The sequence below is a fragment of the Sesamum indicum genome, linkage group LG13 (assembly GCF_026168435.1).
Source record: "Sesamum indicum cultivar Baizhima isolate 11 linkage group LG13, ASM2616843v1, whole genome shotgun sequence".
NCBI lineage: Eukaryota > Viridiplantae > Streptophyta > Magnoliopsida > Lamiales > Pedaliaceae > Sesamum > Sesamum indicum.
Window position 1 is genome coordinate 16,559,594 of NC_142669.1, and position 64,807 is coordinate 16,624,400.

Genomic DNA, 64,807 nt, shown 5'->3' on the forward strand with positions numbered 1-64,807 from the left:
TATGATACGAATATTATATTGTATTTTATTTTCTACATTCTACTTTACATTCTATTTTATTTAGGATATATACTTTGCAATTATGAAATAATTATTTTATAAAAAATCGCACATGCAATGTTTATACATTAAGTAAAACAAAAAAATCAAAATGATTAATAGAAAATATATCATACATACATACGAAGTCTACTGTTATTATGCAGAGAATTTTCATCTAAATTAAATTTAATCGAATCAAAATAATTACAAAATAAATATAAAACTCTTATGATATAGTTATTTTTTATAAACTGTAAATTAATTACACAATATATATATTATACCTTATTATTTAATTAATTTAGATTTATCCGAACATAATTTGAAATAGAATCTGGGGTGGAAGTACAAGATGCGAAGAGAGGAAGTCTTTAAGCAATTTAATGCGATCGGAACCCCCCGCCTTTCTTTCAGCCAATAAGTCAAACCAGTAGGCAGAAATCTCACTCGCATTTATACCGATGTCCGCAACCATTCCCACAAAGAAACAAAGCAAAGTAGCAAACCACCTTCAATTACACGAAAATCAAAGATGGGTACAGTTCAAGAAGCTCACAACGTTCGAGTCTTGGGCGCCGGCGACACCACCATCGTCCTCGGCCATGGCTTTGGCACCGATCAATCTGTGTGGAAGCATTTGGTCCCTCACCTCGTCGACCAGTACAAAGTCATACTTTATGACAACATGGGCGCCGGCACTACCAACCCGGACTACTTTGATTTCGATAGGTACGCGACCCTTGAGGGCTACGCCTACGATTTGATCGCAATTCTGGAGGAATTCAACGTCGATAAATGCGTTTACGTCGGCCATTCTTTGTCCTCCATGACCGGTGTCATCGCGTCCATCTTCCGCCCGGATCTGTTCCATAAGCTCATCATGATTTCTGCCTCTCCAAGGTTAGTTATAACTGAAGCCCTCCACCTGTTTGCTCTTTTGGCTCAAAGGGGATTTGAATTCATTAGAAAGGTTTTTCTTTTTTGGTTTTAGGTTTGTGAACACAGACGATTACTATGGAGGATTCGAGCAAGAAGACATCGAGCAGCTGTGCAACGCGATGGAGACGAACTACAAGTCGTGGATCTCCGGGTTCGCGCCGCTGGTGGTGGGCGGCGACATGGACTCGGTGGCGGTGCAGGAGTTCAGCCGGACGCTGTTCAACATGCGACCCGACATAGCTTTGAGCGTGTTCCGGACGATATTTACGTTCGATTCAAGGCATTTCCTCGGGCGCGTGACTGTCCCCTGCCACATCATCCAGAGCTCTAGAGATTTGGCGGTGCCCGTGGCGGTGGCGGAGTATCTCCACCAGAATCTCGGCGGGAAGTCCATCGTCGAGGTGGTGTCCACGGAAGGCCACCTGCCGCAGCTCAGCGCGCCGGAACTCACGGTTCCGGTGCTGCTTCGACATATACAACATGATATCGTTGGTGCTTGAGAAAATCGTGTAGCCGGAAGAGGTTTGCATCGTATTATGTTTGGTTTTATGTTTTTGCATTTCCTAAAATAAAACTCACTCAATGTATATTTTTGTATTTATACATTTTATCTGTGTATTTTTTTTTTCAATTTTTATATATAATATATATATATACGTATATACTTAATATGAAATGATGTGATTTGATAATAAACAATAATTTTTGTCTTTAAAAAATATAATATTTATATATATACATATTTATATATAAAAAGATATATAAAGAAGATATGATTTGAAAATGTACAGTGATTTTTATCTCTCAAGTCCCAACATCTTATTTTAAAATATTTTAAATTACCTCAAAATACAAAACATATATATATTATAAAAATTAATGTTAACTTTCCTTTGTAACAGTTTGTATTTCAAATCTGGTGGCACATTGAGACATATATATATATATATATTATATTATTTATTTTGCGTAAAAAAATATTTATATACATGATACATAATTTGCATATAATATACAGTACAATACGAGAGATGTTATTTATTAATATAAATTTTTATTTATTTATTTAACCTGATTCACGTAATCTCTTGATCGATAATTCACTGTCATATTTACCTATACTTTTGTACATATTTATCACTTGCTCAATTTTTTTAAATTAATTTTTATTTATAAAATGTGGCTCGTACTCCGTAGCTAATGATAAGAATTTGAACTAATTTCCGGATATATATATTTCTTAAATGAGAAATAGGGGTGTGGAATAAGATGAAAAGATGGTATGAGTTTGTACCTTGTTCTTATGTCGTGTTATTCATGTAACACGAGTATTTTAATTATAGATAGTTTGATAGCGATTCTCTTAGCCAATAAAATTGACTTTCTTTCTTGCAATTTGCTTTTGAATTCTCAATCATGTAAGATTCAGATATCAATTCTCTCGGGTAATATTTGGATTCGTGGATTTTAAATAATAAAAAAAAATATTTACATTTTAATAATTATGAGAGATTATCCTAATTAACTCATAAATATATTTGTCAACTTTAAAGCTTCCAGAAACTTTACACGTGTTGAAGATAATGCACCATAAACTGGCAACCACGGCTGTCCCCCACTGGCCGGCGGGCCTTTACGGTCTCCTTGACTTTTCAACATGACACTTACTATGGGCCAGGCCCACTACGTAGGACTGATTCCTAACTTTGGTGGGACATCACATGATACTTCATTTCCTACTTAATTAGGTCTGTCTGCTGGGCCTTTTGTTTTTCTAATTTTCGACTGCTCGGACTACTCTTGGCAAATAACTGAAATGGGTGTGTAAGAAAGGAAAATGACGATCAGCATCACCATCTTTCTAATTTTTTTGGATTGCTCCTAGTGTTTTGGGAATGATTGAAATGGGTGTATAAGACAGAAAAATGACCATCAATATAACAATTTTTGTTAACACTGATTGATTACCGACTATGTGGGCCCCCTCATCATAATATTTTCGAAATGCAATAGGACCAAAATCACTCCTCATAATCAAGTCACACCAATATATAAACGAGTATATAAATTAATTCGATCATCTACCTTATTACAATACACAATTCATTTCACTTGAATTATGACATGGTTGATAAGGCCATTGATATTATCGGTATCATGATGTTAATGGTCCATGATCGGTATCCATACCTGTCAGGTTTATCAAGAATCTATATGCAAATCTCAACCTAAGTGGAAATCCGACAGGGGAATTGCTGAGGAATCTTACGATGTTAGGGTCCGGATAGCACAGCATAGTCCGTTGAGGGGGCTCAAACAACAACAACATTACGAATGTTGGACATTTTGTTTCGACAACTATAGACATTATACTATTTTGAAATGGGCTATTGGTCTTATATTCACGAAGATTTTACTTGTTACACGAAAAACAAAAAATAAATCGCAATAAAGAGTCATTTTTTTACATTTTTAATTAGTACATCGTATATACAATAGAATGACAATTTTTCTATTATCATTTCATTTTCCAACCACCATTAATACTATATCATTTTAATTTCTGATCTAATAAATCTGAACAGTTCTTACACTACATCCAGTTAGATTATATGTACGAATACTACGTGCAATCGTTGCTAGAATCTACTTGCGTCTTTCCCTAATTTTTTTTGTATTCACAACTTTCAACTAAGAAAATAAGAGTACACAGTGTGGAATGGACCAAGTCTTGTCCAAAATGTAACCATGCAAGTATGGTGGATGTCTTAGCATTTTCAACCTAATCAATTTGTGGTCTGTTTCACGTTTTAAGACGGTGTTCCGCGATATTTTATTTATTTAGATCTACGTATTATTGTATTTTCACACTTTAGTATTTGTTTTTCAAAGATGTGGCCATAACGTCCTGTTTTATTCTACAATTATAAAAATTGCCTTCAATACACACAGAGTCGATTTTCATAATTATAGAGATACATAAAATAGTCTAAGAAAATTTATATTATATTAGTGATAGAGAGAAAGAGAGTGAAATATCAGAGAAAAAAGGTATAAAAAAAAAATACTATATGTAATGGAAAAAATGCAAGCAACCCCCTTTTGATATTGTAAATGAGCAAATTATCCCTTTATGAAAAAACAATAGCGATTTACCTCCCTATATTTTTTAAAATACAATAATTTATCCCCTATGATTTTAAAAATAAAGTAATTTACCTCCCTATATAAGGAGGTAAACTGCTTCATTTTAAAAAATACAAGGAGGTAAATTGCTATATTTTTTTCATAGGGGAATAATATGCGCATTTTCAATATTACAGGGGATAAATTGTTATTCAGTCCATGTGTAATTAATATCGAATTCATTAAAAATAAGTAAACGGTTGATTGGATGGATTGTTTTCACATGTCAACCAAAAATTCCGGCGCATGAAGTAACAATAAGTAAAAGAATTTCTCACATATAATTTAAAAAGGATATTTTAATAAATTTATATTAAAATTCACCAAAAACCTCGTATGCGTCGTGTGAGCAGAATTTGAAGGGGCAATAAAGGAATTTTGAAATAATAACAAGATTATAAATATGAACAAACAACTTCCATAACTCTAAAAACAAAAACAAGAAATCAAAAGCTATAAAAAGAAACTCCGGAGGTGCTTTCAACTTCTGTACTATTTCAGCTTTTCTTAGCAAAGCACAAGTAGAAGAATGACAGTGCAATTTATAGACTTCAAATAAATTGAAAAAAAAAAAAGAAAAAGAAAAAGCAAAGTCTCTGCATTTACTGCACAAAATACAAAAATAAAATGAAAATACAAAATATATTGACACCCTTGATATTAAACTTAATTATCTGAACACCCCTTACCCTTAAAAAAGTTCGATGGCCGTTGATGTAATTTATATATTTATATTAATGCTCTTTATTGTTAAATATATCAATCAATTTGAAGTTTATTAAGCTACAATGTTTATAGATTAATACTAAATTTGTATAAATTAATTAAGTACAAAATAATTATTTCGAATTTGAGTGTATAAATAGTCGTTTTGATAATTAGCAAAAGTTTTGAATTCACTAATTTTGAATTAACAAACAAAGACGCATTTTAGCATATCAGAACTTTACCCACTTGTGTTTTAGAGTGTAGGCTCTACTCAAATAAAAAAAAATTACTACCACATATATATCCAACCTTGGATCCAATGTCAAGTGATTGGGTATGGATTTGGCGCATAACAATTCAAATGTATCTGGGTTTAGGTATTGCACATTAATTGACAAATCTAACATGTTGAACTTAACATAGATCAAGGGGTAAAAGAAATGTTATTACATGGAAAGACAAACAAAAAATAAAATAAAATAAACTTAATTAGCAGAGACAGTAGAAATGTGAAGGTTGCATGCAAGTTGCTGTACTGCATGATCCAGCTATAATATTAATTCAGACATAAACAGTGGTATTGAGATAGTGGTGAGATTAGGTAAGATCACATGATACCACAGTATTCACAAATCTGTTCTGAGCTTGTCTTTCCATTACTACTTTTCTTCACCTTTTATTATTATTATTATAATTTAATGTTATTATTGCCACAATTATTAATTTTGCTACAGCTCCAACTGTCTACTCTGCCGCTGGGGAATTATTAGTTCGGAGACAGACAGCCTTTTGTGTGTAAAAGTGAAATAACTAAAATGTGTGTGTAATGTTATTACCAACAGTCTTTCTTCCTAAAAAAATTTATTCCTTGTACAGTATTATCTCAATTCTGGGTACGAGTTTTTGACATGTCAAACTCAAGTCCCTCACCTTTCATTATAAGTATTATAGGAAAAATTTTAGTCCGATTAAATTTGACTGAATCGAATTAATCACGTAGCAAGTGTATCTCATTCATTATGTGATTGGTTACTTTCTCTGAATTGTACGTTAGTCATACGGTAAGGAATTTGCACTTGTCATATGATTGATCTAAATTTGATCAAGTCAGTCCAAATTAGAATTTTCTATACTTTTTCAAGTGGAAATAATTGAGCCGCCAACTGTTTGACATTTTATCTTACATCATTTTAATAAAATTTGAACGTGTAAAAAGTAAATGATAATAATTGTTATAATTCTAGTTAAGGTGTTTGGTGAAGTTAGTGGTTTGTTTAGTTAGGGTGAAAAGTGAATGTATGAGAAAACTCAAAGTAAAAGTGAATGAATAAGAAAAGTTTTGGTGTTTGATTAGGGAGAATACTTGGAGGAAAATTAAAATTGAATGTATATAAAAATCCTTTCGGAATACAGTTTTATTTTAGTCCAAAAATGGACAATAAAAAATATAAGGCAAAAAAATAAAAAAAAATACATATTTTATTTTTATTTATTCTGTTAACCATATATATGTAAACCCCTTTCGCTGTTCCTTTCAACTCGTTCGAACCAAACGATCCTTAAACATATGTTATGACCTATGTGTTGATGTAAAAATATTTAAACTTTGATTCTTAAATACAATAAATCAGTTATAGGGATTTGATCGACACAGATGGTGCAGACGCATTGTCAATTTTCTAATTTTTGTAGTAAAAAGATAATTGATAAATATGTTAAAAAAATATTATGTAATAGATGAAAATTTGTAATTATAAATCAATGTCATTTTCACTCTCTTTCCTTTACCACCAAGGAAAGGTGTATTCGTTTGTATTGGATAATAAGTTTTATGTAATAAAATAGTAAAAGCATGAAAAAGATATTGGAATCCTTTCTTGTCAATTTCCTAAACATTAATTCTTAAATAATTAAGTTTTAAATACCCTTCTTTTTTTATTTAACAATTAGAAATTGAAATTCTGAAAGACAAGAACATTAAGTATATGACTAATTTATTCATTAATTATTAATTATAATATAGTTATGTATTTTAATTTAATCAGTATTCTTATTCAATTTTTTTTTAAAAAAGATGAAAAATGAAAACGGCTATGTTTTAGCTGAGCAGACAGAACAATGAAAATTTGCAGAAGGGCAAACGGGTAGCCTTTTATCGCAAATATTGATTTCGGGGCCCACTGACCCATGCATTAACGGTGTGGACGGGCACAGGGGCTCACTCCAGCTAAGGGTGGTAGCTAGGCTCCCGTAATCGTAATCCCTAATCATGCTCAACTGAACGTGTACGTCTGTTATTGGTCTGTCACCTCACCGGCCCCACACGTACATTTCCAGCTGTAAGAGTTGCTCTTAAACCAAGACCACACCCCACACCACAGTAATAAGAAAAAAAGTATTATTTTAGTCCGTTAAATATGTCTAATTTTAATTTTAATCCGATAACTATTTCCATTTTTTTAGGTCCAGTAATTTATAAAATTGCTTATTTTTAGTCTTTTGGCAGATTTTCGAATAATTTTATCCCTATGCAACTTTTGAAAGGCAGTTTTAGAATTTTACTCCTATGCAACTTTTGAAAGGCAGTTTTAGTTCATATGCACTCATAGGGGTAAAATTGTCCGAAAATCTGCCAAAGGACTAAAAGTAAGCAATTTCGTAAGTTACTGGACCAAAATAAAAATGGACATAGTTATCGAACTAAAATTAAAATTAGGCATACTTAGTGGACTAAAATAATACTTTTCCCCAATAATAATAACCACCAGAAAAGGAAATAGATAGATATGAGAAAAATATACCCCCAGCAAAACCGTAATAAATGGAGAGAGCAGAAATAACACTCGTAGGTCTGTAAATAAAAGGAATAACACTCATAAGCCAATAAAAGAGAATTGTATTGTGTTAGGGAAACTAAAATGTTGGGTTTATGTGAATTTGTACTCATATAATTGTGAATTATTGAATATATATAAGATTTTGATATTATATATGATTTAACGATCAATAATTTATGTGGATATAAATTTATATGGACGGTATCATCAAATTTGAATGATAATGTGTGTCGATCGAAGTTTTTTTAATTAATTTTCTATCTAAAAGATTTAAAATTTATCCACACAGAAATTAATACGCAACATATATTTAAGCCCATAAAATATATTGGGCAATAATTTGCACTCACACCGTAGATGTTATAACTTCTGATTTTATCCATTAAGAACAATGGGTTTTTGTAAATTTTAAGTATATTGACAGCATGTTTTATCGCAAGTAAAAACTTGTCCGTTTAAGTTTTTATAATTATTCTTATTAAAAATATTTAATGGATATATAATTTTTTAATCAAATTTATTAAGTAATGCCTAATTTTGAACATTTGTGAAATGCAAATCTATATAAGACATGCATCTTTTAATAAGTGTGATGCCTACAATAAATACTTTTTTTTAAGACCAATGATCAAATCCGACTTGAATCCAATTCAAGAAGTTAGACCCTCATCCCCTAAGCCTAGCAGGCTCAAACTCTATAGGTCCAAACACAATTGATAAGGGTAACTGACCTATTAGTCTTATCATACCACCCCAGTCACACCCTACTAACGGGACACTACTAAAAATAGGATCCCTACGAGCAGGTTTAGTGTCGTATTGTACGACCACCACGTTAGTCATATTCTACACCTCATAAGCTACATCAGCCAAAAATGATGCAATAGGGGATGCTATAATCAGTTGGATTGGACTAGTGGAAGCAGCTGAAGCTAGCACCCTTATATTCATCTTCTAAGAGGACAACTCAATAGTTCAGGTTTAAGATTTCTTACAAAAGATCTTATATTCGAATTTGAGTGTGTGTAGGAAAAGTACACCCAGCATGATCCATTTTGTCTGGCATATCTACTAGAAGATAACTCTAACAGTTGGATAAGCACCATTCCTAAAAAATAAGCATCCAAAGTATTTTTAGGATATCTCAACCATTTTTAATCAATTCTAAATCTCTTAAAGTTGCTTTTATAAATAGGGATTAAGATAAATTAAGAAAATAACTGAGTCAACCAAACACACTCACATGGCAAGGCTTCCACTTCCAGCATTTCCCTTGGGAATTTTCACACTTTTTCTATATTCTTATCACTCCATATTTGATTTATATAATTTATTGCATTTCAATTTCACGTTTCTACTTAAGTTCCTATTTTATTATTATAGAATGTCTTAGTAATTTAAACATCAAGTGCTGACTCCTATTTTACATATTAACCCTCTAATAATTTTAATTTTTTCAAAAAATCTTTCGATTTTTGTGATTTTTGCTGGACTTTGATAATATATCAAAGTGCATTTTAAGAAATTCTCTAACATTAATAAAATCATGTGGTTGGAAGTCACTACTTTTCACTTACAATCAAACGAGAAAGAGGAAGCCATGAGTGTAGTGAGAAAATTTAAAAAAGAAATAATTTCTTCATTCATCTGAATGATCAGCAAGTGTTAAGTTTTAAATATAAATATTTCGGCGAGAAAGTTTGTAAGTTGACTAACAACCACAACAAACCCTTTACATGTTATTGACACGTCAGCCCACATGTATTTATACGTACTCAATAAGAATAAGGCTAAAAACGAATTCACTATGTTTCTTCCCTAACTATCAGTAGCACCTCTTGCGCACCTTGCAAACCCAAACCTTCTCACCCTGGATCCCATGCTCGACAACCAGAACATGACCAGAAGCATCGTTGGTGACATTCACCACATCCTCTCCACAAGTTGTATTGGGAGCAGGAGAGCAAGCCCAACTTGCACACTAGTCAAGCAAAAACAGCACTAGGAAAAGACTTGGTGAATAAATCTACGAACTGGTGTTGGCTGCAACAAAGAAAGGATTAACAAAACCCTGCTTATAACAGTCACGAACAATATCAATTCGAACCCTTCTGACGCCTTTTTTGCAAGTACCTCCCTTTAGGATTTGCATTCCCTTTGGCCCAAGCTTTAAGATAGTTCATATCAATTGAACCTGTGTATCTTTTTAATACATCAACATTAAATATCTAGTTCATCGTATATCCACGTAAAATAATGGACATTCAAGTAAAAGATTAATGATATTATATTACTATGATGAACATGTTTCCTTTAAATTTATATATCCTAATAATAGTATTAATAATAGCAATCATTACTACTATTATTATTAAAAGATATGATTTCTTTTTATTTTTATTGTTTTCAAGAAAATACTAATTTGGAATGCTTTATATTTTTAAATCATAAACCATTGGAGTTTTTTTTAGAACATTATTATTTATAAAATTGATAATGATTTATGAACATAGCGGAAAACAAAACAGGAACATATATAAGGAAGAACTGGAAAGATGGAAGTTTCAAATGAGAATGGAAATAGTAAAAATGGGTAAATTTCGTTGATATCTCTTGAGATTATGTCAAAATAAATAAATATTTTATATTTTTTGTAAAATTATAATTCCACCTCCTTTTTAAAAGTAAAATTTATACAAACACCTCTGAAAAATATTACACTAACACCCCTCAAAGGGTGTAGTTGTAATTTTATAAAAAAAATATAAAATGCTCGTGTAATAAGTGAAATATCAGAAAGTGTCAATATATTTAAATCTAGAATAGATCATTGTAGTTGGATTAACCTTGAGAAATTGGTTTAATACTTTCTGTACCCTAAAAGATAAAGAAATTGCCCAAATAGGATAAGGTACTCACATTTTTATTTAAGTGGGTTTTGATTCGAAATTATAAATATTGATGAATATATTAAGTCAAAAATGAAATAAAGTATGTATTAATAAATTTAAAAATTTTAAATTATCCATCTTAATTTTTTCATCAATTTAATTATCTGAGAATTTTGAATAGACTGAAGAATTGACTCCTGATTTATATCCAAAAATATTCTTATTGGCTAATGAAAACAGTGCCACCGACATTAATTTTTGCCTAAAGAATGTGTAATAAGATTGGTAAGACGTATAAGAAATTAATCGTAGGAAGCATTCGAAATTCTTTTTTTATTTTAGAGTAACGCCTTAAAATTCTTTTGGTTTATCTTTGATAAATAATAATAATAAAGAAAAAGACAAGAAATTGCAACGCGTAAAAGAGCCGTTGGTGACGTGGCCAGCCCAGGCTCAATCACATGCAAAATGGGGCCCAGTCCAGTCTGTTTAATCGCCACATTTTTGTTCGCTCTCGCTGTGGGCCCACCTAAATATCGAACCTTCCTTTCCCTTTGCTTTCTTTCTCCTATTTTCTCCCTATTTATATCCCTATTCCCCTTCACTCTCTATCTCCACTATACATTTTCTCCCTCTCTCCATACACATTTTCGATTTTTCTTCTATTTTCTCTCTAAAGAAGCTATGGATCGGAGATCAGCAGTCCTACTCGCATTGATCTGCCTTGTAGTGGCCACCGTCGGCGGCCAGTCTCCGGCGGCTGCACCAGCCAAGGCTCCTGCTGCCGCCGCGGTTTCCACCCCTCCCGCAGCTTCACCGTCCACCGCCACTCCTCCTACTAAACCCACAACCCCCGCTCCCGCCGCTGCTCCAATCTCAACTCCTCCCGCTGCTGCTCCGGTTTCATCTCCACCGGCTTCAGCTCCAGTTTCAACTCCACCAGCTTCAGCTCCAGTAAGCTCTCCACCGACTGCGGCGCCCGTGAGCTCTCCACCAGCTCCCGAGCCAGTCTCCTCTCCACCGACAGCGGCTCCCGTTCAGTCGCCACCATCTCCAGCTCCCGAGGCCGCGACTCCACCAGCTGAGTCTTCGCCGCCGGCTCCTGCTTCCGCCCCTCCCACCGAGGCACCAGCTAAGGCGCCTACACCAAGCAAGAAGAAGAGCAAGAAGCACGCTGCTCCTGCTCCGGCCCCCGAGCTGCTCGGCCCACCCGCCCCTCCCGTCGGAGCTCCCGGTCCCAGCGCCGACGTCATTTCTCCTAGCCCTACGTCACTCAACGATGAGGTGCGTACTCTTCACCCATGGTATTTTCTATCATGCGCGGGATCAGTGGCAATGCACTTCCAGATCTGGAAGCGCGTGGCACTATCTTCTCATTTTCTGTCAAATTTTAGCTTGATCTATAGACTGATTGCAATGGTAAATGTTCAGACAAAAATGCTTCAGACAAAACATGCATTGTTAACGTAAAAGAATTTTCCAGATCCCTAATTCCGACCGAGTTTTATTATTTCGTGCTACACTGTACGTAGGTTTAGTCCTCGCACATTGCCGCTTTACTGATAAAATCAATGCTGGCGTATTCTGGGTTGCGTTTTCTAAACGTGACCTCTGTCGGTGCACTTTAACACCGTATGACGACTCAATACCACCAACCGTTTGTCGTCAACTGATCGTATGTTAATACAATTTTCATATATATACACACTATATATAAAAATGTTTCTAAGACTTACATCGATAATAAATATATAAGTATTTCAATCTGATTTTTCACCAACATGGGCAAATCACATTTGCGTCTTAGGATGGTTTAGCTGTACGGACATTTTTTTTTTTTATATCTAAATTAAATTGGATCAGATTCCGGACGCAATTATATACTTATAATGTAATTAATTATTATTATTATTAATAACATGTTAATATGCAATAATGATTTAGATTTGGTTAAATTTAATTTGAATTAAAAAAATAGGCAGTGGAATAAATATATTTTCTGCATACATGTTGTCACGTGGTGAGTATTATACTTTAACGCAATTTGGGTTAACGTTGTAATTTACAGAGTGGGGCAGAGCAAGTGATGAGCGGTGTTGCAATGGGAGCGGCCATCGTGGGCTGGATCTTCTTCTTCTAGAGAGAGAGAGAGAGAGAGAGACTATTTAATTTCTTTCCATTTTTCTTTTCGGCAAATCTCAGGATATCCGCGGGCCCACCATAATTAACATATATTTTGTCTATATGTTGATATGATCTAGATCGGACGGCGGGGATTTGCCATATTTTCGGCTCTCTTGGATTCTTTGTTTGGTAGAGTGAGAGAGTGAAAATTTGAGGGGAGAGGCTCTTTTTTATCTTTTTCTACTTTTGTGTACTATTATTCACTGCTTTTGCTCTGTTACTTTTCTCCCCATATTATATATTTTATTCTATTGATTATTTATTCTATCTCCTGCTCTTGCTTTTGCTTTTCTAATTTTTCCTTCGCTCATAAGTAATCCCAATAAGGCTACTATAGTATTACTATATATTTATAATTATGATTGGTAGACAATTTAAATTGAGTAATTATAATTTCATAATTAAAATAATAATATATGTTATATAATATATTAGGCCAAGGCATACTCAAGCACGCGGCAGTTAATTGATGTATCCATGTCTAAATCTTGGTGCCCATGTCTGAGAGAAGTTAGCCAAAAACTATCTAAGCTCTACTCATGTTTATAGAAGGGGAATTCATAATGAACAAAGTGATTATATATATACAACAAATCCGCAACATAAGTAAGCCTAAAAGCTTTTTGCCAGTACCAAGCTTTGGGAACACGGGTTCCACGTCTTTGTTGGGATCCAACCTCAAGGCATTGATATTATATTTTAAGATAATTCATAATATTTTACACAAATTTGAAGGAAATTGTGCATTCGATTCAAGAATATGTGTTAGTCCTTAAACAAAACTCAGAGCAAAGAATCATAGAATTATCTACATTCACAAAGTGAAGAATAAGGAAGTGGGCCAGCATCGAGTAGCCCAGCAGGTCAGGTCCTGGCCCATGAGCAAGGTGTCTAGCCCATAGAGTGTTTCTTTTTTCTAACCTAAAAGCCTAAAAACAAATCCAATTCAATAAGGTGAGTCAGCATTAAGCAAGGATCAACACATCACACAGGTTGATGATGTCCTACGATATGTTGTACTAAAAAATCTTCATGAAAATTTTAAAAATAATTATATAATTTTAACATATTCTCAATTACAATCCTCCTACCAACTTCCACTAAAAAATTTATAGAAAAACTGTGTGCAAGTTATGTAATCATTTCCCTATATTGTGAAAAGATTATGACTATGTAACTTGCACGTGGTTTTTTTTTTTTTTTTTCGTTTCATTCCTAATCAAAATTTGCAGAAGAATTGCAAATGAGACTTTTGTCACTTATGAACTATTTTCGAGAATCATGTAAGCAATGGAATTGAAAATATACTGGACCTATGAGACGAAAAATATAATTTTTTCTTTTTCTTAAGGGTAAACTACATTGACACTCCTGAGATTAGGTCTAGTTACATAAACAATAAAATTAAAATTACATCTCTTAAAGTGGTAATTGCAATTACAAGTATAATCTCTATTTAATGATGAAAACGTACATAAACAATCCTTGAATACATTTCACTGTCACGTCCTCAATACATATATTTATAATTTCATACAATGTTATTTGTAAAAATTAGACCTCACATCAGGATCGTAGACATAATTTACCCTTCTTCTTGATTGATAAAGTTTCTAGCTAATAATAGTGAGAACATTGTTTAAATTAGAAAAATTACCGAGTGTTCAGACAAGTAGCTCATGAAGCATTAATCTCATATTTCGTGTGACGGTACAAGAAGCCCATGTTCACCGACCTCATAATTTAAGCATAAAAGATTTTGTTCTAATCAAATTTTTAAATACAATCCACCGCGTCATAATTGTCTTTCATTTTTTTGTTAAATAAATAAATATATATGTGGAAATTATATAATAACATATGTAATAGGAGATCTATTCGATTATTTAGTAATTATTTAATTAAAATTAGTTAATTTTTGTAGTGTATCTCCTCCGTAATTATTAAAAGAGGAAGACAAGTTACCGCACAGCCTGTAGCTTTAAGAAACACAGCGTTTTTTTAGTATGTCAAGAACAAAGTACTAATAGAATATGCATGCACTGGATTTCCTTTACCTTTTTTTTTTTTTTTTTGTTTTCACGATAGTTGTCCTCATATAATATTTGAAATTAATCTTGTTTGGAACAAGAGCAAAAGAGTTAAACCCCTTTACAACATATATAACTCTAAAATTTCAAATATTTACTTACGGCAATAATTTTTCTAGAATCCAACTCGTTTTTTGCTGGACCAAAAACTGGTCTCTCGAGACATTGATATGTGCGCAAGCAACTAGCTAGAAGTCTTTTAAAACTATAAATGGGTGCTGAAATTTTCTAAGTTAAATGTTCTGACTCAGAAGTTGCGCGCCACCTTCTTTACACCAAAGACATCACTACATTGTGTCGTCCGAGTCCAAAATGGCAAGAGGAGTTGCTGTTCCCCATACTAACAGCCAATATACAGTCTGTATTTGTGCATTCTTAATCATCTTAGATTCCCTCCACCACATACACCTTTGTAATTGTCCAGATGCTATTGCTCTCCTCCCATTTTAGTTCCTCATTCCGATACACGGATAGGTTATGCTTACGTTGTAATTAATTAATATTGTTTCCTACTTAAGTCCTTGTGCTTCACTATAAATACAGTCGTCGTAGGCCATTGGTCGTCGTCACAGCTCCCGTAGTCGAGTGATAGAGCATTTTCTTAGTTTGTTAGCTAACTGAAAATGAAGCTTCTCTACTTCACTTTGCTTCTTGTTTCCTTGCTTTTGAGCTCTTCTTTCCTTGCGGATGCAACGGTTGCCCCAGCCCCTGTCCCTGGTAAGTGTCTATCCGTCCCTTCGTTGTGCTTTGTCAGCGTCAAATTTTTAGAACGACTACATTGAGTACGTTTGAGGTTTAATGTTACGCAGAAAGGATTCCCGACAACCTTGTCTTATATTGCATGAGAGCCTTTGCAGAATCTCTTATGATGTAATACATGACTGCATCTGCATAATATGGACATTTTTCCCAATTATATCGAATTCCCATTGTTTGATCATTGTAACGCAAAAAAGGGGAATTAATTAATCGTGGTTTCATGTTCAGTCGCAGGGTCTTGCAATGCAATGTGCAGCGCAAGGTGCGCGAAAGCAGGAATTCCCAAGCGATGCTTCAAGTACTGCTGTGTATGCTGCGATAAGTGCAAATGCGTTCCGTCGGGAACGTATGGGAACAAATCAGAGTGCCCCTGCTACAGAGATATGCTCAACTCTAAAGGCAAATCCAAGTGCCCTTGAGAGAAACTCACCTCAGAATTTGCCCCAATGATGTATCAGAATCTGTAAAACCATTCAAAAATGCATTGGGTAGCTGATACTGAAATTCTTTGTATGAGCATGTATTGGTGCTATAATAATTGAAATAAATTTGACGCTTGAAGAGAAAGTCGGGGTAATGTAAATTACATTAATGGAAAACTCTAATCAAAACCAAGTCTGCCCGATCAAATCAATTACACAGCAAGTTTATAAACTTGCGAGTCATACAGTGATTGTATTTTATTTACTATATAATTGATTCAGATTCGGCCGTTTGAGTTAGAATTCTAATGCCCGAAATTAACTAACAAACTGAAATAGCACATCAAGTGTAAGAATTACGTTGAAGTTCTTAGAGTGCGAGTGTTGATCATTTGTTGCAATAGAAAGAGAAGGAAATTGTCTCTCTTGTCACATCTATCCCATTGTTAATAATTGAAAATAGCAATATGAGTAATGGGGGAGCTTTTCAAGAATATGCATTCAGTTCTCTCTTCTCCTCAGAAACCCAAAAATAACCATAAAAAGAGTGCAAGAACGTAATTTGGAGAAGGGAACAGCTGAATAGCATTAAAAAGTTAGAGTTGACCACTGGAAATGAAAAAATTTACACATCCACAGCAGAGTAGCAAGTTAGGCGTATGAAGATCAAAAGCTGAAGGTGCAACGGATTTACCAAATGTAGAAGAATAGCACCAAAAATATAGATAAATGGTAGAATTACACTGACTAGGACCACTCCACCAGTGAACTCATTGCATCAATACTTTGCATATCCAAATGATTGGTGGGTTCATCTAATAGCAGAATGTTGGCTTGGACAAGGATATGGAAGTGAAAACAACACGTGCTTTCTGCCCTCCAGATGGTATTGCAATTGGAGTTAGGTGGTTGTGGCAGGGAAGTCCAAACTTACCAAGCTTTGCACCAACAGCCTCCTGCTTGCTGAGCCCCTCTTGTTCTGGATGTAAACGAAGCAAATATTGAACTAGTGTTTCATCCATTGTTAGTAGATCCACAAAGTGCTGTGAGTATCTACCAATCCTCAATTTTGACTTTTCCTTACTTCACCCTCAGTTGGAATTATATCTCCGGCAAGAAGATTGAGCAAGGTTGATTTGCCTTCCTCTTAGGCTGAACCATCTTGCAAGGTGCTTCCTCTTGGGCTAAGCCCAGCGATTCTGGACGGACTGACTTTCTCCTAGGTTAACGGGGCTGACTCGGCCTTAGCATTTTTTCTTGGACGAATCGATTTTGGACCATACCCATCAAGTATATATATATATACATAATTTAGCTCAAAGAATTTTTTTTAATCATTTTAAGTTTAATATAAAATTTTCTTGATTAAAAAAATATCTTTTAATTATAATAAATGTAAAATATAATCAGTGAATAAAACAGTCGAATTTTATTATATTTTAAGACTTAAAATTAAGTAATGAATGAGTACAATAGCTCCAAAAAAAAATTTATAAAAAGTTTTTATTAATTTGATTATAAAATTAATTTATTAACTATTTATTCTTTTAGATAAAAATAAATAATTACTTATAAAAAAATATGATAAAATATATTTATAAATTCATAAGATAAATGTTATATCAACAATAATTTAGGAGTACAAAGTATATTTTACCCTAAATATAATAAATTCACCATATCATAAATGCAGAACCCCACATAAGTCAAGCAAGCAATTCCAAAATAACACGACTCTATACTTTTTAAATAATTTTTATAAATTCAGATATGTATAAATATACTTTATCAAAAACGTTTAAAGAGATGAGTATTTTATATACCTGAAGATACTTTCATCAAAGATATATTTTATTAAAAAAAATAATAACTTTAATCCTTTACACATAATAAATAACTCTATAAACTATAAACCCTTTCAATAATAATTTTGTTTAGGGTAAATTTTATCAACATCTTAAGTCTAGATTAAATTATATAAACATATCGTATTTTTTTATAAATAACAGATATATTTCATAAAAATTATTAATTTAATAATTTTTAAAAAAATATATAATTATAATTTCAAAGAATACTACTGTAATTTTATAAAAACTTATAGGTGTTATTATAATATATCATTTTATTTATTTTATAACATCACTACATATTATATTATAGAGACAAACAACCTTTTCAGAAAGTTGCAGCAGCCTAAGCAACAATCACATCATGTATACAGATCATTGAACCTACACACGAACAGCCAATCAAGTGGCAGTAAAATCCAACACAAGAAAAGTAAAAATAAAAAAGGAAAAAAGAAAGAAAAATATTCTTCCTGAACGAGAATTAGAGAGATTCTTTTTGTCGACGGTCTCAAGGGCATGTTTGTTTGTTGGTAGCTAAATCATATTCTACTGGCGCAAATATCCCCAACAACACATAACCGAGTCAAACACGCCGTTCTGGTGTCCAGTGCGGCGGCGCTGGGCTGAAATGGGCGGACAGCACCCGCGCGTCGAGCAGCTCCACGATGGGCGTGAAGCTCACGCACCTTGGAGCCTTGTATTGGTTGATCGACGCTCCTCTTGAGATCGCGTAATCCATGAGCTCCTCAAATGTTCCATTCTTGACAACCCTAATCTCCAGCGGCCCGACTGAGTTATCTGCGACCCGGCACTGTCTGTAAACCGAGTTCATGGATTCTTCCATGACTCTGCAGCATTCCTCCAGAACCTCCCGGGTCGGCCCGTTCGCCGGATCTTTGACGAGCAATTCCCAGTATATCACGTAATGCCCTGGAATCGTGTTTGTGTCAGCATAGCTAGTGTATTCCACTACACTGGTATTGAGTTCGCGCAACAAAGCAGAAGCATTCTCGACGGCCTTCTGCAACTCCGACTCGTCGGTTTTATCGGCGTCGATGCTGAGGAGGACGTTCTTCCGGCGGATGAACTTGAACTGCGGAGCGGAATTGTGGAACCCGGTGACCCGGAGAATGTCTCCGACGCGGTAGCGGCATAGCCCCGAGTACGTTGTGACCACCAGCTCGTACTCTTTGCCGACTTCCACGTCAGCCAGGTCCACCAGCCGCGGAGGAGAGTCACGGTGTAGCTCCACCGGGTTGGCCGGGTCGTGAGGGATGAACTCGAAGTAGCCCATATTGGGCATGATGGTGTAGGAAACCTCGGCGGGCTTCGTCATAGGCTTCAAATTGAGCCCGAAATAGCACTCAGATGATGCGTACATGGTGCAAGCCTGTGGGAGGCCGCCGCTGTAGAAATCGAGAAGGGGAATGTATTGGGCCATCGCACCGGTGACAATCACGTCAAGGTACTTAGTGTTGGGCCAAATTCTTGGAATTATCCTCTCCCAGTTCTCACCCTCGCATTCTTTGGTGATGAACTCAGCAAGATCCGGATTCGGGTAAAGTATTTTGGCCATGCGTTCTTGAATAGCTGGATCGATGATTCTAGGGTTTAATGACCCGGTGGAGATGTCATGTGCTAGTTGCCGCCAATGGGTCTGGAGGAACCGAATGGCGCGGAGTAGCCCGGAGGCAAAGACGGCCCCGACACGAAGAACCTCGTGGCGCATGAGGAGGCCACATAGCATTTGAGTATACATGCTTTGGAAAGAGTCGGAGCAGAGAATTGCTTCATCGGGGCTGGTGTAGACATTGTAGGGGTCATAGGGTCGGGTCTTGAAATGGGTGCTCTTGTAGTAACTGGTGAGAACAGGGCGTGCTACCAGCCCGCCGGGTGTCATGGTTTCTGCCTTTATGAATAGAAAGTATAGTGCTTTTCCTTTGTCCAACCCTGGCACGTATCTGTCAGACACACGTTCAAGAATGATTATTGTCTATCATTCCCTGTTTAGATTTTAATTGATATAAGCCCAGACATAGAAACCATTTACCTTATTTTCTTATTTGTGTTTAAAAGATAGAGAGAAAAAAAAAATAGAAATAAATTAGTATGTGTTGAAAATAAATTGTATGTTTGACTTTGTGTTTTGAAGTAATTTAAAATATTTTAAAATAAGTGGTGTGGATTTGATGTTGGGATTTTGGTTTACAAAAATTATTATTCATTGTCAAACCATATCTTTTTTATATTTTTTTTATATATAAATATTATATATTTAATATTATATTTTTTGAAAACAAAAATTACTATTTATTGTCGAATATATATCTTTTATATTATTAAATGTATATATATTTTACATAGAGAAAGTTGAAAAATAAAAAAATACACAGATAAAGTATAAAAATACAAAAACAAATATTAGGCGCATATTATCTTATCTCAAAAAATACAAAATATAAATCCAAACATTGCCTTAAGATTCTTACAGGTTCATCACTGGCATCAGAAGAGAGTACAGCAGTTGCCTGCGGTCCATCTCTTCACTAATCGTGGGCATCAACTTTCTTTCACCAGCTGATGTTCCCGAACTGCAAATTCAAAATTCGCACAAGCTATTACACTTTGTAATTCGTGAATTATAACTTTTTGATACACTATTATATTACACTTTATACATGTCAGAAAACTGCAATATTAGCCTACTGGTGTTACAATATTAAGCTTGGTAGGAATTTATTTTTATAGCTTTATTTGATAAATTTTAAAAATTGCTGACAACGAGAACAAAAACGAATGAGATCTACTCAATTAAGCCTGCCATATGCACTTTTATGCTACATGTGATATCACATGCAAAATCCGAACTAGATATATAACCAAATAGCAAAGAAATACACAAAATTGTTCTTTTTTTTCTTAGTGTTTACCTTGTAAGGAACTCGGAGATGGGGTGAGAGCAAAGAATAGGAGAGCGATCCCCATTCGCAATACGTTGGATCTCCGGTTGAAGATCCTCATAGGTAACCACCGGAAGCCTAGACTTAAACGTCTGACGATCGGTAGCACCACCGGGGTTGAACCTCTGTAGGTACTCGGTGTCGGCATTCCGGCCAAGTATTTCGGCCAACACCTTTTCTTGCACCTTATCAGCGTTTGTAGTCATTTCTTCGATAAATTCAAGAGCCTTAGCAAATTTCTCAGGTACAGAAGAATGATCAGCAGCCATTATCAGGGAGTTAATTAAGAGGAAGTCGTGTGTCGCTGTATCAAGACTTGGGAGTGGTGGAAATTCTGAGGGAGATGGCGTGGTTTATATAGTGAGTGAAGCAAAGTGGGGTGGGGGAGAAGTGCTTCCAGGGTGGACGTCACCTGCCACGTAGGACGGGCACGTGGCAGCCGGACTTGTACGCTACCATTTCTCGTGTTGTGTTTGGATGGACATTAGCGTACATAGACATTGAGATATATTTGTCCTAAGAAATGTTGGGCCAGGAGGAGACACGTGGGGCCCGCATGGGACCATTCTTGCTTCGTTGATGCAGACACGTGGGCCCAATTAGTGAGCCACGTAAGCATTTCCAGGTTGGGCTCTTTTGTCCCGGCCCGGAGTTTGTTGGGCACGGACAGCGATGGGCTGCCGGCGAGCTCGGCATAATTATCACTGTTCCTCGCTAAGGGATAAATTATTGAGGGCGTCAGGGCTTACTTTAGAGTTGTTTTTTACCTCCCATAAAAAAAGCAGAGGGGATAATGAAAGTTGCTAATGAAGATAGAAGCGATTATTGATCAATACTAATCAATGAGGAAATAAATATTGATTGTGAAGCAATCAGGTTATGGTTATACTCATCACTTGTCAAGTAATTCCAACAACGCATTCTTTAGTGATCTATGCGGTTAGCTTTTGCGTTAGAGTCGCTAAGTGGCAGTCGCAGTCGCATCACCATTTCTGTAGTTTTCATGCCCATTTTATTTATTCTTCTCCGAATATTTTTATATCCCTAGAAACTAATTAATTCTAAACAATGTTATCCTCTTTCATTCCTCAAATTTAGGCCCTGGTTTATAATTTCATTTCATCTCATCTCTGAAAGAAACAAATCGATGAGATGAGTTCGGTTCAGATGATTTTTTTTTTTTTTTTGTTTATGTGATTAATAGACTTAACATAAAAATACAATAATAATAATTAGGTATGATACTATATAATCATTGCAATATAAAGAATAATTCATTTTCTTATGGTACCGCTAGAATACAACGAATAGTATTTTACGTATCACGAATATTTTGTCAATTAATCAAAAAATTCTCGATATATTTTATTTTACGTAGTACATAAATTTCTTACATTAGTAGTAAATTATGTATATCTCAATCTCCCGACACCATCACTCACACAATCAAACATAAATTAAAATCAAATTTATATGCCGAAAATATATTTAGTTGTGGAAATTAATTTGGTCATAAGTCTTAGCTCCAGGTCTCTTGAGGGATAATCCAACGGTTTGAGCTTAAAATTTTCTATAGAATGTCTTGTGTTTGAATTTAGATACGTGCATGCATTAAAAGAAAAAAAATACCATAGCTCCAAATAGAGAATAAATTTTATTTTCAAAGTAAATAATTATTATTATAGAGAATAATTCATTTTTCTTTTAGTACTATTAAAATACGACCAATAGTACGGATCAGAAATTTTAGTCAATCAAGCAAAACAAATTCTCGGAACATTTTTTTCACGGAGTAAATAAATAAGTCTTACATGAGCAGTAAGTTGCGTGTATCTCCATCTCCCGACACCTTCACTCCCAAAGTCAAACGCAATTGGTAAATTAAAATCAACGTTTTATGCCAAAACTAATATTTAGTTGTGTTAACTAATTTGATCATAAGTCTTACCTCTCCACACACGGTTAAATTACCCTTTTGTCCCATAAAAACGGTATATTTTCTTATTAGTCCCATGTTTTACGGGATTTCTGTTTTGATCCCATTTTGTTAAAGAAAAAAATTCAAGTTAGTCATCCACAATTTTTATCATCAATTTTTAAGGGCGGAAGTGGTCAAACGTTAATCTAATTACTGTTGGAGGTGCATCAATGATGTTAATGTTCATCTGGGAAAAAGAAATTAGGGAATATATATAAATATAAATTATATTGTTCAAAATTGAACTATCAGAAAAGTCACAAAAATTAAATATAATAGTTAAATATGTAAAAAACACAACGTAATTCGATTAACATATAACAACCTCTGCCGTTAAAAATTGACGATAAAAATTGCAGAGGACTAACTTGAAAATTTTTCTTTAACAAAATGGGATCGACTAAAAAGAAAATGTGTCTTCTTTATGGGATCAAAAAACATGGTAAATAAACACCTCATCTATAGAATTAAATTTTTAAAGAAGAGAATCATTGGAGTTCATAAAAATAGGGCAACTTCTAATTATTATGGCTAATGATTGAGACATTAATTAATTTGGAGTGTATGAAGTTAAGTTGAAGTTATTAGTCTCTATTGATAGTGACGCTAATGTATAAGTACTACTTGCAAAGGAGGTTAGAAAGATATGTAAACTTGTTTTATGCATACCATTAAAGTGAACTAGTTATTGGAGCACACTTAATTTCAATTTTTATTATATTTATTTAATTATATAAAAGAGAATAAAATAAAATAAATAACTAATTAGAACTGATCATTTGTTTAATATTTTTTATTAATTTTAAATGTGCACGAATAGAATATTATTGATACAGAAAATTAGAAAGATTATTATTTTCTATAAGAATTGATAAGTATGTTTGAGGGTAATTTAGGCAATATACAATTTGTATCAAAAGTAGTCACTCCAACTCATGCACACTTAGGGAGTATTTGGGAGAATTTTCTAAAAGCACTTTTCAACTTCTTGCTGCAAAAAAATACTTTTTTGAGGTGTTTGGAATTTTTATTTTTATTTTTGAAATTGCTACAAAAGAACTTTTACGCCAAAATTAAATTTAATTTTTTTTCTAAATAAATTCAACTTCCTTTTGAACTACTTTACTCTCATTATAGTAATATTAATTTAAATTTATTTTTAAATTGCTCATCTAAAGTTGATATTAAAATTTTCAAATAATTTGAATGATTTATCACTAAAAAAATTTATAATTTGACGTATTTAGTATTTTAGAATTTTTATATTTTATTTTCTACATTATCTTATATTATTCGTATATCAATATATAAAAATATAAATTAAATTATTATGATTAATTATAAATATATAAATTTTTTTTTTACAATCGTACAAGTTTATTTATTTTGTATAAATGAATAATTTTATTACATAGTGGGGCATTACTGAATTAAACATTCAAATTTTCTATTACCATTTTTAATGATATAAATGGTAACTATTTGTAAAAGATTAAATATGGCATATACTAATTGAAATCAAATTTATTAATTTTTTAGGAAAAATAATTATAATCAAAAGACAAGTTCAAATATTAAATAAATATAATATCTTTTTTATATATGGGGACAAAATGATCTTTTTTTCCCAAACACTATCGAATTTAACTTTTGTCTACCTTTTATTTTTTCACAGACACTATCCATTTTTTATTTTGCTACAACTTTCAACTTTTTATATAAAAAATACTTTTTTCTAAAAGCAATTTTTTTTGCACACACTCCCTCAATAAATAGCGTATATATAGAAAAATTAAGAGAATTAGCGACAAAAGAAATAAAGTGACAATTTTAATATTGCCACTATAATTATATATACTTAGTGACAAGAATTTTTATTTTGTCACGATAATAAATTTTATAATTTTAATAATTACTATTATTTTGTAAAAATTATTATGAGCAAAAATTAGTGCAGAAAATAGTGTATAAAGTTGTCACTAAATACAATTAGCAATACATGTATACTGATGACCTAGTGACACTAGAAGAATTATAATTTTAACTAAGGTTAGTTGTCATGGTTAATAACAAATAGCTGTAGTAAATAGTTATTGATCACGGTCACGCGACGATTGTTGGCCATGGTTTTTTAGGTGGTGGCTACAAGCCATGGCAAATATTTTGACCATGATTTTTAGCCGTGGCAAATAATTTTTTCATAGTGAAAAGACTAGTTTTTTGCATCGATTTTATTTAATCAAAGTTAATAGCAGTCACTTATCATAATTTTTAGCCATAGTTACTAACATTATAGCCAATAGTAATTTATTTCTAGAGTGACGACAAACAACCATTGCTATTTTATTGTGTTGTCCATCACAATTGCAGTACCAAACAAGTGCTTGGACAATGATTCCATAAATACGAAGATCTTGCATGATTTCCCCAAATCCAGAAAGTGATTGGTCTAGTTGAAGATATTGCAATGTCTCAAATCTATAAATACATTTACCTTAGTCCTATACCACGCCCAACTTTCACTGCTCACTACTAATTTTAGTGGTCAATGTTCCCTTTTTTTATAATATATATTTTTATATGCAAAACTAAAAGATTTTAATGAGAATATTTTGAACGGTTAAAAAGTCAAAAATCTTGTTAGTTTGAACAAAAAGTAGTTGACCAAATACATATATATATATATATATATATATACAGATTTTGTGATTCTAGTTGACCAAAAGTCTTGAATTCGTATTTAGAATCGAGATTTTGTGAGTTCGTGAGTCTGAATTTCAGCAAATCTATGAGTATTTATTTTATTTTATATAAATTTATAAATGAGTTAATGGTTTTTGAAAAATGTATTAAATTATTGATTAATATTGGGATGTAATAATATAATTATTGCTTTTTATAAAAGAGAAAATTATGTTATAAGTAGAGAATATCAACTATCATTGAGTTTGGTAGGCATAATTGAGTTAAAAATATAGCTCAAAAAATTTTTTTGCATTAAATTTGTAAATATTAGCAATTAATAAAACAAATTTAATCATCATTATATTTGTGTTGTCACTAATTAATAGTTATAATATGATATGATTAAAATTATTTTCACTTAATAAATATCTTTAGGAACAATTCCAATAATATCATTACTTATATTTCGTCACTAATATTATTTTTAATTCTAACGAAACAAAACTGCAACTTCTCATGATCGATAACATTGACCCATTACACATGTAAAAAATATACTGTTATATTGTGGAAGACCGCACAATTTTCACTGACCTAATTATACTTTGACTAGTTCTCAACCAATGGTATGAAAATCTATATCTTCATAATTAAAATTATTGATATAAAGTAGCAAGATTATTAAATTATGATACGCATATTAGGAAAGTAGAAGTTATCATTATTTTTATTTAAAGTTGGAACACTTAATTGTATCCACAAAATCAATCATGTGGCATCAAGTGGAGATCTAATGTCCTTAATGGTTGTTGTGGATACGGGTAGCATATTTGCGGGTCAGATTGGGGGTCAGTGGGTTGGCCTCCAAAGGCATTGAATTCCAAAGGAGTTTGAGTCCGTGTGGTTAAAATATTTATTATAATTAAAATATTATGATGGATAAACTAAAATTATTTTATTTAAAATGTGGTATAGTTTTAAAGTCTATAAGCATTAAAAGTGTAGTTCATAGTAAAAATTTTTTATTGTTTTATAATCTTTAATCTTTCAATAAATTATATTGACACTCCTTAACGTTGGATTAATTACATAAAAATTCGTTGTCCTTTATAAAATTATAGTTACATCCCTTGAGGGATGTTACTGGAATGTATTGAGGATTGTGTACAGTTTCACAATTGAAAAAGCAATATTAGTAATTACAACTACAACCACATGGGATGTACATGTAATGTTACAAAGGACGGGTGGGGTGTCAAACGTAATTTACACTTAATTTAACATCCAATAGACAAAATCACTCCCATAGTTTTGTTAGTATTTTTCTTTTACCCTTTATATAACTGACGTTTTCCCCCAAACTATTGTATGATTTTTTAAATTTTAATAGCTTGATGGCTTTTTTTGATCGTTATTAAAATAAGAAAAGCTTATTACGCCAACACTCTACAAATTATTTATCTAAATACTTTAAAATTTTATTTTTAAAATACGATTCAACATTTATAAGCCTTTAAAATATTTTAATTATAAGATGTAAGAGTTTATCAAATATTTCAAATAAGCTCCGCCAAACACCTTCTTAGTCAATATTTCAAATATATACTGAATAACTATACATACATTCAGTAGAAATGTCAATATTATTTATACAAATTATCCTTACTTTTTAAAAAAAATTATGCATACATCCTAAAAAATATCAACATCATTACACAAATTATCATATTTTTTAGTTGTCAGGGATGATTTTATAATTATAAAAAAGATATGGGTGATTTGTATAAATAAATCATATATCAAAAAGTGTAAATATAATCATTCCTTAAATATTCACCGTTGTCTATGGAAATTAAGATAATCTAATCATACGAAACATTAACAAACTAGATCATCATAGTTCCATCAATAACGATCAGCCTATAATACATTCATAAAACGATAATTTTTTTATATTTTCAATACCATCTGAACTCATAATAATTAAATAAAAAAGTTAGTTACTAATTAACCACTAAATTATTGTGATAGTTAATGGTCAAAGTTAGTTCAAATTTAATTTCAAAATATTTAAAAACTCCAAATTAAATTGGAAAACTATACTTGGATTTCATTACAACCATCATCACCACGACAACATTGTTCAATGTTTAGGGGAGTCTTAAGATAGAAATTACGTGATCAAATTAATTATTATTCTTTTTCAAATAAATCTAAGTAAATATATATATATATATATATATATATATAATATTGTACTGTTTTTTTCCAGTCAATGGACGCAACAAAAATATGACTGGATCTGTTCATTCGATGTACGAGACAAACATTGCCACCTAAAACTTACCAAGTCAATGTCCTTGCGTAAGAACTGGAGCCCCTAATTTCAAACTTCTAACATTATCATAATTTGAAGTTTTTTTTTTTAAATGATTTTATATTATAACAATTTTTTTTAAATTTTTATCTCATTTTGATAAACATTCAGTTTATAAATACTATTTATTGTCGATGAGGTCTAACTTAATTGGCGAAGTTGAGGCCCTGTGAGTCTAAAACTGTGGGTTTGAACCCCACCAACATGTGGAATGTTTCTACTTTAATAATATATATAGTCCTACTTTAATAGTATATCTCGATTATTTTATTGTTGTTAGATATTGATCATTGTAGTCGACTTATTAAAAAAAAAAAAAATAGTTCACTGCTTCACTTCAAAAGGAAACTATATTTGTTAATATATTGAAATAGCAAATATTAATTAAATACAATAATATAATTCAAAGAAATCAAACTATTGACTGAATACCTCTATAATGTCAAGATACAATCAAAAGAAATGAATAAATAAAATGATCAAACCCAGTGACTCATACTTGGTCTAAACAATAAGTTAATTTCCTATACAGAAAAACACACCATGAAATTAACACCATGTTTGGTGAGCTTATAAGTCTTTTAAAATATCTTATAAAATATTTGATAATTAATAGTTTAAAGAACAAGAGATTATAAGAAGCAAAAAATAAAATGTCAGAAATTTATAAGCTCCTTAAGATAAAAATATATAAATTTCCCAACTCTTTTTTTTTAAACAAATTAGTTATTTTCTTGAAATTAATTGCAAATTTAATGCCAGTAATATGTTATAAGCTTCATAATTTATTATTATCTAAACAGTTTAGTAATTTTCTCTTAAAAATTTAAAATATTGTGTGCAAATCTAAAGAAATATTTATAAAATATATATGAATTTATAAAGTTTTAAATTTATCCAAACACCTTCTGAATATCGAAAGCTATTGAATGCTTTCTTTTTCTCTTTTTTTTTTTTAATAATTAACGATGGTAAATTAATTATAATAATTTATCTCAATACGCTGAATAAACATAGATACCTACATATTTTGTAAAATTCGAATTGATGATTTTGAACTTAATCGTAAAACTTCAATATTAACCTTAATAATTAAGGTAAAACATTTGAAGGGTTCAAGCAGTGAAATTTGACTATGGCAACCGAGCACGCGTGGGATACATACATGAGTCAACGTATTGCTGATTACGTAATCAAATTCGCCTCATCACTTACGTTTTAGATCTTCTATAAGATATTAGTTTGGTGTTAACTTGTTGGGATAATTACACTGTTTGTTTTTTTTTTTTAATTTGGTGTAATAATTTCTAATTTTTTTATAATTTAAAAAATTATATTTATTATCTACAATATTATTTCGTTGAATAAATACATCCATCCATATAAATATTCTTTGCAATATGCAAATTACCTACATGTATATATTAACAATTGCTTAAGATGATCAATTTCTAAGAGAAATTCTTCATTGCAGGTAAATTATAATAAGATCTCATTCATAAATTATTAATAATAGTTAGAATATTGTAAAATATAATAGGATTATTATTTTACCCGTAACAATAAAATTATATTTACGATCAGAAAACTCAAATATAATATTGTGTCAAACTGTATGCTCCAACATTTTTCTGTAAAAGGCATCATATTTTTGTACCTATATAAGGTTGGTTTAGAAGAAAAATTAAGTGGTTCCATTCTACGTGGATGGGATTGTAACGACAAAATTTCACTATAAATAATAAGTGACGCATGTATAATAAAATTAAATAGTTTGTTGTATATGAGTTACTAATAATTACATATGATAATCTAAACACAATTTAAGGTAATGCTAAATTTGTGATAATATTATGGCAACACAACAAAAAAATTATTACTATTTAGTAAATACCACATGAAAAGAAATGATTATTTGTCATAGTTAATTGACACTAAAATGAAACTTTTTTGATGAGTGCAGATTAATTAATCACGATTGTGGAACGACTATTAACGGTTATTTCTGTTGGCTTAGGCAAAACATTAGTTGCAACTAAACATCACGTCAAATTTTGATTAATCATGATAAAATATTATTTTTGCATTGATTTTATTTAACCATGATAGAAATTAAGATTTATCATGTTTTTAAACCGTGATTATTTATGTTGAAAATAATCTTTTTTTTAGGATAAATTATATTTGATATTTGAAATGTACCCATTTTTACACTTTGCGATATAAAATTTTATTGTGTCAATTTATAATTTCAACTTTGTAAAATTTGCACTTTTTCATATATGATTATTTTTCTTATCAGTTTTTTACCTGAAAAACATCACATTACCAACGAAATGTCATATGTGGCAAGAGCAAATTTTATAAAGTTAAAATGATAAATTAATATAAAAAAGATTTATATAACAAAATATAAAAATTGATATAATTTGAATGGCAAAATATAATTTACTTTTATATATATTATATATAGTTTCAGTTGCTAAATATGTTGCTATTATTAACATTTTCATTTTTACCCCTTCAAAAACGCAGACTAGAAGATAAGATATTTGAATGATAATCACGAGATTGAAAATAACAATGTGCAGAAAAGTCGTCGTAAGCACCTAATGTTTCCTTATTGAGACAAACCCTAATTTCAGTTGTCTTGTCTAGTCCTGAACTAATTTTGTTGATATATATATATATATATTCACTTTAGAAGAAAATATATAATTTATAATCAGACAATCAATCAACCAATCCGATGTTTACCACATGGGAATAAATGTTTTGGAATTTGTCTCTTTTCGGCCAAACATACGGAGAAATTGGATGTCCTTTGTAAATAAGGTACAAACAATTTGGTCCAGCTTCTGGTAAATTAATGATTAAGGGTGTTATTTTCCTTTTATTTTCTTTCCAGATGTTAACTACACTTTTTGATTTATAATTTACATACACAAACCACATATCTGTTTTTTTTTGCACAATTACAGAAATCATAGTTAAAAAGTAAGGATAGTTTATATAATATTGTTGACATTTCTAAAAAGTGTGCGTATAATTTTTCAAGAAAACAAGAGTGATTTATGTAAAGTACGTTAACGTTATTTGTGGGTGTATTTTTAAAATGCACAGATAATATTGTAAATAGACCAGGTTGGGAGTGGATATATCACTATGCCTATATCTATTATGTGATTGGTTGGTTAATTAGGCCTGAACAATCTAATTTAAATAATAATATTTTCATAATCAATCCAACCCAGTTCAAAACCCAAATAGGAGTTGTAAACCATGGTATATTCAGGTAATTAGATCGTTATTGTTTTTGGGTAAATTACAATGTCATTTCCTGAGATTGGCATAATTATAGATACTCTCTCATTGTTTGAAAAATTATAAATCCCCTCTGAACTAATATAAAAGAGAAATATGTTGTTTCTCACTCTCAAATAGCCGTTTGCGATAATGCAATATTGGATATTGAAATACTAATTATACCCTTAAATATCCATCCTAGTATATTTTTTTATGCATATGCACTGAATGTGTACATTCAATTAATTAAATAATACTCAAAACGGTGTTCAATTCCCTCAAGATCCAATGGATCCGTGAGCCCAAATTTATTGTTTTGGACCCAATTTTTAAGGTTAGGTTGGATTGGGCCTAGACCCATTCTTTTTTCTTAGTGTTGTTTGATAATGTTCGGAATTTTATTTAAGACAAGATAGTGTTACCAACTTTTATAATATGATTGGATTGGGTTGGGTTGGATGAGAAATAAAATGGTAATTAATTTTATAAAAGAATAGGGGTAGAATTTATTTTAGTACCATAACTATGACAAGTGTCGCTTTTAGTCCTATAAAACTCATAATCATGTATTTTTAGTCCCAAAAAGTCACGTGCTTTGTGGTTTTGGGACTAAAAGATATTATTTGAAATTAAAAAAATATTATAATTTTGGGACTAAAAAAACCCAAAATATTATTTTTTTGAACAAAAAATGCGTGATTTTGAGTTTTATGCGACTAAAAGAGTCACATATCATAATTATGGTACTAAAAATAAATTATGCCCTTATTTTATGAGATTAAAAAAATTTTTTGCCCATTTCTTGAAATATAATTTTAAATAAAAATTATTATGGAATATCTTTTTTCCACATTCATATAAGGTAGAAGTTTAAAAGAGATATTTAATTAAGAGAGAGAGAGTTTAATTGTTTATAAAAATTATAAAAGTATGACAAAAATTTTATTTTTTGAAATTTAAAAAAATAATCAAAATTCAAATATTTTTTTAAATGTCCTAAAAAGATAAAGTAATATTTTTTTATTATATTCATTATTCAATTAATTAGAAACATTCTTTTAAGCATGTACGGATAAAGTGGGAGGGCATTCAAAGAGAAACGTTTTTTAATCCTACCTTCACTAATCCTTGGAATAGTTTCCATGCGGAAATATGATTAACTTTGGTCGAAACCCTTTTTTTTTTTATATATATAGAAAAATTGAGAAGACTTCAACTTCAATTATTAGACGGCCGCATAGGTAGCAAATTGTTATGTCTTACGTAGGCCTTTTAATGTACTGACATTAAATCTATTGTACACTCTTATTCTTTTGTGTTACATTTGAATTTGAGAGAAGAATTTGAAGAAAAAATTTCAAATGACTCTATATTAATTGAAATTCAATAATATTAAAAAAAGAATATAATTTAAATCTGAAGATGAAGAATTTAAAATTCATTGCACTTAATATTACCTAAAGAAATGCAAAAGAATTATTAATAAGGAGCTGAAATTCATAATTTCAAATTGGTGGATCCAAATGTAACTTGTTGATTTGTCATGTTAGCTGCTCTAGGAATAATGTACTACATAAACTGGCTCCATATTATATATAATTCAGCAAATTGTTCTGCTAGCTGAGTTCATTAAGTATCAATTGCAAATCACATGGATCATTTAATTTTCTCAACTCTAGATAAATTTTGCAGCCTAATGATCATAATTGTAGGCTCCTTTTTCTCATTTTTATAATTTAATTTGATTTATAGCCATCTCCAATGAAGTTTGATATATATAATTATATTAAAATATTTTTTTGTTATTCAAAAAATTATAGATACTCCCTCTTATTTTAATGTACGTCTTAAACATCTTATAAAATATTTTGCCAACCTTATAAAGTTAACTAAACACCCATAAATTGACTATAAATGTACAGGAGTAAGGTGAGAAAGAAATGTGGAGTAGTAGCTAGTTAAGAGAAAAAATATAATTGTGATGTTATTGAAAAAATATTGAAATTATAATCCGGCCAAAAAAATTTAAAGGGAAGAAATAAAATAAAAAATAAATTTGAGTATTCAAAAATTGATACAATAATTTTTTTTTATTTTTATAATAGTACAGATGAATATATTAATTATAAAAAAAAAAAGCAGTATTTTGAATTGATGGCACTTCAAGGCCCACCGTGAGGGCCATGGCCCAGTACTGATTTGTATAGTTCACTGAAGACAAAATGTGATTGTGTCATTCAAGCAAAAACATAACAACCGATGTGTTTATTCGGTAAAATTGAAATCAAAATTTTGATAAACTTTTAATAATCAAAATAATAAAAATAGTACAAAATTATATATAAAAATAATGTTACTGATGTGAACCAAAAAATTATTCATCAGGTGAGTCCAATTTTAAGTCTTTGGCCTAAGTTTTTACAAGTCTATGAACGTGAACCCTGCAAAAAGCACATTAACAACTCGATTCTGAAATTAATAACTACAAAAATGATAATTTAAATAAAAAGCGTAACAATGAGTGGTAAAAGAAGTGCGGAAGTGTTTGAAGAATATGTTGATGCGTGCGGATGCTAAGCAAATGTTCTCGTATACCAGAGGGAGAAGAACCCCTTTTATAGCGTTCGTCGTCCTATGGTTGGGACTTAAAAGAGCCCGGTCCTCTTTACTAGTGCGGATAGACTCTTGCTATTGGAACGGTATCAAGAGAAAAAAAAAAAGATATCAAGAGAAAAAGATCCCAAAAATATTAAGAAAAAAGGTGTATTTTAATCAATAACATTAGAATTTCAGACCTATAATTTAAGAATGTATTAGAAACATATGATTTTGTGGTGTAAATGAATATCAAGTACTGTAATAACAATATGAGCCGACAGCTTCGATGTTCCATCCAGGACCCTCACACATTAAAGCGCTTATCCAGCATTTATTGACTCGTCAATTACTTACATTGTCAAATCAAAATGCGACACATATTAGTCGTACTTGACGAAACGCCACAGTGTTTGGCTTTTCCATTCCCGTGAATTGCGTAATGCCTTAATCAATGCATCCCTTTGAAGAACTTTATGGCCATTTACCAAAAAAAGGGGGAAAAAAAAAGGGGGCTTTTAGTCTTATTTTTATAAAAGACTATTTTTAAGATATTATAAATTAATTAAACGCATAAGTGATTTCATATTAAAATATGGATAAATTACATTTTATCATCAATTTATGTTCGATTTTATACTTTATCATCTGAACTCTTTTTTGTGTCAATTTGCTATTTCAAAATTTACACTTTGCAATATTAGATCATTTTTTTATGAAAGTTTTTTTTAGGAAAAAACATAAAATGTGAGGTTTTACCATACATTGCCCTTAAATATCGTATGTGCAGTGCATGCGGTATTTTTTTCGCCAGAAAATTGATTAAAAAACGATCATATATATCAAGTGCGAATTTCGCAAAATTGACACAAATTAATGAGTAGATGATAAAATGTAAAAATGGATAGAGTTTAAATGGCAAAATATAATTTATCCTTAAATTATTATTGAAATATAACAAAATAATAATAACAGACAAACAACGATAAATTATTATGAAAGTGGGCAAATGTCTACATGAAAATAAAACTAGAATCTAAATTTCTTTTATTAAATGAATAAATATCAGTTGAATCTTACCATTAAAGCAGAGTTTTATTAATTTTTTTTAAAAGAGGCATGGTACTTGTATAAATTTATGTGGATATCAATTACAAGATTTGATTCATATTTTGCTCATGTTGTACAAGTATTTTAATTCATAAGACCTTTTTCATAATTGAATCATGGTGAAAAGGATCGTAGCTAGAATTTTTTGTTCCACCTTAATATATTATATTAATATGTGCATGATATATTTAATTAAAAAAAATACATCAATTTAGTATTAATATGCGATATCAAAATGTGATAGATGATCTCTAATATAAATCATATTGGATTTTCTATTGAAATTCTTATTGCATCTTCATTCACGTGTATAAATTTTTTTATCATATAAAATTAATAACGTAATTTTTATATATATATCGTATATATCTTAAATAAAATAAAAAATAATAATAATTACAATAAAAAATTCAATCTAGATTGGCTTTTATTGATTATATATTGTAAAAAAAATTTATTAGAATCAAGTTTGATTTTTCTTAAAAATCTGCAATCACAAAGTAAATAAACGTCTCAACTTTTTGTCTAATAATGTAATTAGCATCCATGCAGTTTTCACTTTATTAAAAGCAGATACGAAAACCTCCCAAATACTCTCCGAACCAAAATCAGGGAATTCCCGATTATGACCAGTATGGTATAGCATATGCGTGATTCACTTTCACTCCTATTTCTCTTACCAAACACGTATTACACTGCCATTTCCTCTCCCACATAAATGCCTTCTTACAACAGATTTTCTTCCAATTTTCATCACACTTTCAGCAGTCGGCTCCATACAATTCATTTCTCCAATCAGATTGAACTGAAACGAAATAAAACACCCCACGTTGTCGCCTGTGGCTGTGGCTATGGCTGTCGGTGCTCAGTAATCTTGAACAGGTACCATACACTGTAAATTCACACTTTTCTCTTCATAGCTTCATCCTCCTCTTTTTCTTCTTCTTTCTCCTCCTCGTCCAATCAAACACTGTTTGTTGTTTGTTCTGTTCTGTTCTGTTCAGTTGAATTATGCTTTCTCTTCACTCCCCGCCGCCGGAGGTTCAATCTCAGAAGAAACCTCTACATACCCTCGATTTCGTGAAGACCCACATTTCCTCACACCCTCGTTTCTGCCTATTCCTCATTTTTCTCTTCATCCAAGTTCTCGTCATCTCCATCGCCCGCAATTCGCCGCCCTGTTTCCCCGCCGTCGTCCGAGATCCCGTTGTGTCCACCGCCACTGGAGATAAGCCCGCATCGGTTTCTTACGATGAAGAATGCCCCTCCGGCAGAGTGTACGTCTACGATCTTCCTTCCATGTTCAACAGAGATTTGCCATTGCATAACTGCACTGACCTAAGTCCCTGGAACTGGCAGTGCGGCATCGACAACAACCACGGCTACGGCGGGCCCGCCACCGAGCTCCGCCGCGTCTTGCCGGGAAATCTCTCTAAATCGTGGTACCGGACCAACCAGTTCAGTTTAGAGTTAATATTTCACCAGCGTATTTTGCAGCATAAATGCCGGACACTGGAGCCGGAATCGGCTGCGGCGTTCTACATTCCGTTTTACGCTGGACTCGCCGTGGGGAAGTACTTATGGGTGAACGACACCTCCAAACGTGACTGGCATTGCGAGATGATGCTGCAGTGGGTGAAGAAACACAAGTACTGGAAGAAATTGAACGGTTCTGATCATTTCATGACCATAGGCCGAATCACATGGGATTTCCGGCGGCTAACCGATCCGGGACAAATCTGGGGATCCACCTTCCTCAACATGCCGGCGATGCAGAAAGTCACCCGTTTCATCATAGAGAAGGCCCCGGGAGATGATCGCGACGTCAGTGTACCTTACCCCACCGGATTCCACCCCAAGACGAGAGAAATCCTCAACCAATGGCAGAACTTCGCGCGTAATTACAATCGACCCAGCCTCTTCACTTTCATCGGCGCGACTCGCAGCTGGGTCAACAATGATTTCCGAGGGCTTCTGCTGAATTACTGTTACAACGAACCGGGTTCTTGCCGGGTCGTGGACTGCGCCACGGCTCAGTGCTCCACCGACTCGTCGGTGATACTAGAAGCCCTTTTAGGGTCGGAGTTTTGCCTGCAGCCAAGAGGGGATAGCTTCACCCGGAGGTCGGTTTTCGACTGCATGGTGGCCGGTTCGGTGCCGGTGTTTTTCTGGAAGAGGACGGCCTACGACCAGTACGAGTGGTTCTTGCCGGGTGAACCGGAGAGCTACTCGGTGTACATAGACCACGAGGCAGTGAGGAATGGGAGTATTTCAATAAAGCAAGTTCTAATGAGGTATAGCAAAGAGGAGATCAAGCGGAAGAGAGAGAGAGTGATTGAGACAATTCCGAGGATAGTTTATAGGATGGGAAACGGGAAGTTTGAGGATGCTTTTGACATTGCTCTTGATGGGGTTTTAGAGAGGATTAAGGAGGAAAGAGGATGGCCGTCTGATCGATGATCTCTTGTATTGTAATGATGATCAATTTGAAAGAGAGTGAAAATGGGTCGGGCCACACGGGTCCGAATCAAACCAAAAGCCCATCATTACAACCAACTTTGATCACCCAACTACTCTCTCATAGCAACAAAAGAAACAAGAGTTTTGCCAATTGAAACAGAAGATTGTGATGAGAGATGGTTTTGTTCTGTCCCTTTAGGCTATTAATTAACAAAGTTTCTCATTGTCTTATTATTACCTCAGCATGCTTATATGTATTTTCTTGATTGATGGTAATATATGCTTTTTTTTTATATATATTATTAAACAACCAATACAAGTACTCATTTCAATAATGAAGCATCATAAAAAGTCGAATACAATCCACATAAGCTAGTATAGGTCTGATTGGCCCAAGAGTGATTAACACATAGTTGTGCAAAATGTGCCCATAGAATTTGAACTTATGACATCGAAACTCCAAGTAAAATTGGAATTTTAATACATCAATGAATGTTTTCCTACATCCGGTGCTTCAAATATGGCCACGTTGTCCAAATGTTTCAAATATGGTTACATTAGAAGCACTCAGTGTAAAGTACACTGTATGAATTTCCAAACAGATAATCAATAAGATCTCTGTAAAAAATATAATATCCCAAAAATGTGGATAAAGACATCCTAATACCTCACCATCATCGTTTTACTACTCTCATTAAAATTTTTAAATGAATTAAAACCACTAATAAAATCCAAACATAAATGTTTCCAAAGAAGACCTCGGACTTTACCAAAAAAATTAATCAATTCCTATAGCATCTTTAAGTTAAGTTGCTAGACATATCGTATGGTGAGACAACAACAGAGCAAAACATATTGCTGCATCTCTTCACCTGTGGCCGCTGCCCCTGCCGTCTGGCCCCGAAGATTGAGTAAACACATGGGGCACATCATTGAGACGGCGCCCTTCCATCTCATTATATAAGCTCACATTTGAAGACGGCTTCACAAATTTGGTCGTGGAGACAGCAACCTTTGCAGCAGAAGTTGCACGAAGAACTCTGGACTCTACGGGACTATGATCCGAGCAAACAAGCATCATCAGAAGAAGCATTGGTGCTAAGTTAGAGGCTTTCATGGTTGATTTGTTTTGCTACAAAATACAGCTTCTGTGTCTTAAGAATTGTAGAGTACCTCAATGGCATGTGTTGCCTATGTTCGATTCGTTGACACTTTATATAAGCACTGGTTTGGTTGGCTGAGGACGGTGAATAATGGGACCTCATTCGATATGGTTCGTTTGACTACGAAATTTTTTAGGTCGAATGTTGTAATTACACTTTCACATTTGGACTGTGCTGTTTTCTTTGCTCTTTTTTTTTTTGTTTTTCTTTTCTCCAATAAAAACAATCAATTTCATCATACATTATGGTAAATTTGTACCTGTTTGTTTATGTTTTATTTTTAATTTTCAAATTTTAAAGTAATAATTAAAATAAAAATATAATTATTTATACGTATTTGATTAAAAATATATTAATTTAATATATAATACAATTGCAATAATTAATCCAAACAAACATATGTTGTGGCAAGTGGAACTCAAACTCAAAATTTATATTAAGAGAAGATTGAAAGGAATCAAGGCATGAGTCCCACGAGATTGGATTTGAGCAAGCAATTGTCAAATGAGAAAGCTTCATTGTTGGTTAAGGTTTCAGGATTTGTCCAATTTGGGACAAACAAATGTTGCTTGCCTTAGACAGAATTCCACGTGACTCTCCCAATTTCTGGTTGGAGGATTTGAGAGGAATTCCCCGTGAGCGTCAGCCGTATCCTCCGGATGCAAATTGCGCCTCAGGTCAATGCCTCATAAATGGCACATCACTTTTTTTTAAATAATAATAAGGGTAAATTGCAAAAAATAAAAATAAAAACAAAAAACCCTGTATTTCTATAATTTAACTAAAAACCCCTATATAAAAAAATTAACAAATAACCCCTTGTATTTTATAACATACAGTAAAAAAAACCCTATATGTTAGAAACTAATGAAGAGTATGTGACACTTGCTTATTGTGCGAGTGGGCTTCATTTTTTTCCTTTTTATGAATTACTTTAAATGTATAATGTCCATTTTACCCATTTTTCACATTATAAATATATTTTAAATTAGTTTATTAATACTATTATTTTATTTAAATATATTTAAATAATTAAAATAATTTATCGAGTCCAAATATATTACAATAAATCTTATTTCTTTGTGAAATATATTAATTTAATATAACATACCTAAAAAGTATATGATTTATTAAAAATTAAAATTTATAATTTAATATACTAAAAATTTATTTTTCAAATTAGAAAATTATATGCATACAAAAGACACTTATAATAATTATATATTATTAACTCAATCAAATTATTATTAATTTAAATATATTTTATTTATTTATAAATAGTACTAATCAAATATCAAAAAATTAATATTAATTATTTTAAGTTATATTATTTATTATAAATAATATATCAATTATTTAATATTAAAATTTGAAAAAAATAAATTACTCTATTTTACTTTAAAAAATAGATTTTTTTTAGAATGCCGACGACGAAGGTCGCCTTTTTTCTCTGGGCAACCACGGGCGACCTCGCCCGTCGCCCTATGCTCCGTTGCCGCCTAGATATATATATATATATTTATTTATTTATTATACTTTTTACATATAAGTTATATAGTTATATATATTATATTATATATAATGCATGTATAGTATACATAAATAAAAAATATATTTAAATTACTTAAAATTTGGACCATTCATTTTTTACAATTGAAGATCAATGATTGATATAAGAAGAATATAACGGGCAATTCAGCCAAAAATTAACGCCGTAAGGGTTTACCTAACGGAGGGGGAGAGTATGCAACATTTTGAAAAATATTGGGTTTTTCTGCCTATTTTCTTACATAGGGAGTTTTTAGCTAAATTTTAAAAATACAAGGAATTTTTATGCAATTTACCCCAATAATAATAATAATTATTATAATATTACATGAAAATAATAATTAATGAATATGAATGGCAACAAATAATAAACTATAACAATGTCCCAAATCAAAGAGTATATTCAAAGATGATGAATAAATAAGAAATTTAACGTAGATACACGGTTTACATTGGTTGCCAATAAAAATTTTAAATCGTTTATGCTCTCAGTACCTCCTCTCTCTAATAAGATATTTTTTCAAGACAAATTGTGAGACTCATATAAAGTTACATCGTACAATACTTCGCCCACTTAAACACTAAAATACTACGAAAGTAGTTATATATCTATGCGAATGTTATCAGAACTCAAATAGACACTCTTTTAATTGTAAAGCGCCTACCCTAATGTGAGTTTATGGTAGATTTTTATATTACTTTATGTGAATTTATTATTAACCTAATGTACTGATCAATTTATTGATGTATTAATGTTATACCCTACCCATCCAATACATGTTGGGCGATCTAAACTTGTCAATGGGGGGCATCACTCTACTCAAAAAATACCCATAATGGTTTTTTATTTACCTTACCCACACCATACTCGTTGGACCTTACTTATCTACCCAAAATAATTAAATTTAATATGGGTCTTATTCATGTTAAAATGAATGAAGTAACTATATATGTTTTCTTAATCATAATGATATCACCAAAACATATTACGAAATTATTATGAATTTGCAATCAATAAAATAACTAAAAGCTATTCAATGTTATTGTTGAAATATAAATAATGCTTTTGATTTTGTTTAAATGATAGGCTGTTGTTAATCAATTACACAATCAACAGAGATTCGATATATGAACAAAAATCGAAGAACCAATAGGGAAAAAATAAGTATGAAAGCTATATTTTAATTTTGTATTAATTATTTTGTATCCATTTGTAATTGCGTTTTACCTTGATTTAATAAGGTTTTTACAATTCAAATTTAAACAAATCTTATCAGTTCAATATATTAGTCGAACTTCAAGATTTAATAAAAAAAGAAATAGTTATAAGACTAAAATCAATATATATTGAACATCCTTTTTGAAGTTAAAAAATAATTTTTCCAATAAATATATAATCATAACTTTTTGAAAATTTCTTACCCCGAAAGTTCCTAATATTATTTAAGGAAAAGATATGGAAGCAAGGTAAATTAGTTCCTTTTTTATTATTATTTAAATCTAAATGATAAAGGTCACGAAAACTAGAGTTACCTCCCCTTTAAAAAAATGAAAAAAAATGGTCGTAACAATTACAGTATTTCTTAATTGAAAAAAAAGCATGTATCAATTATATATTTATCATACTAATTCATATATTAATCAGTATTTATCTCACATTATATGAGTATTATAAATTATTTATATTCATAATTTCATAAAGAGTATGCAAATCTAAATTTCAAAAACTAACCACGTTCTAAAGATTAATGACAGAATTTAAAAATATTTAACGACTATAATGAGTTGTTAGATTAAAAAAATTAATTACAATGGAATCAAAAGTAATAATTTTAGTACCAAAAGTAATTACTGAAAAAGGGACAGACTGCTCTTGAAATGCAAGCTTGACCCGATGAATTATAGAGTTCGGTTCGAACTCTACCAATGTGGGAATATTATTCTATTTTAATAATACGTGTTAATTAATTTAATTTTTTTAATATTGATTAATATATGATTATTATAATTATTGATTGTTGTTAAATATAAATATTTAGTATTGATAATTATAATCAATTTATTTAAAAAAAGAATAATACTTGTATCACTTCACTTCAAAAAAAAAAACAAATCGGAGAGCCAAACGGAGACTAATTATATTCTAAAAAGTATAATCACACGAAATGCAGCATGTCTTATTATGTGGAGGGAAAGAGCATGTTTATTAAACAACTATCAAGCATAACTATTAATTGATTATTCAAAAGTTTGTGGCTGCTTATATAGTTTGTGGACGTGGTACTCTGCCTTTTCAACACAATTTAATTACAACTTCTAGTCAAGAACTGTAAAGGAAAATTATTTGTCACATTTTTTTACTGATCAGATGGATACCATTAAAATTATAAATGGACCTCGTCGGTCTAATTTTTATCTCGATACAGAGAATTTTAACAGAATAAAATTATAAGATAATAAATTTGGTGTGTTAACGATGGAATTCCTAATACTTTTTATTGTATACGCGTTGAGTATGCTTCATTTACTGTTATATATATAATATTGAATTTTTCTTTTTTTTTTTTGGGGGGGGGGGGGCAGGGGGTGTTTGGCAGCGGCATTGGAGAAAATGGTTTGTTGATGGGGGAACAGGATTGATCAAAATATTAGCACATGATAAAACTTGGAAAATTTCATGGATCTTTATTCTGAACCCAAAATGTGAACTACCAAAGGTTGAAAATGATAATCTAATATTTTGATGTTAGATAGAAATTCCTCAAATCTCGAATGGATTATAAATAGCCGCTTAGTTACTAAAAATTATATTAATATCTTTAAAATAGAACAAACGAAAAATATATTTTGACAGTGTTTGAATAGGCGTAATGCAAAAATGCTTTGATTGCGGAGTTTGACAATGAAATTTGAAATGATCATAATTTTCTATTCCGATGAAATTTTGGATGACCAAACACTTCACATAATTGTTGGGAAGGGTTATTGTTTGTTGCAAACTTTCATTATTTTGACCACCATTTTAAGTATTTCTTTCAATTTTTCTACTTTTCAATCAACTTTAGTTATTTTTTTATATTTTCTATAGTTATTTTTTGGGCCTGGCTTTTTTTCAAATTATTGCAATCAACGTTAGGCTATTTTTTGACCAAATTCTGTAGGCTTCTAAGACATTTCAAATCTTAGTGAGTTTCAGGTTTGTTTTATCTAGATTAGTACTTTTTCTATTACATAGCTATTAACTCGGTTAAGAGAGTCATTCATCAATGAAATATTTTACTTTCAATTCGAGTTTTCAAGATTATTGAAAAAGTGCGGTGGTTATTCTTTACTTTCAATTGCTTCTGCTCCATCGATTTCCTACCACTATATTTTCTAGGGATACTTACATTTTCATTTCTTGAGATTTGGTGTAATTATACGTAAACCCCAGTGGTTTGAAACATTACATCTAACACTCCTAAGAATTTCTTCCGACTAACAAATAAGTCATTACATTTGCTAATATTAACAAAAAATAAAAATATATATATATATTTGCCCCTGATTGACTTTTACTAATTTATAATAGGTCAAATAATTTTTTTATAACCAAATTAACCTTATACGTACGTTTTCACGCATTAATGTATGTTAGGAGATATATCTTCACTGTCATAAGGGTAGTTTAGTCCAAATTTTTTTTTTTACCTACAATAAGTCAGTAATAAGTCAAACGATGGTAAATTTCAATTTTCATTCAGTTATTTTATTAATATCAGCAAATTCAGTGAATTTTGATTAATAGAGGGACTTATTTGTTAGATCGAAATAAATCTTGGGGGTGCTAAATGTAATTTTTCAAACTATATGGGATCTACGTATAATTACACCAAGCATTAGGAGATGGGAGTATAATTATCCCTATTTCCTGTTATAAATCTTTCAGGACATCCCAATGTTCAAGGAAACATTATTGTATAAATCATAACCGTAGGAGGTGCAATTTAATTTTTTTTATATAAACCATCATTTACATCATATAATACATAAAAAAAAAATTACGAAACAATAAAGACAATGAACTGCAAATTTTTCACTTATAACTCATAGTCTTTTATATATAGAATCCGTTTAAGTTTTTAGGAGTATTATTGTTATAATAAGTTGAAAGACCAACACCCGTATACGAGGGATTTGAACTCAACACTTTTCAGTTAAGAGTTTCGGGGCCCCAACCTTACAATTGAGTTTTGTCAGCTTAATTTTCATAATTCATGGTCTTTTATATAAATATTTAAATTTTGAGGGGTATTAGTGCAATTATTTCCAATATTTTCTTCTAATGAAGTAGTTGTGGAGTTCTAGACAAGTCCAACCCCGGAGTTGGGTTCATCAGTTTACAATTCTGGTTCTACAGTTTTGACTGGGAAGTAGTTGAACTTCAATTCAGTCAACATGTCTCCAAATTTCCTCAAAGCCGACATTAACATATGATATTTGAAATTACCAGAAGTCTTGCAAGAAAAACAATGGGACAAGAGCACAACATAAAATAGATTAATATTGTATTAGAAATTTTATTTTATTTTTATCAGTTTAATTTCGTTAATGAGCAAACATAATTATTAATAGGAATAATTGAGGTTTCATGTAATTACACGTAGAACCCCCATGGTTTGAAAAATTACATCCAACACCCTTGATGTTTGGTTCCGTCTAATAAATAAGTCCCTTCGTTAGTAAAAATTCACTAAATTTGCTGATATTAACAGAAAAACTGAATGAAATTGATACTTACCCTCGATTGGCTTATTATTGATTTATTGTACGTCAAAATTGTTTTTGGACTAAACTACCCTTATAACGGTGAAATATACCTTCTCACATACATTAACGCGTGAAGACGTATGAGGGTAATTTGATCATAAGAAGATTTATTTGACTTGTAATAAGTCAATCGGGGGTAAATACAGATTTTTTTCCAATTTTTTTGTTAACATCAGTAACCTCAATGAATTTTATCTAACGAATGAATTTATTTATTAGATGGAAGCAAACCTTAGGGGTATTAGACGTAATTTCTCAAATCACAGGAGTCTACACAGAGCAAAACTCACCAGGTTCATCAGATTTAATTTCTCAAATCACATAGAGTGCACAAGTGATATTTAAGAGTTATTTAATGTGATATTTTTCACATATGTATAGCATGTGATATTTTTCTGACAGAAAAACCAACAAAAAAAGGTCATATGTGGAAAATTTTAAATTTCATAAAGTTGAGATGGTAAATTTACACAAAAAAAAAATCGATAATAAAATATATAAACGGGCATAATTCAAATGACAAAATATAATTTACGTTAATTTATAAATGTTAAGAACCAAAATTTAAAACATAGGGACCAAAAGTCCTTTCATGAATCTAGCCCTCAGTTGAGATTCAAACAACAAAGGTTGAATTCAAACATATGCATGGTCGTGGTCCCAAAAATAGAATTATATTTGCATGAATATGTGAATTTAATTCGCCATTACGCATGCAGCCTCTACAACTCAGGAAACTCAATGCTGCCCAATTTAGACTCGCAATCTCTCATATTTCAAGCATTCGGAACTCCCCGTGCAACTTCCCCTTTCCCCTAAATTAATATTGAAATTTTTCGGTATTCATTACAAATCTCCGTGTGCACGGAAAATCATAAATTTATCTTAAAAATAACATTCAGCTTAGCCAGAAAGAATCGAACACACAACTTTTTAATATAAAATTTCGGATTAAATTTATGTATTGCATCTTTTATTTCATTTCACATACATGTATATAAAAAATCATTCCTTAGATAAAATGAATGACGTAAATTTTATACATCTAAATATAAGATGCAACATGAAGCAAAATAGAAAATCCAGCGTTGACTCTCCTGAACTAATATCCACATTGATGGCAAGTATACATACATAAATTCAATGTTCCAACTCTGACGTCTGCCAATTTGAATGGTGCAAATAGCCTCCACTCCCAGTCAAGAAATCCCATAGTATAAATACTCCTCCTTTCCCCAACAATTAACACAACAAAGCCATTTGAACTTCTCAACTCAATTCTCACACATACACATACACCTACGTACACATATATACATTTCTGTTGTTCTTCGTCCAACTCTCTCTTCAAAATGTCCAATGTAGTGAAAAATTCTATCAACTTCTCGATCATCGTCGTCCTCTTTCTGATGCTCAGCTCAGTTTTCTTTGTGACTGAGGCCCGTCGTCTCAATGCTGCCCCAAAAATTCATGGATTTTCCATCAATGCCATCAAGGCGGGGCCGAGTCCAGGGGATGGACACAAGTACGTTAACGTTCACACTCTCGGAGGAGTCAAGGAATCCGGTCCGAGCCCTGGTGACGGGCACAAGTATACAAAAGCTAAGACGCTTGGAGGAATCAAGGACTCGGGCCCTAGCCCTGGAGCAGGACACTAGACAGCTAGTACTCGATAATTCATATATTTATAAATATAAATTTAGATATAGATATAAATATAGACACATAGTTCACACTTACTATATAATTCTTTATTGGAGTTTAATACTTGTAATTATATAGTTTACCATTCTTTCCAAGTCATTTTGGTTTTCTTTATTATTATTATTATTTTTTTATTAAAGTTGTATTTAACAATGAACTACACATTCTTAGGGATGTGTAATTTATGGTAGTAATGATCAATAAAGAACATTTCCATGAGACGAATGTGGTGCATGTCTTGATACTGTAGAAGAGATAATTTTTTTGTTTCATAATTTACATTTATTACATTTAGAGTCACATTGTTTATGAAATTTTTGAAAATGGTTCTATAACTTGCAAAAGTTTAATTTTTAGTCCTTTTACCAACTTCAATTAGAAAATTAAAATGGAAAAACTCTTATGCAAGGAAAACAACCATGTAACTTGCACGTGATTTTTCTCGTCAATTTTCTAATAGAAGTTGGCAAGATCACTAAAAGTGACTTTTTTTAAAAAAATCCAAAGATTATTTTTGAAATTTTGTAAGCAATGGAATTAAAAGTATACATGACTTAAGTTATGAGATGAAAAGTGAAAATTACACATGACTTAAGAGTGTACTTAATGTGGACTGGTGCAGTTTTTAAAAAGTTTAGCCCAAGCCCAACACGTTAAAAACACACTTTGCGGTCTTATTGGTTTGGGATAATTTTTGCGGTCTTTAGTATAAAATCAATCACTTGTATAATTATATTAGTATTTTATGACAAATTATACTTTGATTAAATTATTTTTTCATAATAAATGCATTTTTCTGTATGATAATTAGCAAAAAGAATATAAATATATGAGATATCGGTTACAATGTTTAAAAAATAAACACTTATACATGGTTATTCATTTATTATAGAAGAATACATATAAATAAAAGAACTTATCAATTTTCTTTTTATGAATAATATTGTGAAAAAGTCTTTATTTTGAATTAAACTTCATAAGAAACTGATCATAATAATATATAAATGTTAAACAAACATTATTTGAAATAAAATAAGATTATGAAAAAAAAGATTATAACAGAATAATGATATCATCTATTTCAAGTTCTTACATTTATCAACAGCATAAAAAATATAGAAAATTACCAATAACCAAGAATTAATTAACTAATTGATCTCATTTTTTGGGTAGGAAATTAGGAATCCGAATTAGATTGTCTCTCTAAATTTTATTATAGTTTTGGTTTCATTTAGTATATACAAAATAAGATGTACAATATTTTTAAACAAAATAAATATATAATCTTTGAATATATAGAGTGACATAAAAATAGTAAAGACTTATAACTGCAAAAATTAATTGAATAGGAATGGAGATCTGGCGCACGGTTAGGCAAGATCTATGAGTGTATATCAGAACTTGTTTGGCGACCCGGATGTGCGGGTTCGGGCACAAACTATAGCTATATAAGATTCGTTCCACCCGTCGCCAAATTTGAAACTGGAAAGAAGTGGGAAAGATTGAAGTCTCTGCTCACAGCATGAAGCATTGCAGCAAATTTGGCAAGGAAGGACGGAGAGTTCTCTGATTCTTTCTTGCTTTTCATATCAGTTGTCAGAGGAGAGAAGTAATTTATCGGAGCAAGTCTTTGGGGACGAATAACAAAATTGCGAAGAAGAAAATGGTGAGCAGTTCCAAGGGAGAGTCGGCGAGCGACGGCGAGAATTCCTCCGGGGACGCGCCGGAGTCCGGCTCTAAGAGCTTATTCTCTGAAGGGGAGAAAGTTCTTGCTTATCACGGACCCCGTATCTACGAAGCCAAGGCATGCCCTAATATCCATTTCTCCTAGGGTTTTCGGTCTCGTTAACTGAAGTACTTTTGGATTTTTATTACGGTTGTTTTGTTTATCTTGTGGTAAATTATTCAAGTTCTGTGGTTTTGTTTGGTTTAGCTGGTTTGACCATGACTCTGGAATTTTAATTCTACTCGAAGAGTTGGTTGATTTACTGTTCAATCAATAAAAAGTTAAATTGAATCTCAAATTTTCAACTATTGGTTTCTTTCTGTTAACGCCAGCGATTGTGGATCGTGGGTGTAGAGTAATGTTGTGGGTTTAGAATTCTTGCCTAATTGTTTGTGGTTTGGCTTTTTCCATGCTGTGGATGACTATTGTTTTTGAATGCAATGGGATATGAGTCAATTTCTGAAAGAAGAGAGAAGGAGGCTTGCATATCTAACTAGGAGATATTTGTGCTTGTTTGGGTGGATGCATATCTAAATGTCACGAACCCATGATCAAAAGATTGATATTTATTATGCAGGTTCATCTGCATTTGTGCCGCAACATGTGTTTAATAAGTACGCGTGTCTTGTGCTGGGCCTAATATTATGAGGAATCTCAAATGTGAATAGATATTTCTATTTCTGTTAGCACCAATATCTATGAGTGGTGAGTGTAGAATAGATGTGCAGTTTTCTTTTTAGGATTAAATAGTTTTAGGGTTCAGTATATCCATGCAACATACAAGTAGTTTATTGAATGTATCTCGGGTATGAATCACTTCTTTGAAGGAAAGAGGGTTAGGCTAGCATATGTACATAGAGGACATTTGGACCTGTATATGCATATATACATGTAACGAATTTTGACCTGGATACTTATGATCGTGTATGTTCATCTGCATTTGTGCCTGGACACGTGTTTAAATGTCTAAAACATGTATATATTTTCTGGTGGCCAGTATTTGTTTCCAATTATGTACGAAGTAATGAATGTGATATATAAGTTGTGTATTTGTAATGCGTAAATGTGGCTGGCATAACGGATTTTTTGAGTTGAAGTAATTGCATTATGCTATGTATTTATTCAATTGCTTTGAGGTATCACCTTTTGAGGTATATAGCATCAGAAATGTTTCTAATTCTCACCCCTTAAATATTTTCTGTACAAGTTTCCCCTTTGATAACAACCTTCTTTTGGCATTTGGTAACAATCATGCCTAATCATTGTACCTTAATAAAGGTTCACCCATGTCAAATCAGGGCTGGGAAATTGGTTCTAGGAAAAAGAAACACAGAAGTTGCTTATTTGCAATTATAGAGCTTTCAGCTTATGCACTTTCACTTGGGATATTATGTCCTCCATTACAACGTCTCACAACACATTGCAATTTAGTGATTTGGTTGGTCTCTCTATGTAAGTCGTGTTAAGATTCTGGAGGACCACAATGTGGCACCTAAATTTGCAAAATTTTATAAAGATCCTTTGGCCTTAGATTTTTTTGTAATTGTGATGGAATCTTGTCTTAACCATGAATGTGATTTGTTTACTTTGTTGCTGCTGTTCATATGAATCATGCGTTAATGTATCATTATTGAGGATCTCAGTTTGTTTTAGCATTTATTTGCTATATATCATCTGCATCTTTATATACCTATTTACTTCTATTTTTCTCTGTCCAATATAGTAATGTTTAAATTAATTGCTCTTTGGTGTATGTAAGGTTCAAAAAGCAGAGTTCCGGAAGAACGAATGGAGATATTTTGTCCATTACCTTGTAAGATTAATAACCGGCTCTTCATTTTTCGATCTGGACAATTTGCTTTGTGTTTTCATTACCTGGTATCCTCTGTTTTTAACTTTCTGTATGGTTTTCTTTCCCAATCCTTTATTTGGTCAATCAAAATCATGTTGTCCTGGCGTTATTTTTTAATGAATAACTGCTTTCTTTCTGTCATGGCATACGGTAACGGATTGATTATTTTTTGCAGGGTTGGAATAAAAAGTGAGTTTACTGATGCAGCATACCAAATGAATTTCTGTTTCTTACCAGATGAGAAAATAAAAGTAGCGCTATTCCCCCTTCCCACGCGCTCCATCCATAGGATTTCTTTTTGTTTATCAAACTTCAATATCTGATATCTGTCTCCTTTTCTTATATATATCTTCTCTTTTGATTTTTCTAGATTGATGTGATAACTGATCAGGTATAATACCTCATACTCTTTTAGATAACACTCAAGACAAGTTAGTTTCTTCCTAATGTCATTTTGTTTCATGTGTGCACGTGAGAGGTAATACATCCTTAATTTGTAAGGCTGAATTGAGAAGACATCCACATAGAAGAAGATTAATATAATAGCAATTAAAATGAAAAACTAAGAGGTCAAAGTGAAGAAATATGTGAATAGTTTGTTATCTCATTTCAGTTACAATAGTTTTAAGGAGATCTTGAAAATGGATCATGGTGAAAGCACTTGGTGAGAGGTTCTTGAGCTTCACAATGCTCATGTGAGAAAACCACTAGGTTTAAATTTGGTGGTTTCAGAGATTAGATTCTTCATGAATTGGGAGCAAAATTTTATATGACAGGAAAGATTGATGAAGGAATTGTTGAACTGGTTGTATGAATGAGTAAAATGTAAAATTTTCATTTCTCTGTAGCTTCTTCAGTTGGTTTTGGTGGTTCCAAAGCATGTCTATGTAATATCTTCATTGTATACAGCCTTTGTTCTGATGTTTTTCTTGGATTGATCTCTATGTAAGTACTGGATCGTAACTCCTTAATGCCTTCCACTGAAGATTGCTTGCGCTGGTGTGAAGAAGTATCTCAAGCAAGTAAAAGTATCTTTCAAAAATTAATGTATATGTAGGCAATGATTTATTAGTTTCCCAGGTACTCGATCTGAGGTCTTCCATTGTAGGAAGCTGGTCACTTTATGACATCCACTTGCAATGGCCTAGTTTTGGTGATTGTTAATGTCATAGGTCAATCAGTTCCTGGATTGTCATATTCCATCTGGGTTGTTGGCTGATTTTTGGGATTCATGTCTGTATATTGAGGTCTCACGCACATTGGGGTCCCTGAGAGTTCTTCATGTGCCAGAGGGTTGTCTTAGTGTTCTGAGTGCTTCTTCCAGTGCATTAATTGGTTCTTAGGCTAGCCATCTTGTGACCAATAAATTATGATAGTATTTTAGCATTAATATTGAGCTGGTTTCTCACCCCTCCTCTTTTTCTAACCCTTGATAATTTTTGGTAGGAACCCTGTCTATGAATAGAGTTTCATCATTGCTTTGTAATATAGTTTCCCGATCCGTATCAAACAGACCTTTTCTCCTTGTGTTTCAAAATGTGGACAAAACCTTTATGTTTTTTTCCCCTGGTTAAAATTAGATTTCTTTTGATTAAGTGGCAATCAAGAGCCTAGCAGTAGATACTACATTGATATTAGTATTTATTTTCTTTTTTTATAATCAAATCCTACTGGTAAAGTTCTTTTTAAAGATAAAATGTTGATTGTTCTAGTATGTACAAAATCACCAAGTCTTAAATATCTTGCCAATTAGTTGGGATGAATGGGTAGGCATGGATCGCTTGATGAAACATACTGAAGAGAATATTCAGAAGCAACAGGCCCTTGATAAGAAAGCTGGTGTCGACAAGAATACTAAATCAGGGCGTTCAGCACAAACAAAACCAAAAGGTTCAGCTGGTATGTCTGTTGTCTTTGGTCGGATAATTCTTTAGAAAATCTTGACAGCTGGTGTGTATGGATTAACTTAGTACTGTTGCTCTTGTGGATTTCGCAGATGCTAAAGTTGATAAAGAGGAGGCAAAGAATATAGGCATGTATTAGTTTCTACATTTTCTATACTTATCCTCTTGCACCTTCCATGTCCTCCTGGAAGATTGCTTGTCTCAATCTAGCCAATTTTAATCATGTGCTTTTGATGGGTCATCTTTTGACATTGAAGTAATAGCAGAACATATCTTGGCGCATTTTAAGTAGGCTAAGTGAGAGTGTGAACTCTATTGTTCGTGCAATAATATTAGGATTTAGGTGGAGCCGGCATGTTGACTGAATGAGAACATTTGGCATTATCCACTTTAATTTTCTAATAAACATGTTCCGTGCACAAACTGACCTATTTCTCTCTATGATATTGTAGTTGCCAAGGGGAAGAAGAGAAAGGCTGATTCAGGCATTGAGGTTCGTCCTGACTTGTAGTTGACATCCTTCAAGTTTCGTTCAAGGTCATATGGTTGTTAGGATGATTAAAGATTCGCTGAAACCTGCTTATGCTTATATTGCTCTCAGCTTCGTTGTTTATTTTTTTTCACACCATCAGTTTGAGCTACCTTGCCTTCTTAGCAGTCAATATTCATTAACTTACTGGAAGATAGTGGCTTTGATGTAGGATATCTCCATCTCCAGATGGGTTTATGTTTTGTGTTTCACATTCTAGGCACATACTCCTCATCATCACCTTTAGATCATTATAATGTGGAGACTAAGATAGAACTTATATAAACTAGTATTGTATTTTCAGCTTCAATTGATTTTTCTCCCATTCTCTCTCTAGAGCCCAATTCATCATTTGCACATGGTTACTTATGCTACTTTGCTGCTGTAGCCGTAGCTTAATTTAGTGTAGAGCAATAGCATTATTCTACTATCTAAAGTCATTACATTTCAGCTTCATCTTACTTGCAAAGTTCTGCTCTTCTCTTTTCAAGTGTTAGGCTTTTTACCAGCTCGTCAATAGAATTTTAGCATTGGAGATGCTGTCAAATACTAAAAGTTGCAGACGTATTCTTTGTACTGATTAACCTGTTCTGGTCTTTGCATTGTTAGGACAATCCAGCAACAGAGAAGCTCATCAAGATCCAAATTCCACCAAATCTAAAGAAGCAATTAGTTGATGATTGGGAGTTTATCACTCAGCAGAACAAGGTACTTTTATTTGTTAGCTAGAGAAATACAAACACACACATCCCAAGGGAAAAGAAAGAAATTGCATTAATTCAGTGCAAGCTATGATAGCAAGCAATAAGAAAATACTAATGAAGAAGATTCATGCATGAGAGCAGAAGTTGAAAAACACCCCTTATATTTTTACATATCAATTTGAGAAGGTTAACTGTTTCAAGACAGAAACTAAATTGTTCTTTTTTGGTTTAAATTTGATGTGTAATTGTGACATTAACATGAGAATGAAAATTAGTTTATTGAATATGTGTTTGACAAATTGCACATACTTTCTTTAATTCTGAATTAACCTGGCTAAAGAGTGAAGACTTTCACGAGGTCTTTGCTTGCAAACTATCTAATTAGTGTTTTCCTTCTGTACTTGAAGAAAATTTATTCAACTTAAATTCCTTTTCGAAAAATAATGATGATGGATTATGCTTATATTTGTCTTGCAAAAAAATAACGGACTATTGTCATCTGTTTTTTGCAATATGAAACGGGATGATGTTGTGGCTAATATAAAGTGCTATTAGGATGAAATCATTGTTATTAATGGCCTGATTTTGTTCTCTGTAAATTTTACATAAGCATGCGTTCTTGTGGCTTATCATGAAGCTTTCATGTGTTGAGTGCAGTTCTGGGTTTTGTTCGAGGTCCTTTAGAGAGACTGTGATTGCCTATTGATTTGTCCGAGCGACCTGGTTATTTAATGTTTAGTGTCTGTGTTATGGTACAAGTAAAATGAACATTTGAAGGTTCTTCTTTTCCTGCAGCTTGTCAAACTCCCAAGATCTCCAAGTGTTGATGAAATATTGACAAAATATCTTGAATACAGGTCCAAGAAGGATGGCATGTGAGTCCCTTATCTGCAACTTTCTAGTGGATAAAACATTCTGGTGTATTTCCCTGCTCTCTGAAACATGCATAAGCTCATTTAGAGGTCTAGTTTCAATGGGGTGATAAACTCCTTCCAGTAAATAAAGGGTTGAGCCAAAAACTTTTTTTACTTATTAACTATTTAATATATGTATTTCTTGGTGGCCGGTGTTGATAAAAATAACATGGTCAAACTGCAAGTTGATTGATATGATATTTATTAACTTCGAGGGATTGCATTAGAGACAGAATGCAGGGCCAATTCCGTAAATTCAGTTTTCTCAGCTTACTTGTCATGTTGAGAATTTACCCTCTTGGAATTCGATTAGACTGGATTTGATAATTGGTTTCAATTCTTCAAATATCTGTTTCTGAAGTTTTACTTTCAGTCCCTTAGTTCAATTCCTAATGCGATACTTTCCCATTTGAATCTTCTAGGCGCTAGGTCGGCAAGTAATTCACTGTTTGTTAAAAATGTTCTTTGAAAAATTTCAACTGTGTGCATATGGTAATTCTGGGAATAACCATTCTCATTTTCAATTGGCCTAAATTGATTTCTTACTGTAGTGGTACAAGTATCTGATTTGAGTAACTAAGATTTTGTTTCTAAAAATAGAATTTGAGATGGGTTCCCTTAGTAATGTATTGCATGAATACAGGATGACTGATGCAGTTGGAGAAATTTTGAATGGGTTACGATCTTATTTTGACAAAGCATTGCCCACCATTCTTTTGTACAAAAAGGAGCGGCAACAGTATCGAGAGGCAATTTCAGATAATGTCTCTCCATCGAGTGTATATGGAGCTGAACACTTGTTGCGACTCTTTGGTATGCTTTTCCTCTATTTATTTGAGCAAATTGTATTATTCATGGAGACTTTTGATTTTGAGAATTTTGTTCCTTATCTTGTTAGGCAATTCCTATTTGTTAAGATATAGTAGAAACATCTATTATTCTAAGACAATGTGCTTCTTGTTGAAGTTTCACCTTGTTGACAAGAAAATATCTCTGCTGCTGTTGGACATGGTGTTTATTAGTACTTCTTTTATTGGCAGTGAAGTTGCCAGAATTATTGGGATATGTGAAAATTGAAGAGGAGACTTTGATTCGGTTGCAGCAGAAATTGCTCGAATTTCTCAAGTATGCTCTATAATCTTTTTGTTTAATTCATGTCATTGATTACTCTGGTTCTGCTATTAGATATTTGCCCATGCAGAAAAATAATCAAAATATCATTTCTACCATGACCCTGATGAGATCAAGGTTACTTCAGATTAACTTAATATTTTCTCCTATCAAAAAAATAATATGAATGAAGAATAACCAATACTGAGTCCAGTTTGTTTTCATTAGTCATTTCTAGGAGTATAAGATGGCTTTTCACTGTTTACCTTTTTCTTTTGGATAAGTTTTTTCATTTATTTCAAGGTCTTCCTCTTTTATTATTGGCTCTCAGTCCTGCTTTCCTTGTGAAAAGGTGCACGTCCTTATGGAGAAGAAAGTTATTTCTCACTACCATATGATAAATTTATTTTCTTACACAATACTGCCATTTCAGTCTACCACTGGATTCTACTTGCAGCGACTTTTTGAAACTCATACACAGTTTGTAGTATCATGTAGAACTAGAATCACAATATTTTGGTCTGTCACAAGAGTCACGTCATTGCTTCAAACTTTCGTAGTTGCTTTAGTTGAATTTCTTTTCCTGTTGATGTCGACCTTGGTTCTGGTTCCTTGTTTCAGTTTTCAGATTGATTGTTTCTCTTGAACCTGGGAGTACTTTTCATTCCAAAGCTGAATGACACTATTACTTGGGTTATTCTTTATATGTAGGTTTCTGCAGAATAACCAGAGCACTTTCTTCCTTGCTTCTTATGATGGCCCTGAAGGAGGTGGCAAAGGGAAGGATAATTGACTCAAAAACCGACTGACGTGCCAGTTATAATTCTAGCTTTTGATATTAGGTCTAGCAGAATGGTTGGTATAGTCACTGATAAACACCAATTTGTTGTTGTAACTACAGATCCTTCTTTCCGTCTGTCTTCATTTGACAAGTTGCACTTGTTCTAGGTGGCAGAAGAACGCTTTCCATTTTTAAACTAAAAGCATAAACTGTGTGCATAATATGTTGAAGAGCATCAATTGAGATGACTTCTTTGCATTTTCAGATACTACCTATAATGTATAAAGTGTTTGCAACTTGTGCTGCACCTTTGTAGTCACACATCATTGTTCATTCTTGCTGGTTTTGGAATCGGACAGGTAAAACTTGTACTAAATTTGATTACATTTCTTTGATCTTTTCGTCAATTGATTTATCAAATGTTTACATGTTAGGGTTTTAGATGTTACCCATATCGATGCTCGTGCTCATATTCAAAATATTTATCTCAATAGGTTTGAATTCGTCTATGGATCTGGGTTAGGATCTAGGTAATAGTTTCACAATGGGCCCTAAATCAGACTTATTTAGATGGAAGCCTACGAATTTCGCTTGGAAGACAGTCTTGCTTAGCGTGGTTGAGTACATGTTTTCAACCTTACTATTATTATCTTCAAACTCTAAACTGTGACACTAAAACTCAAACCTCACTGTTGATCAAATTATTTTCCTACATTTCTTAATATATCGATTTTCCCAAATAGTTTCATCTTTCCTTACACTACTTTTGAAACTCTTAAGGTCGAAGACAAGTCCACTTTTCACTTTTTCTTCAATGCTTTCCTTACTTATTTTCATAAGAGGTAATAAACATCGACTTTTAGAGTAAAATTTGATCCAACATATTACCGTAACTGTGAGAAAGAAAGCCCAGAAACTAACAGTTAATGGATGGAATGAAACATCATCCATTTCATCATAACTCAAATGTCCAAATCCAGAAAGAGGAGATGCTCCAATCAAAATTCCATGCATTCTTTCATTTCATTGCACTCACCAAAAAAACAGATACTTTTGACTTTCCTCTGCAATATGTCTTAAATTAATCACAGAGCTCTACAGAACCATCAACCAACCAACCAACCAAAACCTGTAAGAGAAAAATGTACTTTCCATCTCACTAAAATATAATTCATCCTTGCCATTGATAGATCTAAGTCTAACCACCCTATTTATTCAAGGGCCCAGATTCCAGTTTTATCCACAATCCCCCTGTCCTCCACCTATTCTGTTTCCAAATCCAAACTTTATGGTTGTGGACTGGACAGTGCATTGATATTCTACCTCTGTGGTTCTTACAGTAAATTTGAGCCCAGAAACTGTAACCACTAAGAAGTGAATTTGCAAGGAGATGAGAATATTAATTATTTCAAAGCATATTTTCAACCAACCAATTGCAACCCAGATGTAGTGAGTGTGTGGGGATACAAACTACTTCAAATTTCAAACGACAGATGACTGACTAACCATTCTCCAACTTTCAGCATCAGCCAACTTCTTTTCTTGTCTTGATTTCAGCCCCTTTCATCATATGATTCTCCATATTACCATAATCTTTTGTTCACAACCAAAAAGGTTTCGCAAAAAACTACGAAAACAATTATAAAGCAAAAGGGTTGAAATGAAAGCAGATTGAAATTCAAATTAAATTACTTTTTTCATTTCTTGGTTCTCATTTTCTTTTTCCTTTTTTTGTTTTTTTGTCTTTTTTCCTAAAATCTGCTGGGAGATGGACAAAAAAACAGATGCAATCTCTCTTCTTCTCTCTCTTAAACTCTTGGATCCATCTCCTTTCTCTCTCACTGTACAATATGCACCAAAATGATTTCTTTTGGCCATTTTTAAGGTAAAGATCAAGAAGAAAATTCAGACTAAACAAGAAACAAAGATTGTTTCTTTTCCGGCCGTCCATTCCTAAATGATCAATCGATCCTGCTGATTCCGATGCGCTTCATTGCGGCATTCCTGAATCCCTCGTTCACATTGGCTTGTTGAACGCACATCTGCTGATACTGCTGCTGATGTTGAACGTATTGCTGCTGGTGTTGCTGCTCTAACCCCATCATATAGTTCCTCACCTCTGCCCTTATCATATCCTGCATCACCGCCATCAACTCCGCGCTGAATGGCATCTGCGCCGGTGGTGGAGCTGCCGATTTGGGAGAAGATGATTGTGGCGGTGGTGGCGGCGGCGGCGACGAGGGGGGAGTGGGCAGAACTTGAAGCAGTTGGATGGGATTAGGTGTGGGTTGAGTTGACTCGGCCCTCTGATTAGTTGATTCAGTTGACTCCACCCCGGGTAGGGAGAGGCTGAGACCAGTAGGGGGGTCGTCAGCCGACGACGGTACGATGCCGCCAGCTCTCGCCACCGGTTTATAGACATGCGAAGCCGACATCACCGCCAAACTCGAATCACTGACATCGGAGCCGGATGGGCTGCCAGGACTCAAGCAAAGACCCGACCCTGGCACGCCCGACCCGGCGCTGACGGATCTCTTTAGAGGCCGCTCCGATTGACTGAGGAACTCGTTTTTATCATCAAAATTACCTTCATCGGAGCTGAGAGAAGTGCACTTACGCTTGAGGGTGGAGTTCCAATGGTTCTTGACGGCGTTGTCGGTCCGACCGGGTAAAAGGCGGGCTATGGTAGCCCATTTGTTGCCGAACTTGGCATGAGCCCGAATTATGGTCTCGTCTTCCTCTGGTGTAAACGCGCGGTGCTCCACCTGGGGGGATAACTGGTTGCACCACCGCAGACGGCAGCTCTTCCCAGATCTTCCGGGTATGGATTTGCTGATAAGAGACCAGTTTCTGGGACCGTGCTTGTGAACCAGCTGCTGTAACAGGTCGTCCTCCTCCGGACTCCACGGCCCTTTAATCCGATCGACATCCATTTTCCTACCGCTGATATTTGCAGCCATTTTCATAGAAACATGAAACGGAATCAAGATTTGAACTTTGAGTTCCCCTTTTCAGAGGGTTCTTCAGTCTTCTCCTTGGCTATGGAGGAGATGAGTTTTATACATAGATGTATAGAGAGAGGGGAAGGGGGGGATATATATACACATATGAGATAGGAGCGTTATGTGCAGCGGGGCTTTGGGGGGTTGGGGGGGGGGGGGAGGGAGTGTTTGGGGAAACGGTTGAAAGTTGGGGGGAATGGGGTACAGCTGGCCAACGGACACGCGTTATATCACAGCTTTCTCTCATTTACACATATGCAACATTACTGTACCTATTTTTATTTTTATTTTTTGCAAAAAATGCCGCTTAGATTTTAAAATTTAAATTCACAATGATGCAAATATTTAAATTTAATTATTGAGTAAATTATAATTATTTTTTTTAAGTTTAACATAATTAAAATTATTTTTTTATTATTTAAAAAAATTATAAATACCCTCTTAAATAGATAATAATTATACAACTCTTGATCAATAAAATGACAATCACTACTTTACATTTACTGATTTTTTCTGTTTAAAAAAAAACATTCAAAAAATATAAAAACAAACATTGAGGTGAGTAAAGTGAATAATTTATAGAGCATATTATTTCATAAAAATATTTTTAAAAAATTTAAGGAGTGTATAAAATTTTAATTTATAATCCAAAAAAACATTCAAACAATTTACCATAAAAATTGAAGGAATACCAACCAAAACTAATAGAATGGACTTGCTATTAGATGGGTATTAAAATCACATGAATATTTACAATCGTCTCGAATGTAAGGACAAGTAATTATAATTTACTTTTAATTGTATTCCAACCCAATTGCACATAGATAAATTTAATATATATATATCTGATTAAGATGTATGCAACTTTTAAAGTCGAAAAAACATCATTATGTTTGTTTTTATTTTCAAATTATCTCTAGGACGAGTCAAAATATACCCAATATTTGTTATCATTCAAAAACACCTTATTAACTATTTTAGTATAAATACATACATATATACATATATATACAAAATATATATAAAAAGACATGATTTGACAATAAATAGTAATTTTTGTCTCTCAAAATAAAAGATTAAACATACAACACTTATTTTAAATTATTTTTAAAAATAAATTCAAATATATATATTATTTCTAATACACACTTATTTATTTTTATTTTTCTTTTTGTATCTCCGCAAAACATAACATAACACTCAAAGAACAAATCCTAACATTATGCATTATTTTATCAAGATAAAATGTTAAAAATAGACAACAGCATTAATTTACATTACGGAAACTTTTACATAGATAAATCGGTCGAATTGAATAATATGTAATATATTTATCATATACGTAAATATTATTTATTTTAATTTATATATTAACTATATAATAAGTATAATATTGAATTAAATATAAGTTCATTTTTATGAGATTTGAAATAAAAAATTGGAGTGAGACATAGTTGATAGGAAATTACAGAAATGCCACAATAAGACAAACAAAATATTGTTAAATCTGACCCCGCAACCAAGTCCTTAACGATCAATCATACAAATGCGTAAAAACCTAACAACCTCAAAAAACAAAAATTAGATAAATAAATTTTTTAGAAAGAAAAAATAGAGAGAAGAGAGAGAAAGAGGGTATGAGGTTTGACTAGAGAGAGAGAGAGAGAGAGATGCCAGGCTGGAGAGCATTTGCTTTTTCGTGCGTGGGATATTTTTTTTTTTAATTACAATATTTTTGGGTTAATTAATTAATATTGAGGAAGGGAATTAGTGAGGTGGCAGATAAGGACAAGAGCGGGTGGGGCAATGGGAGGGCGAATCCAGCCTGTAAACCCTTATAACAAGCAGCAACGGTCATTCTTGCTTAACCGGGAATAGCCGGTGAAATAGGTGCAAGTAACAGTCCTTTTCCAAGTGTACGGAATTCAGGTATTCACACACTGACACACGCTTTCCCATGAGACGCCCTCCTTCCTCCCACTTTCCTCCTTACCCTTTTTCCCATTCCTATATTATATTATTACTCTAATTAACTCCTAAACATGTTCCTATCTTTTTTAGATTTAGGGACTGTTATCCTATTACGTTTCATAATATTACACATAACTTTTTATTATTTTAAAAATTATATTTAATATTCTTAATCTTTGTTTCTATTCTTTCTAATAAATAGACAACTTTGTTAGTTAAATTATTAATATTAAAAAAAAAGATAATGCATGCGGGGAGGCATATCTTCACCTTTATACAGGTATTTTAGTGTAAAAATATTTATTTGACCTAAAATTAATTAGTAATAAGTTTATTGATTGTAAATATGAACTTTCATTCAATTTTTTTTTTTCTTTTTGTTTGTTAATATCAACAAAGTCGATAAGTTTTAACTAACAGAGGGATCTATCTGCAAGATAAAAATAAATCTTAGAAATATTAGATGTGATTTTTCAAATCACATGAGATTTATGTATTATTACACCAAATTTCAAGAGAAGATAATATATTATCCATTAGATTTTTATACTAATTTGATGTTGTTCTTATCGTTAATTGCTGGTAAATTACACTAGCATCCCACGATGTTAGGTCCAAACACCACTTGTCTTTTTGCAAAATTATAATATATTTATTGAAATTATAGTCGTAACAACAAACAAGCTCTTTACTCGTAACAAAATTTTAACACAAATATTCTATAAAGGTACATTGGGTTAATTATCTAAATATCATTTTAAAAAAATATAAATATAATTTATATAAATTATATAACAAATATATGTCGAGTCACCTATCGACCAAAAATTTTATTTTTTTTATAAAAATAAGCTTGTCGTGGTTGTCACCCACGACATCCTATTTTTATTTTTTTATTTTTTGCTTAGTTTTATTTTTTATAAATTAATTATATTCAATTAATTTTTAACAACATATTAAAATCCAAAAAAACGTAATATCCACCCGTGTGATATATTGGATGAGATACATGGACTCAGATATTATTATGGCTTACGCCGCTGATTTGAACCCTCAGTTATGGAGATCATCATGTCCCTTAATATTCTACGCAATAGTAGAAATGCATCGTTTCGAATGGGTCCTTTACCAATTCGGGATGAAATAGAATATTCTAGAAGTGGCGGATACTTGATATATCAACCTACATCAGATCTCCTAAAAAAAAAAATCATACAGACACATATTGGAACCTGCAACACATATAATACATCAGTAGATGGCAAAAACGATATGACACGATTGTACAAATGATATAACGAGGGTATTAGGAATGGTAGTACAACATAACACGAAATTTTGTGTAGGCATCTATTGACAGACGTATGAAAAGCGGGTACCAACGTGGAGACACACCTATATTGCAAGTTGTGGTATGTTATATAATACTGCATACTTTATTTTAAATATTTTTTATACAACACAACATTCATTATTTTTCTACATTCTTCTGGCAAAAGAGGTGAATGTCCATGAAATTTTGTGTCAATCTAGACCACTAAATTGAAGAGTATAGTCAATTGATGGACATATTCGAATACGGGTTACATATTATCAAGGAAACCATAATCCATCAACCACAATAAATTGCTACGACATCCGATGATGCTCACTCCACATCCCATAGTTAAAGAAAAAATTCTAGCCGAATGTTCAGTTGAACATCATATGATGATGAGGTGGATATAACTGGTCCTTCTACAGTGTATACACCTCAAGATTATTACGTGTATCAACCGCCTCAAGATTATTACGTGTATCAACCGCCTCAAGATTAGTACTCATGCCTCAACTGCCACAAGATGATTGGTTTCATCGACTTCATATATGCCAACCCATACAGAAGATTTTTTTCACACGTATATTTTGACCTTGGCCTTGGCATTAATCAAGCATATGCACCAGGATACAACATTTCACCAATTTCATTTTCATCATTTAGTGCATATCGTGGTAATGTGGAGTTTAATTCTGCAATAATATCAAATCGGTTGGATATTAATCCCGATGGTGTGATAATGAGGCACAAAATGAGTCAATGTAAAATATGGGCGAGAAAATAAGAACACTTCAGCGTCAATGCCACCTTGTGGAACGGGTGAATATTTTTTATATTTGTATTTTCATAATATTTTTTAACAAATTGATTGTAATTATAATTATACAATTTTAACATTATAATTTTTTGAATTTTTATATGTTGTTAAAAATTAATTGAATATAATTAATTTATAAAAACTAAAACTAAAAGAAAAATAGAAAAATATAAAAAGAGGGTGTCGTGGATGCTATCCATGACAAGCTTATTTTTTTTAAAAAAAAATAATTTTTTAGTCGAGTCGCGCATCACATCCACAATTCAACATATATTTGTTATATAATTTATATAAATTATATTTATATAACTTTTGTTTTTAATAATATTTAAATAATTAATCTAGGATACATTATACTAATACCTCTCTTAGGGGTTATACTTGTAATTTTATAAATCTAACTTCATGGAGGTGTCGATGTAACATCCTTTATCACAACGTTGTTGGGATTTTATCTAAAATCATAACTTGACCTATGGCAAAAATAGAATTCACTCGTTGCGGCTCTTACTAATGAAGTTTGCACATGTATGAAAAGGACTAAATTTATCGAAAAAAATTAAATGTAAGGAACAAACTATAAATAGTCCAAACCTAAGGGATTAGAACTCCATGGACGGAACCATTCTTATTGAAATAAAGGGTAAAATATGCTTTGCCCCCTGAATTATTTGTCATGTAATAATTATCTCACTAAACTAACAAATGTAATACTTACCACCTATAATTATATCTTTAAGCAATACTTTCCTTATATATTATATATATTTAGTTCAAGAATTTTTTTTTAGTAATTTTGCATTTTAAGTTTAATTTGAAAAAGTATCATTTATTTATAATAAAGTAAAATATAATAAGTTTTTAGCTATTTATTCTTTTAGATAAAAATGGATAATTACACATCGGTTTTTTTTTTTAACACATTTTTTCTTTAAAAAGTATGAGAAAATATGTTTATTCATTTTTTTCTAAAAATATTTAACTTTCGGTTAAGCTCGCACACACACACATATATATATACTTGTTAATTTCTTTTAAAAAGCATATATGAGTTGTTGGTTATATTATATTTATTGTGTATCTACTATATATACATATTAATTTATATTCTATTTTTTAATTTAAATTCTTCACTTATTAAAAAATAATTTGGTGATAATTTAATGTGTAAAATATTAAAATATATTAAAAATAATATTATTGTTCAAGGCCTTAGGGGCATTTTTGTCCAATCAAGACAACAAGTATTACATTTGTTAATTGAAAAGAATAAACATTAAATGACGAATAATTCAAGAGGACAAAGTGCATTTTACCTTGAAATAAACTACAGAAACTCAACTTCATGAGGGTTGAACTAGATAGAGTAAAATTTAATTAATGATAAGATTGAGGGGCAAAATGTAATTGTCCCAAAAACTGACTTATAGTATATAAACATCCTGCTGTAGCAAGCATATTACTATTGCAGCAGTCTGCAAAAAGTACTGAGGACTTATTAATTAAGATTTAGTAAGCATATACATAATCTTCTGTGCAAATTTTTTTATTAAAAAAGAAAATATTTATGCGG

General features: G+C 32.1%; 6 protein-coding genes and 1 pseudogene across 8 annotated transcripts; 5 read left to right on the top strand and 2 right to left on the bottom strand.

Annotated features, from left to right (window-relative positions):
• Positions 1-375: 375 nt before the first annotated feature.
• On the top strand, positions 376-1,612 carry LOC105176202 (karrikin insensitive 2 receptor IA). The gene is made up of 2 exons (XM_011098933.3): positions 376-942; positions 1,034-1,612. Exons 1-2 carry the CDS (start codon positions 575-577, stop codon positions 1,479-1,481), a joined length of 816 nt encoding a protein of 271 aa, XP_011097235.2. The 5' UTR covers positions 376-574; the 3' UTR covers positions 1,482-1,612.
• A 9,585-nt stretch (positions 1,613-11,197) lies between these two features.
• LOC105176203 (uncharacterized) lies at positions 11,198-13,054 on the top strand. Its single transcript, XM_088877331.1, has 2 exons — positions 11,198-11,887; positions 12,672-13,054. Exons 1-2 carry the CDS (start codon positions 11,288-11,290, stop codon positions 12,741-12,743), a joined length of 672 nt encoding a protein of 223 aa, XP_088733457.1. The 5' UTR covers positions 11,198-11,287; the 3' UTR covers positions 12,744-13,054.
• A 2,367-nt stretch (positions 13,055-15,421) lies between these two features.
• LOC105176205 (peamaclein) lies at positions 15,422-16,203 on the top strand. Its single transcript, XM_011098935.3, has 2 exons — positions 15,422-15,594; positions 15,865-16,203. Exons 1-2 carry the CDS (start codon positions 15,501-15,503, stop codon positions 16,053-16,055), a joined length of 285 nt encoding a protein of 94 aa, XP_011097237.1. The 5' UTR covers positions 15,422-15,500; the 3' UTR covers positions 16,056-16,203.
• A 2,030-nt stretch (positions 16,204-18,233) lies between these two features.
• LOC105176322 (putative indole-3-acetic acid-amido synthetase GH3.1) lies at positions 18,234-21,201 on the bottom strand. The gene is made up of 3 exons (XM_088876797.1): positions 20,842-21,201; positions 20,401-20,502; positions 18,234-19,872 (listed from the first exon to the last, which is right to left on the bottom strand). The coding sequence occupies exons 1-3, from the start codon at positions 21,138-21,140 to the stop codon at positions 18,495-18,497; spliced, it is 1,779 nt and encodes a 592-aa protein (XP_088732923.1). The 5' UTR covers positions 21,141-21,201; the 3' UTR covers positions 18,234-18,494.
• A 14,234-nt stretch (positions 21,202-35,435) lies between these two features.
• Positions 35,436-37,677, top strand: LOC105176206 (xyloglucan galactosyltransferase XLT2 pseudogene; annotated as a pseudogene). Its single transcript, XR_016063538.1, has 2 exons — positions 35,436-35,804; positions 35,927-37,677. The product of XR_016063538.1 is annotated as a xyloglucan galactosyltransferase XLT2 pseudogene (transcript).
• Positions 37,678-47,930: 10,253 nt separating this feature from the next.
• Positions 47,931-56,433, top strand: LOC105176207 (MRG family protein). Of its 2 annotated transcripts, none has more exons than XM_011098936.3 (11): positions 47,931-48,410; positions 50,092-50,145; positions 50,360-50,373; positions 51,938-52,083; positions 52,181-52,216; positions 52,541-52,581; positions 53,227-53,325; positions 54,117-54,196; positions 54,879-55,048; positions 55,276-55,360; positions 56,057-56,433. In XM_011098936.3, exons 1-11 carry the CDS (start codon positions 48,270-48,272, stop codon positions 56,136-56,138), a joined length of 948 nt encoding a protein of 315 aa, XP_011097238.1. In that variant the 5' UTR covers positions 47,931-48,269; the 3' UTR covers positions 56,139-56,433. The 2 variants fall into 2 exon arrangements, with proteins under 2 accessions (XP_011097238.1, XP_088733144.1); XM_088877018.1 differs by having other exon boundaries at positions 48,271-48,410; positions 50,092-50,210.
• A 1,364-nt stretch (positions 56,434-57,797) lies between these two features.
• Positions 57,798-59,211, bottom strand: MYBR1 (myb domain protein r1). The gene has a single exon (XM_020698595.2). It carries the CDS (start codon positions 59,090-59,092, stop codon positions 58,088-58,090), a length of 1,005 nt encoding a protein of 334 aa, XP_020554254.2. The 5' UTR covers positions 59,093-59,211; the 3' UTR covers positions 57,798-58,087.
• Positions 59,212-64,807: the final 5,596 nt, after the last annotated feature.

Coding starts and splice junctions, on each gene's coding strand:
- LOC105176202 (XM_011098933.3), top strand. CDS start 575: ATGGGTACAGTTCAAGAAGCTCACAACGTTCGAGTCTTGGGCGCCGGC. Junction 943..1,033: donor ATGATTTCTGCCTCTCCAAG/GTTAGTTATAAC, acceptor TTTTGGTTTTAG/GTTTGTGAACACAGACGATT.
- LOC105176203 (XM_088877331.1), top strand. CDS start 11,288: ATGGATCGGAGATCAGCAGTCCTACTCGCATTGATCTGCCTTGTAGTG. Junction 11,888..12,671: donor CTACGTCACTCAACGATGAG/GTGCGTACTCTT, acceptor TGTAATTTACAG/AGTGGGGCAGAGCAAGTGAT.
- LOC105176207 (XM_011098936.3), top strand. CDS start 48,270: ATGGTGAGCAGTTCCAAGGGAGAGTCGGCGAGCGACGGCGAGAATTCC. Junction 52,217..52,540: donor AGAGGAGGCAAAGAATATAG/GCATGTATTAGT, acceptor ATGATATTGTAG/TTGCCAAGGGGAAGAAGAGA. Junction 53,326..54,116: donor TTATCACTCAGCAGAACAAG/GTACTTTTATTT, acceptor CTTTTCCTGCAG/CTTGTCAAACTCCCAAGATC.
- LOC105176322 (XM_088876797.1), bottom strand. CDS start 21,140: ATGGCTGCTGATCATTCTTCTGTACCTGAGAAATTTGCTAAGGCTCTT. Junction 20,503..20,841: donor ATCTCCGAGTTCCTTACAAG/GTAAACACTAAG, acceptor TTGAATTTGCAG/TTCGGGAACATCAGCTGGTG. Junction 19,873..20,400: donor CTGATGCCAGTGATGAACCT/GTAAGAATCTTA, acceptor TGTGTCTGACAG/ATACGTGCCAGGGTTGGACA.
- LOC105176205 (XM_011098935.3), top strand. CDS start 15,501: ATGAAGCTTCTCTACTTCACTTTGCTTCTTGTTTCCTTGCTTTTGAGC. Junction 15,595..15,864: donor TGCCCCAGCCCCTGTCCCTG/GTAAGTGTCTAT, acceptor TTTCATGTTCAG/TCGCAGGGTCTTGCAATGCA.
- MYBR1 (XM_020698595.2), bottom strand. CDS start 59,092: ATGAAAATGGCTGCAAATATCAGCGGTAGGAAAATGGATGTCGATCGG.